Consider the following 72,089-nt stretch of genomic DNA (forward strand, 5'->3'; position numbering starts at 1 on the left):
GGACTCTTCCCAGTGGGCGACAGTTCCACTCTGTGAGCCCTCTCTGGGCAGGGGTGCCCTCTGCTCTGCAACCTTCACCTCAGCTTGGTTGCCCTCTGAGATTCTGTTCAACATCTTCCTGTAATCTCCCCCTCCACGTTTCCATGGGAACTGTTAAATTGCCAGGGGCTTCCACTCTCTTGCCTATTTCCCCCTGGGTGAACCTCATTAGACTTAGGGGACCCCGTGGCTGAGGACAGCGATGCCAGCATCATGGTTAGTTAAATAGGCCTTTGTGGGTTGGCCTGGGAACCACACCACTATTTATAACAATTTTTTTTCTATGGGGAAATTCTTTGAGTTCCAAACACCCCATTGACTGGTGACCTTTTAGAACACAACGGTCCTATCTAGGCTCCACAGTGGGGTGAGATCACTAGCAGTTTTCAGAGCCAAACTGGGAAGAGGAAATCAAGGCTGGGGCAGGCTGGGGTCAGAAGCCAGGAGCAGGGAGGCATCTGTGAAGGGGCAGCAAGGTCGGGGCACGTAGGGGTTAGACAGTGAGTTCATTGCAGAGAGATGTCAACGTCAAGTGGAGGTTTGAACTGGGCAAATCTAAGATAAAACCTGCAGGAATAGGGGTTGGGTGGGGAGAGGGTGGGTGACATGACAAGCAGACAGGAAAACCACAGTGAGTAAAATGCGGTCAGATTGTCATGAGGCTAGAGACGTATTGTGGCAGTGCCTTTATCTCACCTCTCCCCCCACCCTTGAGGCTTGACTGCTTAGAGCTGGGGAACTTGGCCACCTCCTATTTATATCTTTTCTTACGCTGAGTGAAGCACAATCTCTAGGGATCTGGGGGCAGGGAGGACTTTACCAAGAGCAATAGTCTTGTGTTGTTGGTACATCCCTGTCAGTACCGTTTCCTTCATCCAGATCCCTCAGGCTCATTGCCCAGATTCCCTGTTGCTGTTTCTTTCCGTCTCCTGGGTTCTCTTTCTCTCTTTCCCTTCACAAAGAATTTCCACAAGTCCACAGTACCAGTCTTCCGATCTCTGTGCCTCTATGACCGTACTCTCTGCCTGCCCCACTGCAATGGATGAGCCAAACTTAAAGGTTGTACTTTAACATCAGACCAACTCCTCTTCTGCAATGGATCTCATTACCTACTGCCTATTTGCAAGTGTGCTCTCTCTTTCTCTCCTGCATTACCACCGGTTGGAACATTAATTAAAATACAATTCTCCTCTCATTTTCTCTCTCCCTTCTGTCAGTTGCAGCTTTATTGAGATATAATTTATGTATGTTACAATTCACATATTTAAAGCATTCAATGATTTTTAATATATTCATCAAGTTGTCAGCCAACACCACAATCAATTTTAGAACATTCTTGTCACTTCAAAAAGAAATCTTATACCCATTAGCAGTTAATCCTCATTTTCTCCAAGTCACCCCTAGGCCCTAGGCAATCACTAATTCAGTTTTCATTCCTATAGTTTTGCTTATTGTAGTGTTCATTCTTTTGTTCCTGATTTTAGTAATTTGAATATTCTCTCTTTTTGCTTGGTTAGTCTAGATAATCTGACAATTTTGTTCTTTTCAAAGAACCAACTTTTGGTATCATTGTTTCTATTGTTTTTCTATTCTCATTTCACTAATCTCTGCTCTAATTTTTATTATTTCTTTCCTTTTGCTTCCTTGGGGTTTAGTTTGCTCTTTTTCCCTTCAGTGTTTTAAAATAGAATGTTAAGTTATTGCTTCAATATTTTTCTTCTTTAATAATGTAGGTATTTACAAGGATAAATTTTCCTCTAAGCACTGCTTTATCTGCATCCCATAGGTTTTGATATGTAGTGTCTTCATTTTTATTCATCTCAAAGTACTTTTTGTGTGATTTCCTATGAAATTCCCTTTGTGCTTTTTCCTTTTGACCTACTATTTTGGAGTGTACTGTTTAATTTCCACATATTTGTGAATTTCCCAAATTTCTTTGTTAGTGATTTCTAATTTCACTTCATGGTGGTCTGAGACCATACTTTGAATGGTTTTAATCCCTTGAAATATGTTGATGTTGGGCTTCCCTGGTGGCGCAGTGGTTAAGAATCTGCCTTCCAATGCAGGGGACATGGTTTTTAACAGTGGTCTGGGAAGATCCCACATGCCAGGGAGCAACTAAGCCTCATGCCACAACTACTGAGCCTGTGCTCTAGAGCCCACAAGTCACAACTACTGAGCCCGTGTGCCACAACTACTGAAGCCCGCATACCTAGAGCCTGTGCTCCGCAAAAAGAGAAGCCACTGCAATGAGAAGCCCTCACATTGCAATGAAGAGTAGCCTCCGCTCCCTGAAACTAGAGAAAGCCCAAGTGCAGAAACGAAGACCCAATGAAGCCAAAAATAAATAAATAAAATAAATTTATATTAAAAAAAGAAATATGTTGATGCTCTTTGATAGCCCAATATACATGGTCTAAGTGGAGAAAGTTTCATGTGCACTTGAGAAGAACATATATATTCCTGTTGGATGTAATGGTCTATAGACGTCTATTAGGTTTAGTTGGTTTATAGTGTCATTCAAGTCTTCTATTTCCTTGTTAATCATCTGTCTAGCTGTTCTATCCAGTGTGAAAGTGGGGTATTGAAGTCACCAGCTATTATTGTTGAATTGTCTCTTTCTCCCTTCAGTTCTCCTGGTTCTTACCTCATATACATGGGTGCCCTTTTTGGTGTATATATGTTTATAATTGTTATATCTTCTTGAAGACTTTATCCCTTTTTAAAATATAAAAGGTTCCACTTTATATCTAGCAATTCTTTAAGTCTATCTTTTCTAATATTAGTATTGCCAGCCCTCTAATGGTTGCTATTTGCATGGTATATATTTTTTCATCCTTTTACTGTCAATCTATTTGTATCTTTGAATCTAATGTATGTCTCCAGCAGACAGCATATTGTGCGATCTTTTTATAATCCAGTTTGACAATCTCTGTCTTTTGATTAGACTGTTTAATCCATTCACATTTAATATTATTATTGATATAGTTGAATTTACATCTGCTATCTTAATTTTCCTTTTCTATATGTCTCATATCTTTTCCTTTTTTTGGTTCTGTTCTTCCTTTACTGCTTTCTTTTGTATTAAGTGAATATTTCTGGAGTAATATTTTAATTCCTTTAATGACTTCCACAAAATGTATTTTTTAGTTATTTTCTTAGTGGTTGCTCTCGGGCATACCACATATATCTTAACACTCCCATTCTCTTTAGCCTACTCCAGCTGGGCTTGCATGCCCATTCCACCACTGAAAGTGCTCATCACAGATACAGATTTTTAAGCCCAATAATAAATTTTCATTTTACTCAACCAGCATTTGATCCAGTAAATCTTTCCCTTTATTTTGAATCTTTCTTCATGTGGTTTCTGGGACATCTCTCCCACATGCTTTTCTCCTACATCACTGGTTACTCCTTTTCAGTCTCCTTTGATAATTCCTTCTCATTCTCCAGACATCAAAACATAGCAATAGCCCAGTGCTTGCAGCTGATCCTCCTCTCTTCTCTACCCTCACTCATTAGCTAATTCAGCTCACCCAGGTCTATGACTCTTATTTCCTTCTATATGCCAAGGATTTATAAGTTTATATCCTCAAAACCAACCTCTCCCTGAACTTGAAACTCCATATCCAATTGCCTTCTTAACATCTCCATATGATGTTTGATAGTCATCTAATTTTTAACATGCTCAAAACCAAAGTACCAAACTTGTTATACCCCTAGTTTGTTCATCCCAGTAAGTTCAACTTCATTTTTTTCTGAATGCTGAAGCCCAAAAAGTTGGAATCACATTTCTCATTTCATTGTCTCATACACTACATTAACTAATCCCGTCAGCTCTCTACTTTCAAATTTATCTGAAAGTTAAATACCTCTCTACTTCTTGAATTGCTACTGCTCTAATATAAGCCAACATATTTCTTAATCTGGACTCCTGCAATTATCTCCTTCCACTATTTCCCTCTCTAGCATTGATAGATTCACAGAGCAGCCAAGGTGATTTTTTTTTAAAGTCAAATCATGTACCTTTTCTATGTTAAACACTCCAGTGCCTCCGTATCTCATTTAGAATAAAAATGACAATCCTTACTATTGCTTACTAGACCCTATATTATCTATGCATTATTTTTTATTGTTGCATAACAAATTATCTCCAAACTTAATGGCTTCAAACAAAAAAAAATGTATTATCTCTCAGTGTTTCTGTGGGTCAGGAAATTGAGAGCATTTTAGTTGAGTGGTTCTGACTTGGAGACTTTCTTGAGGTCGTAGTTAAGATGTTGGAGGATGGTAAATGGGGCTGCAGTCATCTGAGGGCTTGACTGAGGATGGATAATCTACTCCTGAGAAGGTTCACTTCATGCCTGTCATGTGAGGATGGTGCTTGGTGGGAGGCCTCTATTCCTCCCCAGGCATGTTTCTCTCTAGGCTGCTTTATTGTCTTCACAAAACTCCAGGATGAATGATTTAAGAGACAGGGCAGGTGCCAGCTGTCCTTTTTATGACCTAGCCTCAGAAGTCACATAACATCCCTTCTGTGACAACCTGTTCATTAGAACCAAGTCACTAAGTCTGGCTGTTATTTAAAGGGAGAGTGTCATAGAATTTTCAGACAAATTTAAAACCTCTAAAATTTGCTCCTCGTACACTTCTCTGATCTCATTTTCTTCACTCTTCCCCTTGTGTGCTCAACCACAGCCATGTTTGCCTTTACTATTCATAAAACATGACAGGAATGTTTCCACCTCAGGGCTTGTGCATTTGCTGTTCACTCTGCCTGAAAGAGTTTTCCTCCAGACAGCCACATGATTTATTTACTCACCTCTCACATCTCTGTTCAAATGTTACCTCATCACGAAGGGCTTTCCTGACCACTATAAGGAAAATAGCGTTTTTTCCCTTCCACATCTCTCTCTCTCTGCTGCTTTACTTTGCCTTGTTTTCTTCATAGTGCATACTATTACCTGACTTTATTTATTTATTTAATTTATTAGTTTATTTGTATTGATTATCACTCTTTCTCTGGCACATCTGTTCCCCCTGCCGTTTTCCCTGAGAGCAAGGATTTGGTGTCTTTTGCTTATTTCTATAACCTTAGTGCCTTGGATATTTGCTGGGCATATTGTAGATACTTGATACTTTTTAAAAACTTGAATGAACACATTGAATTAATCTGTTCCTAATTATCTTGGTGGGCATATCTACCACAGTATACCATGAATATTTTGGAGAATCACAAGTTCAGGAAAATAGTTGAAAAGGAATGACTGTTAGGGTGGCTTTGCTAACAACTGTTTTCTTGAATTTGGGCAGCATCTCTTCTCATACATTTACGAGGCATTTTATCCAAAATTATAGTAATAGACCTTTTCAAAATATAATTTGGGTACTTAACCAAAATTATTATTATTAATTCTGAAACTCCCAAAAGGCTTTTGGAATTGTTATAAATTGTAGTATTCCAACAAGGCATCTATTATATAAGAATTAAAACCGTGGTGCCTGAAAATTTCCTTTCTTTCCACAAGCAACCCTTAATGAGCACTCAACTATGAATAATGCTTTGATAGACAAGATGAAGTGAATTAGGTCCCAAATTTTGAAAGTTTATAGATGTATGCCCAGTTAGAAACAATTTCATCCCAGGAAGCTCTAAGTCAATAACTTTTTGGTACTATTTTGCTTTTTATCTATATTATATATTTAGTGAAAAATATGAATTAAATATTCTTTTTAAAAAAATTTATTTATTTAATTTATTTATTTTTGGCTGCGTTGGGTCTTTGTTGCTGTGCGCAGGCTTTCTCTAGTTGCAGTGAGTGGGGGCTACTCTTTGTTGTTTCGGTGGCTTCTCCTGTTGTAGAGCATGTGCACTAGGCGTGCAGGATCCAGTAGTTGTGGCACGTGGGCTCAGTAGTTATGGCTCGTGGGCTCTAGAGCACAGGCTCAGTAGTTGTGGCTCATGGGCCTAGTTACTCCGCGGCATGTGGGATCTTCCCAGGCCAGGGCTCAAACCCGTGTCCCCTGCATTGGCAGGCAGATTCTTAACCACTGTGCCACCAGGGAAGCCTGAATTAAATATTCTTGATATTTGCCTCCCTTGAAGAATTATCATTCTGTTTCTTTTAAGAAATATGAAACTTTGTGCTTGGCTTCAGTGACTACTTATTAGATGTTTATATTCTCTAACAATTTTTAAGAAGGCTCATTAGTAGGCTTCACTCTACCATATTAAACACTGGCATTTAAAAAAATTTTATTGAAGTATAGTTGAGTTACAATGTTGTGTTAATTTCTGCAAAGTGATTCAGTTATACACACACACACACACATATATATTCTTTTTCATATTCATTTCCACTATGGTTTATCATGGGATATTGAATATTGTTCCCTGTACTATACAGTAGGACCTTGTTGTTTATCCATTTTATGTATAATAGTTTGCATCTGTTAATCCCAAACTCCCAATCCATTCCTCCCCCACACCTTTTCCCCCTTGGCAACCACAAGTCTATTCTCTATATCTGAAGCACTGGCATTTTTATCTTTCAGAGTGGTTGAGTGGTATCTTGTATCTTAGAACATTTTTCTATATCTTGGCTCTTTTTCCATGTCACATAAAAGTTATCTTTTTTGTTAGTGAAAATTTGTGTTAATTTAGACCTTCTTTTGAAATAAACATATTAGTTTATATCATCTTCATTTTCTGACTCTTTGCTAGTGAATGGTCTCAAGGACATTTATTGCTGCATTTGGTTACAAGTAACAGGAACCATAAAACAAAAAGGGTACATTATTATAAGGTTTCAGGGATATCTCATAGACCCTAACTGCACGAAGAGACTAAAAACAAAAAAGTAGAAATAGGTTGGAAAATTAGCAAATCTTATTCTTCATCTCTAGTCTTTGTTTCAGGAGATTTGCCTTATTTTTCCATTCTGAAGAGTAGTTTTAGCTGTTACTCTAAGTATGTGGCAGAAGATGGTTGACCCAGAGTTCTTAAGTTATAACAACTTCTCCTTCCATCAGAATAGCCCAGATCAACCTGGAAGTGCTTAGTCCCAGTTTCACACTCTCAGGAGGGAGAACCTGATTGGTTGGGAATCTGCTCATCATCCAATCAGCTATGGCCAAGTTTGTGTAGTGCAGGCATGCCTGCTGGGGGTCCCAACCAGTAAAGGAGTGAGGGGCAGGCAGATTCTAGAGAAGAGGGGATAGGCAGCAGTCCAACACGTGCTCACTACTCCCAATTTTCTTTCAATCTATGTGCTTTAAAAATTTGGGATACAGTCCTAAATATTCTAATATTGTGGAATTAATTTAAAAACTAAGCACTTGCCTTAAGCAAACAGATTATGATGAGGGTTAATATTGATCAGAGGCTCTCTTTCTACCCACAACCAATCAATCATCAACTGTCACTGATTTAAAAACAAATTTTGGTTTACTGTGTAGTACCCTGTTGTGACTAATATTGCTCTAATGCTAGATAATATTTGTTGAGTTTGAGCTGCATGCCAGGTGGAAAACTAGGGTTCAATATAGTTAAGTATCTTATCTAATGATACACCCCTAACTGGTTCTGGGTTGAAACTACAGCTCTTGTTACTATCTCTGATCTCTCATTTACAACTAACAAGGTATAAAGGAACAAGCTACATGACACCATGAGGCAAATCCAGAAGATGGAACATTTAATAGGACAACTGGCTTAGTCTCTTCAACAAATTAATGTTATTTAAAAAAAGAATTAAAAGAGTCTATATTAAAAGAATCTTGAGTCATATAAACAGATGCAGTATGTGGTCCTGGGATGGATAGTCATTTAAATAAATCATTTGTAAAGAACATTGTTGGGTCATTGGGGAAACTTGAATATGTTCTCAGAATTAGATAAGAAGAAAATTTACTGCAGTGCTTGTTGACTCAAAAAGCAGGTTTTTGAACTAGATGACAGTATGATCTCATTTTGATAAAAATAAATATGTGTATATAGAATAAGATCTGGAAGTATTTGCTCTACATGTTATGGTGATGACTTCTAAATAGTAGGTATTTTAATCTTTTCATATGTGCTTCTTCATATTTAAATTTTTTATCATATACATAATGCTTATGTATTAATAAAATGTTACATTATAAAAAAAGAGAGTGCAAGCACTGGATTTCGAATGCTTTGGTTCCAGTCCACAGTTCTGGTCCTGACTTAATATTATGACCTTGGACAAATTATTTACCTTTGTAAGCCTTGCTTTTCTCCTCTCTGAAGCGTAACTGACCACAGGACATCTTTATACAGTTACTGTGAGGATTAGAGAGATAATGAATGGGAAGTGCTTAACACAAAGTCTGTTATCTAGTCATAACCTAATAAATGTTAATTAATATTACTATGCTCAAGTGTTGCCAGCAAACATTTGAATACAGCCTTCATCCAAGAAGCTGAGCCTACTCAATGCTTAAAATCATGGCTTTGGATCACCTTGAGGCATATTATAGAGTGAGATGTCCATGAATGAGTTTCCTTAGATTCACATGCTAAGGGCTATTCTTTATGGCTTAACTGTAAACCAAATAAGGGCCCTGAACCAAAGCACACTCTGTTCCTAATGATCTGTGGGATCCAGACACATGCCAATGCATGTCAGGCATCTGATGAACTTGGGAGTTTATCCAAAGCATGCTTCTCTCCAGTACCCTTAATCATCATTCAAAGGCTTAAAATTTCACAGAAAGGAATTTCACCACGACAAGGGCCCTATTGCATACTACTTACATTACAGAGCTATGCCATCTGTCTTAAAACCACAATTTTATAAATTGTTTTTGATGACATATTGTAGGATTGCTCTGTATATGAAGTTCAAGATGAAACCCTTTAGTGAGGCCTGTTTGGTTGAATCAAAATCAACACATTAATGACTTAAAAAAAAAAAAGAGCCAACATCCACATTCTGCTTGATGAATCAAGGATGCAGATTGAAGATTTTGTGAGATGAAGGTTTGTTTTCACCAGACTGACATCCAGAAACTGTGTTAGTATTCCAGATCACCTCGAGTCAGGTAATCTTAATTGTCCATATGCCACTGAAGGCCCCCAGGAGTTGTATCAAGTTCAGTGGAATCATTGGCTTCACATCTTACCCTTCATTCACCCTCATCCCCTTAAGATGTCCTGGTAACCATCAAGAAAATATAATACAGGGATATGTAGAAATAAATGTAAAGAAGACCCACTAAAGTTTAAAAAATGGTGATGAAGAAACTTTGTCAATCAATCAATCAACCAATCTAATCAATACCGTAAGAGACAGCAAAAGACTAGAAGAAATGGAATATTTCAACTCTAAAGAGAAAATGGGGGCAGTATTCTTCTTTGTTTGTCTTATTAAGACCAGTTGCTATAACAGATAATGCCTGAAATCCCAGTAGTTCAACCCAATAAAAGTCTAGTTCCTGTCATAGTCCATTGAAAGGTTTCCTGGTCAGCAGGTTTCTGTGGGATTATTCAGAGACCCAGGCTCTTCCATGTTGTATGGGCCTCACTATCACTTATTAACCACTTTGGTCTGGAAGAGGCTTCTGTCACTTATGCTCACATTCTTTGGGGAAGAACTACACACTAACCACATAAAGAAGACTGGGAAATATGGTTCCTGGCTTGAAAGCCATTTAACATCAACAACTGTACACTGTAAAAGAGGAGCTCTGTACATGTGGCAGGGGGATCAGCTAAATATCTCTGCTACCCTTTCCTTCTTTGTCACTTTTTAGGAAGCAGACACCCCATGTGTGGGGTGGCAGTGATAGTAACACCTTTTATGGTATGTCAATAACGTAGTTTCACAAGGCACAGTTGATGATTATTGACATCACCAAGCACTACCCAGTTCAACAAATGTTTGTTAAAAATCTAGTGTGCGCCAGATTCTACTGGGTGCTAAGGGAGAGAAAGATGAATGAATTTGGTCTGAGGAAAAAGTGAGGAGAAAGATATATGCATAATTGACATTAATTGAAGGTGGGATAGTGCCAAAACTGAAGTGTAAATCAAAAAGGGTTAGGGAATGTCAACCAGGAAGATTTTAAATCTTGAGCAGTGAGCAGAGAAACCTGATCTCTAGGCAAGGCTCTTTGTTTTCCAGAAGAGACCTACTCAAGCTAACTCAGATAAAAAGGGGTTGTTGAAAGAATATGAAGATCACGTGAATGAAAATGCACTGCAGGCTTCGTGGGAAATGGGGCCTGAGGCAGATGAACTGTGGCAGAAGCAATTTCCAGTCCCTCTTAGCTGTGTTTTTCTTTGTTCCCTCTCTGTTTCTGCTGGCTCCCTCTACACTCAGCTCTACAGTGTTGCTAGCCCTAGTTGGACAGGACCTTTTGGGCCTGGTATTCAGTACCATTTGACTACAGTCTCTATATTTGGGAAAGAATCTGACTGGTGGCTAATCAACTGGTAGAGAGGCTGGCCTTGGCTCAGCCATTGCTGAGAGACGGGAGTATGCAGAACAGTGAGAACCCGTGCCCCAAGGGGGCTGGAAGCACATTAAATGCCTACCTTAGGAGACAGCTTTTCATTCACCATCAAAAGAGGTACTGACTTTCAGTTGGGGTTCAAGATTGGAGGACAGTTTTGATTTGAGCAGAACATGAGCAAAGGCAAGAAAAGAGGAAAATCCAAGTATATTTGGGGGATATTTAAGTACCTCGATTGATTGGAGTACAAGTACAAGATTGGGGCCACTGGATTATGAAGTTGTGAGGCCACAGCCAAGGAGTTTAAAGTCTATAGAACATGGAGAGATCTTGAAAATGTTTTTCAGGGAGATAATGTACAAAAGATAAAAACGATGCTCACACAGGTTATGCTGTGAGTAGTCAGTATGGTTTCTTAATGAATAACTTGTTATCCAGCATCTTAATGGTCACAGAAAGCCTCTTGGTATGGAACTGGTCACTGTAACAGGAAGAAGCATGGGATAGTTAAAAAAAAAAAAAAAAAAAGGATCTCAAACTTTGGAATCAGGCAGATCTGTGTTCACATCCTGACTTTGCCATTTTCTAGCTGTGTCTTGGGCAGGTTACTTAGTTTCTCTAAGCCTGTGTTTCCTCACCTGTACAATGTGATTGATTATTCGGCTAGTTTATACTGGTATGACATAATGACTGGTTAAGTGCCCATTAAATTAATTTGTCAGTGCCAGTGTTGGATTATGGTGGAGTGTTAGGAATGTCATCCCTACTCTTAGCTTTGTAGTAAGGATTAAATGGCACAGTGTTTGTAAAATGCTTAGCAAATTGCCTGGCACATAGCAAATAGTCATTACACATTATTATTATTATTATTATTATTATTTCTTTCTTCTGTCCATTTCTCTTTGAAAATTTCAAATCTCTAATATCATGAGAGCTTGAATCAACAAGGAATCTTTGAATTGGCTAATTATATGATGACTCTCTGAGGCACCTAAAGAGCCCCCAACCCAGTTCACAGAGGTAGGAAGCTCCTCACTGTTCTATGAGAGGACTTAGTCTTTTCAATAATGGCTCTTGCTCAAGATTTTGGATATAAATACTGCAGATGTCCAGTCATCCCTCATGGATGCTTTAATGCCTCAATCAGGTACTGATTTCTAGAACTCAGATGTGGTACCTCATTTCAGTGATTCCTTACTTTTGCAGTTGACAGAGGACAAACTCATGGCTAGACTTTAGATGGTTCATGTCATTACAATACTTAACTGTTGGGGAAAAAAAGTGATCACCTTCAGAAGTAACGAGCATGAATTCCAGTCAAGAAAGAGAAAATGGAATCTGTGATAGGCCCAGGCTACAAAGAAAGCAAGAATGTGGTCCTCTTTGAGCTCCTCAATTTTACAGATTAAAAGGAATCTAATAACTTTGGATTTCCAAGCATGAGGATACTTTCTGAAATATTTTTTAAAAACTCCATAGACTTTTGAATCTGTAGTGTTGTAACCCTCACAGTTTTGGGTGAGAAGTGGTCCGCTGGGATTTCTGTGGTTGGTTATTGTAAGGGATATTTATTAGTATTACAAAGAAAGTATGGTGTCCATTTTTTTAAATTCGAGAGGTATGACTATCCCCATTGCTGTGGCTTAAAGAAGAATGCTACCTTTTCACAGAGAATACAGATTCCACAGCAGAATTTGACAAGAACAAGATACAAATTTCAAAAGATACTGCAAAAGTGTAGGGCCTCTTTCTTGTCTCTTGTAACTCTCCCTACTGAGAATGGAGATGGAGTGAGAGAACAAAGTTCCAGGTCAGTGGGCTACAGGCGTGGAGACTCCGTGGTGCCCCATGAGGAACCAACTTCTTCCCTCTCCCTCTTTTTGTTTTACCTACATTTTTATGAGTCTCTATTTAAGTGAGAGCACTTTTTATGCTGTTTGCCCCAGGCACAGAGCTCTCAGGGTGACGAAGAGCTGCAACTCAAGAACTGACTAGACTGTCGGACTAGCACATATCAGAAAATGTAGGAATAGAGAAATGCAAGACTCTAAAGAGGATCCAAAGTGGACCAGAATTATTCTCTTAATCACTCTGGCTAAAGATTTGTCATCAGTTCCGCAGTGAGGCAGAACTGGAGATTGATTCCAGAATCACTATTTATTCTTTATAGTTTATTGTATACAAGTGTGTGATGTAAAAGGAATCTAATTCTCACACTGCATGTGGTTTAGTCATTTTCAGTAAGTCCTTCTGTCTTCTTCATACAATCCCAAGCTAGAATTCAAAATCCTTCAGGGATTGGTGCTTGTGATTCCTGAGTTGTTGTATCTGCCTGACCATGTAATCAATGTGTTGGTGTCCAGAGCAAGAAAGCACTGAGGCATTGATTGCTTATATTCAACAACAGTGTAATTGGTAAAGCAGAACTACACAGAACTTGATTACAAAGCCCTTGCTCTTCAGAATTTACATAATTACCACTAAAGGTGCCTCTAAAATTTGTGTTGATGTTAAGTCTCTGTTATCTTCTCTTTCAGAAAGGAACCAAACTCTTTAATTATGTCCCTCTGAAGAAGTTTAGAATCTTTTGTCCAGTCTTTATTACTGCAGTGTTGTTTGTAAGTCTGGAAGAACATTGTCAAATGTCTTTGTCCTCAGCCCTGACTCTCTACAGATTCCAGACCATATTGTGCCAACTTTACTGGAAATGTTAGTGTTAGAAGACTCCCCTGATCCATGTGCTAAAGCTGATCAACCTCTCTGATTGATTAACTATATGGAATCCCACATATCAAATCTTAAAATAGATATGGAGGTAGTGGAAATCCATCCCAGGGAATTCAAGTTAGTCAACATGCCTTGTCATTCACAAAGGATCCCTTTTATGGTAACTTGACAGTTATTCTGGAAAATAATCATTGCTTCTTATTTAAAGCCATGTTACTTAACAACACTTTCAGGGATTATTTGTGTAGAGGAAGAAGCTTTAGCTCTTGACAATGAATTCTGATTTTTATATCACGGTAAGGGGAAGTGTATTAATACCTCCTAAATTGATTGGCAACATATGCCAAAGACATTGGTTTTTCCGTAAAAAAGAGAGCATAAATTCTTGATATATGATTGATTATTGATTGCTGTATAACAACAATAATTTGACTGATTATTCAAATTTGGAAGAATTTGTTGGTTATAGTATCCTGTATTTTGGAACAAGTAGCATTTTGAATTATGTAATTCCAAGTATCTGTATAACAAATCAAGTATCATTTGTAGCATACAGATTGCAAAACTTTGTACTATCTGGTAAAAGTTCTGCACTTACTTCATGAGGCCCTATAGAGTAGTAGTATAGGATTCTTACAAGGATTTTAGTGGTCATTGATGGGGACTGCTGGGAAGATAGCTCTGCCCTTTCTGGAGCAGGATTGCTTGACAGATAGTGGAGGACCAGGCTTTATTTCTATAAGTAGTAGAGCAGCATCAGCCTTGGGAAGCACCATGAAATTAAGGGACAGCTCCTTTCCCTGTTTTGAGGCATTACATAAGCACCTTGGATTTTGTAATGCTGGAACGAGAGGCTTCTAAAATATGACACTTCATCCTGATGAGGGGAACTTGGTGCTAGTATTAATTTAATTTAAGGATCTATAAATTACTGGGATGCTTTTTGCTCCCAAGTACTATTGAGCAAATTCATACTCTCTACACAAGGTAAAATTTCTAGACAATTTACACATGTAATCTCTCTTTTTAGTTTCAGTATCACTGGGCATTGTCTTCCCTTTAGTTGTAAAATTTGTGTTAAAGAATTCTTTATAAAACATTCATTCTTTCATATATATCTGTTTTTAGAATTCACAAACACACTTCCATTAATTCTTATTGTAGTCTTGTAACTTTGTCAGCTCTTTCTTTGGACTTCCCTTTTAAAGCCGGCTTTAAACAGCCCCAATTTTTGTGTTAGTCTTTGTCTACTGTTCAGTAACTGTGGTCATTAATTCAATAATAGCACTGGAGAGGTGCTAAAGTTTTTCAAAACTGCAGATTGACCTAATTAATGTCTTTTCTGAGTTGTGCTAATTCCCCCATTAACCACTCTGGGGCCTCTTAAAACTCCCCAGTCTCTGCCGCCATCTATTCAGAAGTGTTATGAGCTTAGAATAGGTTGTGATTGCTTTGATTATGTGTAAAATAGCAGTGTTTTAAAAATGTTTGCAAAGTGTTTTCCTCCTTGTCATTTATTTCTTGGATTAATCATAACTCTCATTTATGACTTTGCCAGCTTTTAATTGTTCTGCATTCTGCTTTCCTGTACTTACCAAAGTCTGCTCTACCACTGTCACTCAGGAGCTACTATTTCTTGATGATTGACAGTGAAGATGATTAAGCATAGACCTGGATCAGAAGTATTCTCTTAACCAAACTGATTAAAGATAATTATTTCACAGTGAGGAGAGACTAGAGATTGGTGCCAGAATCATTGTATGGCCTTCATTGTTTTTTACTTAGGACTGTGTATAGCAAACTGTATATAAAAATAAATTGTTCTGTCATCTCTCTGCTATATCTTCATAGAGCTATAGCTAAACATGGATCCTGAGGTAGGGGTGCTGACCTGACCATGAGATTAATATTTGAGTGCAGATATTAATGTAATGTAAACATTAAGTGAGCAGCTGTTCTGGCAGAATGATGACTTAAAGCTTATGTCTGGCTGGATGGCTTCTATGCTACACGAGCACATAGATACTACAAGCCACAATCTCTTATTTTATTTTATAGTATTGCTCTTAATCACAAAATATGATTGAACTTTCATAGGTGAGATGTTTTTTTCCTCTATGGGAGAGTTAATTCTGCATGGACAGCTAAGAACCAAAATGAAAAAGCAAAAGGAAACATATAAACTTAGTCCAAGAAAAATTCAGGTATGCATTTTGTGATTTGTTTGGTAAACATTCTAAATTTGGTGATGGTTTTAGTTCCTCACCCTTATTTCCTATCCCCTGCCATCTCTGTTTTTCAGAGCAGTGTATTAACCATATGTTTCAGATGTTTTGACATCTGGTGCCTTGCTGACCTGGAGAGGCTGTCCCTACCAGGGTTAGCTGATTCCTAAATATAGTAACTGATTGGCCTGTGGAAGTACTTTTTATATGCAAGTCAACCAATCTAAAGCCCATATGCCCAGCGGTCTAATTTAAACAGCTCTTACACTCTGGGACAATATTCCCACACCCTAATCATCCCAGGGCCAGGCATTTACACCTTCGGAGCTGCTGAAATTATTCAAAGTAGTCAATCCTAAACTTGCTTAACCTGTCTCACCTGTTATTTCCTGCAGAAACTGCGATGAAGGCTTTTGCCCACATTTTCCCCTTGCTTCTCCTGACTAACCCTGGTGCTTCCCCATGTGTCCTCCACCTCCCCACCCCTGCCATGGTGTGGTGTGTCCCCTCCTTTTGGGACTTGTGAGTATAACAACTGTCTTTTCAATGGCAGTCATACCTTGATCTGTTGGTCTCACCATATCTGAATAGTAATAAAACCTATGTTTTACAAGAACCTATTACCTTCAAAAACAATATAGATTATTTAATCATGGTAATTTTAACTCTCCCATTCCTTCCCTCTCTGCCCTCTGTCTGCTAGAATAAATTGGAAGACAGATACTTGTCTCTTTTGTTTACTGATGAAATTCTAAGGTGTTGAATGGTACCTGGCATATAGTATGTGTTCAGTAAATATTTGTTGAAGTGAATTAATTACTTATTTGATTTATTTTGTTATCCTTTTTTCAGAGCCACTCTGCAGAGACTGGTTGGGCTGTGCCTGTAAGAAGGATCAGAGTGAAGGAGAAATTTCTGCCTTGTCTTGTGTTCTTGACACACATGGAAGAAGCAAACAAAATAACCCAAAGGGCATCTTCTGTTCACTTTCAGTTCACAGGACAGTAGCTGCCCTTGCCTGTGAATGTTATCCAATATAAGCCTAAATTCAGGGATCACTAAATTCAGGGATCCATCGCATCTCTGTCTCTTCATTTGTTCATTTGTAAACTGAGGAGATGGACTAGATTGGCAAACATATACTGTGCAAAATAATTTTCATGAATTTTCCCATTTAGTTATGCAAAGCCAATAAGCATTATTATCTTCTTTTTAAAGATAAAAGAAAAAAATTAAAAAAAATAAAGATAAAGAAACTGAGGCTCAGAGAAATCACATAAATTGCCCAAGGTCACACAATTTGTCAATGAGAAATCAATATTTCAACCATTTGGAGTCAGTCTATATCTCTAAACATATGGTCTCTCCCTCTTTTAACTTTTATTTTAAAGTATGATATGCTTAGAAAAGTACACAGTGAATTATCACAAAATGATTGCATGGGTGAAACTCATGCCAAAGCTCTTATTGAGAAACAGAAAACTCATAGAAGCACTCCTCTCTTGGATCCCATCCTAACCACTATCCCTTCCATCTTTCCCAAAGGTAACCACATCTTAAATTCTAAAGTCACAGATTAGCTTAGCCTCTTTTTGAAATTGATATAAATGGATTTCTAGTTATATTCTTTTGTGTCTGGCTTTTTTGCCCAACATAATGTTTGTGAAATTCACTAGCTTTTTGCATGTAAGTGGGGTTTGTCATTTGATATGCCATTGTATGAATATACTCTCATATGTTTATCCATTCTACTACTGATGAACATTTGGGCTGTTTCTAGTTTGGGACGATTATGACTAATGCTACTATGAACATTCTTTTGTACATAATATTTGTGTACCTGTGCATGCAATTCTTTTGAGTACTTACCCAGAAGTGAAATTTCTGGGTCCAACGGTATCTTCAACTTTCCTCTAAGCAGTATATGAAAGTTCCAGTTGCTTCATATCTTTACAACATTTGGTACTGTCAGTCTTTTCCCATTTTTGTCTTCTAGTAGATAATGATACTTAATTAGATTGGAATTTGCATTTTTTGATGACTAATGAGATTAAGTATTTTTTCTTACATTTACTGGCTATTGGATATCTTCATTTGAAATGTGTCTTCACGTATCTTCCCCTTTTTTCTCCTGAGTTGGCAATATTTTTCTTATTGACTTGTAGAAATCTTGGTAAATTCTGGATAGATTTGGTTCTATGTATTGTAAATATCTTTTCCCACTGCAATAATGCTCTGTCACTTGGTTGGTGACATCAATACTGGAACTAATATCAGTGCTCCGATGTTGGGCAGACACAGATTGACTTAGTATTTACCACTTTATCTTTTTTGTGTGTCCTCACTAGGCATGTTAAATTTCCCAGAGTAATTCTGGGCTGATTCCCTCAGCGTGTTTTTTTGGGGGGGAGGTAAAGATCTCTTTATACATACATGGATTTTACAGAGACTGAAAACCAATTCCTGGAATTCAAATTTTGGTAAGAGGACTAAGGGAAAAGTGTGTAGATTCAATGATCTTTAAATAAAAAGTCCTTAACTACAAATACCAACCCATCCTTTTCACGCATTTCACCCCTGAGCCTCATCTTCATCCTGACGGTCTCCCTGTCTCCCTTGATCCTCACTTATGAGAGTTGGTGATATTCTTTGTCTAAGGGTAAATTGAGGGTAAGGATTATAGTATCAAGGATGAGTGTCACAGATAAGCATGAGGGTTTTCAAGAATATTACACTATAATTTTAAAACCTGAAAGAGTATTTTAGGTATGATGTCCAATGTTTTGTTTTTTGGGTTTCAAAATGGTGGAAGCAAGAACTCCACAGCATAGACCAGCACAGGCACTATACAGAAATGGAAGGTGGTCAGTGTAACTAACACTATCCTATTACATCCAGACTCTGTGACACCACTCCGTAAGCCTTTATTGAATTCAACCTGCCTGTACTTACATCCTTTGAAGTTCCGATCTATTCATATAGGTAGGTATGGCTTATTTCATGGTGGTACACATTGGTACTTGATGTACTAGAATACGTGTTAACTTAAAGCAAAATCTCTCCATGCCCGCCCATACTGTATAGAGGCAGCTGACATGAAGAAAGGGGAAAACATCCATCTTGGTCAGTCAAGAATAAAGCTCGGGGGCTTCCCTGGTGGTGCGGTGGTTGAGAGTCTGCCTGCTAATGCAGGGGACACGGGTTCGAGCCCTGGTCTGGGAAGATCCCACATGCCGTGGAGCGGCTAGGCCCGTGAGCCACAACTACTGAGCCTGCGCGTCTGGAGCCTGTGCTCCGCAGCAGGAGAGGTCGCGATAGTGAGAGGCCCACACACCGCAATGAAGAGTGGCCCCCGCTTGCCACAACTAGAGAAAGCCCTCGCACAGAAACGAAGACCCAACACAGCAAAATTAATTAATTAATTAAAAAAAAAAAAAAAGAATAAAGCTCGGGACAGGAATAAAGACGCAGATGTAGAGAATGGACTTGAGGACACAGGGAGGGGGAAGGGTAAGCTGGGATGAAGTGAGAGAGTAGCATTGACATATATACACTACCAAATGTAAAATAGGTAGCTAGTGGGAAACAGCTACATAGCACAGGGAGATCAGCTCGCTGCTTTGTGACCACCTGGAGGGGTGGGATAGGGAGGGAGGGTGGGAGGGAGATGCAAGAAGGAGGGGATATGGGGATATATGTATACATATAGCTGATTCACTTTGTTATACAGCAGAAACTAACAAAACATTGTAAAGCAATTATACTCCAATAAAGATGTAAGAAAAAAAAGAAAGAATAGAGCTTAGGAATGCACCTAACTCTAATGTCTATAGAACATTATCTCCACATAGAAGCTGGTCAAAAAACCAAAATCAGGGCTGAGTGGCGCAGTGGTTGAGAGTCCGCCTGCTGATGCAGGGGACACGGGTTCATGCCCGGGTCCGGGAAGATCCCACATGCCGCAGAGCGGTTGGGCCCGTGAGCCATGGCCGCTGGGCCTGCGTGTCCGGAGCCTGTGCTCCGCAACGGAAGAGGCCACAACAGTGAGAGGCCCGTGTACTGCAAAAAAAACCCAAAAAACAAAAAACAAAAACAAAAACAAAATCATAGAAGGTCTTAAAGCTTAAATTGCCTTAGATTGTCTGGTTCAGGGGTTTCAAGATCTGGGATTCTTGACTAGGATTCTGTTGCTTTATTGCTAATATTGTTTGCCACATGTCCTCTGCATCTGTATACATGCATTTTATTTTCTGGGGAAAGGAGGTAGAGCTTTCATAAGATACTCATGGGTGTCTAAGATTACTCAACAGTTGCATCAAATGATTTTTTTTTGCTAAAAATGATCAGTGTTTATTAATTTAAAAAATGTTCTGTGCTGGGACTTCCCTGGTGGTGCAGTGGTTAAGAATTCGCCTGCCAATTCAGGGGACACGGGGATCCATCCCTGGTAGGGGAAGATCCCACATACAGTGGAGCAACTAAGGCCCTGTGCCATAACTACTGAGCCTGCGCTCTAGAGCTCAAAAGCCACAACTACTGAGCACATGTGCCACAACTACTGAAACCAGCACGCTTAGAGCCCATGCTCTGCAACAAGAGAAGCCACCACAGTGAGAAGCCCATGCACCGAAACGCAGAGTAACTCTGCTCAGGTAACTCTAAGCATTCAGTGGGCGTTTGTTCAGGATTTACTAGTTAAGTGATCCGTAGCAGGTTTCTTAATCTTTTTTATGCCTCAATTTCCTCATCTCACAGGGATGTTGTATGGATTAAACGATTTAAAATGGTAAAGAATAGTGCCTGGCATATGTCAAGCACTCGTATTTAATATTACAGTACTATTATTGATAGATACAGCCTTGGAAGTGAATGTGCTCAGTGAAGAAACACTGAATAGGAAGGTCAAGGACACAGGCTTGGGGGATCTCACAATTAGCTGGTCAGGGAACCAGGAAGAACCAATACAGGAGACAAGAGGGACCAGTGTAAGAAGTAGAAGGAGAAATGAGAATGTGTAAACACCAGAATCACTACTCTCAGATGTTGCATCAATTGATCTTGTCCAACACCTTCCTTTGGGCAGATGAGGAAACCATCTTACTTAAGATCTCGCGTCTAAAGTCTGGAGGAACCACAAGCAAACATCACTGTTCCTAACTCCTGGACAAGCACTTCAGTCAGAAGTAAAGATGACAAGTTGAAAAGTAGGAAATTGAATAGGGAGCTATCTCACAGTCCCTATTAATAGGATTAGACATTAAAAAAAAATCAAAACTCACTTTCAATTACAATAAGAGGATTCAGTAGAAATCCAGGATTCAATATACCAAAAAAATTGCTTTATTGCCAAGACATCCATTTATTTTGTAACTTGGGGGAAGCCTATAATTAAGAGTTAACAGTAGTTCTGATTAATAAGTTCTATCTGCTCTCACACTGTGCTAGGATTCCTTCGAGTGCCGGGACATGTTTTATTAACATGGAAGGGTTGTTGTAACTCACCTCTTGTCACTTGAATCAGTTGCCTGCTGGCCTGGCACTCAGTTTCGTGGGGCAGAACCTTACTGAGTCTGCATGATAATGGGCCTTTTAAACCCTAAACAATAAACATTCATTTTACCACTCCACCCAGCACAGAAATGCTCTCTAACCTCAAATCAGCCACAAATAAGACTTGGAAATCAGTTCATTGTGCATCAGCTTCCTGCCTGGTTCATGCTTTGCAGCAAATAATTTTAGTAAAATATCCACAGAGCATGTGTGTTTTGAATATGCACAAGTTGAGATATTGCGTGTAATGGGGTCTTCAACCTTTTTGCGGCTTTTCTATTTTTATCCATAGAACAAAATTTATTGCACAAAGCTGATTTGTATGCATTGGTAACTAGGATTAGGAAGCCCTGAGATGGGCTTCAGGGGAGGAAAAAAGTCCTCTGGTGATTTCCCCAAAGTTTAGGGAGAATTTTCAGCATTCCCAAATCCTCTGGTTGTTTGAAAAATTATGTTTCATGGAAAACAAATTTATTATATTTGTGCTTGTCGGATTCATTACAAGGTTCTCATGCATAAAGTATCAGTTGTTGAAGAAGCCAGGATAAGTGCCCTTGGCCCTGAAGAGAAATATCTTGTCAGGTTGAGAAAGAAGATCAAATAGTTATGTCTCAAATTCCCTTCTGCTGGGGTTTGAAGTTTGAGCCAGACCTTCTTCTTCGTATCTCCTAGGCCCGATTTCCATTATTTCATCATGCTCCGGTGCTCCTGGGAGCGTCCAATTTCTTAAAATTCATGAGAACCCAAGGCCAGGAGGGGCAAGTCTCAAATGTTTTCAGTTAGAGGACCACTCAGGGAGGTGAAGGGCACTGTCCCAACTCTTGCTATTGTAATCACTCCCCTTTTTCCTCCACCACCCCAGCAGGGCTGCAATTAGTGGCAAAACTGATGCTACCTTTGGGAATTTCAAGGAGCTGATGTGTGGTTTTCATTAGCATAAGAAAATTAGTAACTTATGCCAGAAACTGAAGCCTGGGCTCTGTTAAACTATAACATAAACCTTAATATGCAGGAGACCAACCTGAAACAACATGGAGGTCCTCTTGGTCCCACTAGGCTAGATGGTTTAAAACAGGGCCTGTGGTGCAGCCATTGAAGATCAGCTAACCCTTTCATGATATTCATCCCTTCTCTCTCTCTCTTTCTCTCTCTTGCTACACATTTGCTTTCAGGTAAGGCTTTTTCCTGGTTCTAATCATACATTCTAATTAAAAATGGGGACCTCTCCAAGTTTATTGTACATTTTTTATTTTGTTTCAAGAGAATCTTGAAAAAAAAGAGAGACAGAGAGGGCACGTGCCAAAGCTATTGTAAGGTACGAATTCTATTTTAAATCACTGCAGTGTGTTTGAGATAGAGGCATGATACGATGGTCTTCCTTATTGCAGTTATGATTAAATATAATGCATAGGATCAGTCTGCAAGCTTATCACTATTTTGTGTTGTAAAATTGCTCAACAGTAAAATGCAAATATAAACTAGGAGTTTTAATGAGCCAATGTAATAAAAGATTCAGGCAACAGAAACCTGGTGGCTGTTCTTTGGCCCCTTCCCAACAGGTGGTTTGAACCTGATTCCTTTAGAGCAAGTCTGAGTTGGGTCGAGTCAGTTTCCAAATATAAAAATGTTGCACATTAGCTCTAAATAATGTTATTCATTTAGAAGGATTTTTTTTTCATTTTCATTCATGTGAGAAGTAACATTGAACTAAACTGCAAGATACAAAAAAGAAGTAAAGCCAATTTCCTTTTTTTCCTTTATGAGTTAGTATAAATGTTTTGGGCATTTTCATTGACTATAACCGATAATGCTGGGTTAGGGAAAGGGCTTTTTTGGACCATTAGAAGTAGAATTCTCTATCACCCAGACAATAAAGCTCTAATTGAGGTATATACTGTTATCTTTATAACTAAAGTTTTTGTGTGTGTGGTGAGAACACACCTTCTTAGCAAATTTCAGTCTGTCGCTATGCTGTACACTAGCTCTCCAGAATTTATTCATCTTGCATAACTGATACTTTGTACCCTTTGACCAACATCTGCCCATAGCAACCCCTGCAGCCACCCTGCCCCCGGCAACCACCATTATGCTCTCTGCTTCTATGAAATTACAGTTTTAATACAATATAAGTAATATTTTAATGGTCAGACTGAAATGTATTTCAGTCCTCTCTTTGTAGAACAGCAAAAGCCCTTTAGCTTCCTTCTTAGTGAATTTACATACTTTGGCCTGTATATAAATATTCTAAAATTGCCAAAGATGGACCATGATAAATGGAACATTCAGACTGATTCTAGCATATGATGAGTTTTCCTTTCTCCTATTTTTTTTTTTTTCCACAAGAACTGGTTGTGATTTTAGACTTTGGCAAAATGGAAGGAGGTGGTGATGTAAATCTGCTCACTGTAAGTAGTATCCCCAAGGTACTATGTTACTGATAAAGGTTCTGTGATGGGTAAGGATGGACATTCAGTCACTGACATGGAAATGTGCTTTGAAAGGCTCAAGGCCATTCTGGATATTCTGTGTTTGTAAGGGCTTTGGAGGACAGCACTGAACATCCGCAATAGTGGGAAAGACATCCTATGGATTTTTCTGGTGGGTTCGTCAAAGAATGTTCACATATTAGACATTTGGATTCCAGCTGGAAACTCTCAGGGAAGCTGGGACATAAGCTGGCTTGCTTCATGGTGACATTTTAACTTTTGAAAAAGAAAGTTTCTTTCTAATCTTGTCCATGATTATTTTTTAACCTGGGTGCACATCCTGGAACTTTGGGATTTTAACTATATCCTGTCTTTTGTCTAAACTTTCTCTCGACAGAAATATTTAATTCAATGATGATGTATTTCTCTTTGTGATTGCAGAGTCTCTGCCCAGGCTGACCAAGAGTTCTTACCCAAAATAGATTCCAAAATGTGAAGGCAGTAAATCAAGTCACCATTTTAAGAGGTGCAACTCATCTTACTTCCACACTTGGGGAACAAATTTGTTGTTAAGGAGGATTTTCAACTTGTTTTGAAGCCAAGAATATAATTATCACTTGATAAGTTATGGGGTGCCAACTCTTTAATGGCAACTCTTTAAATTGCTTTAAGGGGCAGAGACATTGTGTCACCTGCAATTCATTAGAAGGTCACAGGCCTTTGTAAAAAAAAACAGCATGTTTGAGCTTCTGCAGTGATTTGATAATATTGTGTTCTATCTGTGAAGATGCCAGAGTTTGAGGTTTTTCTGGAGCCGCCATTTCTTGAGGACATGATGCTGAGGATCTACTATGAATTGGGATGTTTGAATGGAACCAAAGAGTGGTTTTGTTTCAGAGAGATGCCCTTTAAAGCTCCAGAGGACCCAAACCAACTGGCTTTCAATATATGTTGATCTGACCTCACCGCTCACACAATTTTGATGAATGATCTCTTGTTTATAACTCTTGATTAAAAAATTCCTTTTGTGTTATGAACTTTCAACCTTATGAATATGCTAGAAACTTCAAAAATGTTAAAGGAATATGTACTGTTGCAAAAGTACATATTTGGGGGAAGATAAAGGAATAAAGAGAATAAAATCTTTGTAATACTAAAACCATCAAGCATCTGCCAAAAGAAAAAAAAAAACACCTAAATTTAGAATGGAATATATTTTCATGGGGCTTAGGTACAGATGTAAAGGTGTCACCAGAGAAAATTTGATACACTGGTAAGTGTGGCAGCTGTTACCCTTTTAGCTTCTTTCACCTTCTCTTTTGAGTCAGATTTCCCTGATGGCCCTTTTATTATCCAAGAGTCTCGCAGTTGTTCCCTCAACTGCACCACTGAAAGTTGTCAGGTACATGCACACAGCATATGTAAAGAGTCACACATTTCCTAAAATGTTGACAGGTGTCTGCAGTACACATCATTGGAGATACTGCTGAAGTTAAAGCACAATATTGAGATTGATAAAGATCGAAAACGATGGGGGAAAAGAGACTGAGCTTAGTTCATGTAACAGCTGCCACCATTCCCAAATGTTTTTCTGCATAATCATGCAAGAAATTCATCATGCATTTCCTATTAAATATTTATGCAACTTGCTCCATAGGAGGGCTGTGGTATTTAGTAATTCCCTGGTGTTCATACATTTTGGTACATCTACTGCCAGCAATAATTGTGTCATGCTTAGCAAATTCAATTCTTGGCAGAAAATATTAGAAGATACTACTTACTTACAGGATATTGCAAACTTTAATTATGCCTAAATGATTTTGAAGACTATTTTGAAATAAGCAAATGATTTCCTTTGTTTTTAGATGAATGGAAGAGTCAGTGGAGTGGGAAGTGGACGGACAGACAGAAGCATTTCACTTTAAGTGCTCTATCTTTGTGAGAGTTGATCCATTTCTACAACATACTAGTTATTACCACAAAAGGTAGTTAGTTAGGTCTAATGATTATCGGCAAATGGAGTCATCTGCTCTATACAACTGACAGTTCCTTATTCTAAGATTTTATTAACTGAAAGGATGAAATAGGAAAACCTAATTATCAAAAATTGTCCCCCAAATTAGTCAGCACAGAACACTAAAATCTCTAAGCTGAGATTTTACCAACATAGATTGCAAAAGATCAAAATGAGGCTTGTTGCCTGCACTTCAGAATACTTCAACATGGGCAGACACAGGGTAAATTGGCATTTTTTCAAAACAATGCTTATTTTGTGAATCATGCTAAACTGGATACTGCAGGAAATAAAATGGAAGCAGAGGATATATGTCTTGTCCTTGAAGTGTTAACAGTTTAGCTGGGGGAGAAAGACATTCATCCAATGAACAGCTAGAGAAAAAACCAAATATTTGATCATGTAGAACTAACTGATTGTATTCCTAATGTACATCATGTTTACCTTTCCAAAACACTTAAATAAATACTTTTTCTCATGACAACTCCATCAAATAAGAAGAGCAGATAAAGTCCTCATTTATTAGATGGGGAAAGTTGAATGGCTGGTCTATGTTTATTCAGCAGGTTACTGAAGAGTTGTGGTTACAACCAGTTATTCTGACTTGTGGATACATAAGTAAAGCATCACCTAAGGAACCCCCAGAGGATGTATCTTCCAGTAGCTCCTCTTTTGTTCCATAGCAAACCAGAACCAATGTTTAAAACAATATAGAGTTTTGCTTCTGTTTCTGTTGAAGTAGTTTGCAGCAGAGTTGCAAACTAGCTGGAAACAACAAGAAAAACTAGATAAAACAAACAAACAAAAAATAAAACAATCAGTTTCAAGGTATAGGAGAACTGTTGAAACAACCAGGAATGGAGAGGGAGGGAATTTTCCAAAAATGGGGAAAACCTCATAAATTTCAACCAATAGTATACATTTTTCCCCCTGGGGGCATTTGCTGATTCTGGGAGTGGGAAACAGGGTTGAGAATCAGGAATTTGTCATCCATAGGGAAGGCTGCCGCAGGGGGACAGAAAAACCAGCAGAGATTTTTTTCAAAAGCGGGGGAATGGCTAAGAAAAGAATGGAGTGGAAAACTGAGATTGACCTAAGGCCAGATTTCTCCTCAATACATTTGTTAAAAGTAAAACAAGCTTCTGAGCTTCTTGTAGCTCAGAAGGCTAAGAAGCTAAGCAGAAAGCCTGCAAAAAGCAGAGAAATGTTCTCAACAGTCTTGCCATGCTGAAACATAAGGATTAGAATTTGGTACCCATCCAGAAGAGGACTCTGTCTTCGGAACTGAAGTCAACCAGAGATAGACTGAGCTGTACCAAAACTGTAAACAGCCTCAGTTCACTCCCTAATTGGATTAAGTTGATCAGTTCTCATTCTCTCTGCCTAGCAGAGGAAAATCAAACTCTCTCAGTGAAGTTAACATTATATGGAATCTCTATTCTCTCACTCTCCATAATATATATATATACATATATATATATATATATATATATTCCTCATGTATATTTATTTATTTTTCTAGTATTCTATAAAACAAATTACTGACTATACACTGAGACAAAATCATATGACTGAAAACAAGAGACAAAATAGAAAACAGAAACAGACCTACAGGTGGTGCAAGTATTGGTGTTAGCACACAAGGATCTTAACAATGATTAGGATGTTAAAAAAAAAGAGAAATGATAGAGAAAACAGAAAAGATGAAAAATTTTACCAAAGACTTGGAATCTATGTAAGAAAGAATTAAGTGGGAAATTCCTGAATTGAAAAACAATTAACTCAGTACATGATTTTCACAGCAGAACAGATTTAGCAGAAGAGATGACCATGTTGACTGGAAGATATATCAACAGAAAGATATCTAAATTTCAGCAGAGAGAGAAATAAGAAGGGAAAATATAGGAAAGAGAATTATAGACACATGCAAAACAGTTAAAAAAATTCTATCATATATGTCAATTGAATGTATAGAGAAAGGTGAGAGCACTAGCATTATTTGAAAATACATTTGTCAGAAATTCTCCTGAACTGATAAACACACATATTTAAGAGGTGCCTAAAATCCAAACAGGGTAAATAAGAGGAAAACAAATCAAGGCAAGTCACAGTAAAACTCCTGAAAACCAAAGATGATAAGAAAAAGTTTAAAGCACCAAAAATAGGTTAATTATCTTCAAAGAAACAAGAAGAAGAATTATACCTGAGTTTTCATAGAAATGATGGAGGCCAGAAGACAACAGAATGACATCGTTAAAGTCATGGAAAATATATATCTTCAGACTTAGGATTCTACATTGAACAAAAATATTCTTCAAAAATAAGCTGAAATAAATACATTTTTAGAGAAACACAACAAAGAGAACTTTTTAGTAGTAGATATCTACTAAAAAATTAAGAGAGTTTTTATGAATGAAATTTTAGCTTAATAAAATCCCTCCGGAAGGAAAAACAGAAATGCAAGGAAGAATGAAGAACAGAGAAAGGTATATACATGAGTAAAGGTAAATACATCTTGACTATAAAAACCATTAATACTAATATCTACTAGATTTATAATATATGTAAAAGTAAAATGCATGATAACAATGCAGAAGGTAAGAGAGGCTGGGCTGTATAGACTTCAAGTATTCTAAGTGCTAGTGTTGTAAAGGGTAGTTGTAAAATAAATAATTTGATCTAATTGTACTAAGTCAGTGATGCATGCTATAATCTCTAGGGTTACCACTGAAAGAATATTAAAAGAAAGGATAAATACAAGGTAACACATAGAAAAATGAAATAACAACAAATAGATTTGATTATTTTAAAAGAAGACAGGAAAGGAGAGAAAAAGGAGAATAAAACAGGTAGGACAAATAGAAAACAAACAGAAAAATGGTAACTGTAAACCCCAATTTATTATAATTACACGAAATAAAAAAAGGTTAAATGCTATCAAAAAATTTAAGAATTTCAGATGATAAAAAACAAATTCAACAATATTTTTAAAAATATTAATTTTAAAACGCATGCCTTAAATATAAGGACACAGAAAGGTTAAAATTAAAAAGATGGGAAAAGATATATCAACACTAACCAAAAGAAAGTTATAAGTTTCAGACAAACTAGACTTTAATGTAAGAAATGTTGAAACAGTTTGAAAGAAATAGTTTCATAATGAAAAAGGGATAAATGCATCAGAAGATATCACAATTCTCAATCTGTAGCCACCTAGTAACATAATTTCAAAATGTATAAAGCAAAAATTGAAGTAAAAGAAGAAACAGACAAATCCACAATAAAATCCATAACTCACCTTTCCCAATAGGTGATTGTATAGACAAAATAATCAGTAAGGTTATAGAAGTTCTGAACAATAAAATTAACCAACTTAGGTTAATTCATATTTATAGAGCAATGCACCAAACAACATCAGAATACTCACTTTTTTCAAGTGCAAATAAAACATTTTCCAAAATTGTCCATTTGCCACATCATTAAGCAAGCCTCAATAGATTTAAAAGATTCAGTCATCTAGAATATGTTCTCTGACCATGGTGGAATTAACTTAGAAATCAATTAATTAGAAAATTACCAACTTTTTGAGAATTAAACAATGTATTTCTAAGTTGTCACATATAAAAATTAGAAAATACTGTGTACTGAATGATAAGGAATATACCATTTATCAAAACTTGTATGATGCACTTACAGTCACAGATTAGGAAAGAAGATGGAAAAAGAATAGTTTAAGCTTTCCTTTCAAGAAACTAGAAAAAGGACAGCAATCAAATAAAATAGAAGAAAGATAAAACAAGTGATCAGTCGAATAGAAAACAAACTTACAATAGAAAACAATTTCAGCAAAGCTAGAAATTGATTCTTTGAAAAAATAGATTAAATTGTTAAACCCTAGCAAGACTGTTCATGAAAATAAGACACAAATTATCAATATTAGGAATGAAAAACAGGCATCATTAAAGATCATGCACATACGAAAAAATAAAGCTAGGATGGTACAGACAACATTATGCCATAAGTTCAAAATTTTAGAGGAAATCAATAAATTCCTCAAAAAATGTAACAACTAAATCTGTTATTAAGGACCATTTAATTTTATTAAAGAAATCAAATCCATTCTTAAAAGCCTTTCCACAAAGAAAACTCTAGGCCTAGGTCACTTTGATGATAAATTATCCTAAACATTTAAGGAAGAAATAATACCACTCTTTTATAAACTCTTCCAGAATACAGACAAAAAGAATGCATTTTCCAACATGTTTTATGAGGCCAGTATAAACGTGCTACTAAAACCTGAAAAGTTCACTATAATAGAAATTATAAGCTAATCTCTTCCATGAATTTAGAAGCAAAAATCCTAAACAAAACAGCAAATCAAATCTAGTCATATACAACATGGAAAGTTCCATAAAGCCAAGTAGGTTTATTCTAAGAATGTAGGTGTTCTTTAAGAAAAATGCAGGCAGCCTGAAAAAAATGGACAAAAGAATTGTACATGCATTTCATAAAGGTAGATATCTGAATTTCCATAAATATATAGAAAGGTGCTCAACTTCATTGAACTTCAGGGAAAAGCAAATTAAAACTGTAATGATATATACTATATACTCCAATGAGGTTTTAAAGTAATTGGTGGTGGGAGTGTAAATTGGTTTAATTATCTTGGAAAGTCATTTGGCAGCATCTACTAAAGCTGGTCCAGCAACTCCACTCCTATATATATATATATATATAGCAGAAACACACATATATGTTCACCAAAAAATATGTACAAGATTGTTCAAAGCACACAATTCATAATAGCTCCAAACTAGAAATAAACCAAATGTTCAAAAAAGTAGACTAGATAAATACATTGTGGTGTATTTGTAAAATGGTGTGACATATAGCATTGAAAATGAAAAAAACTATTGCCACACAAGCAACATGAATGAATCTCACAAACATAATGTTGAGCTAAAGAAGACAGAGAAGAGTACACAGTACACAAATTGATTTGTATAAATTTCGGAAACAAGCAAAATTAATGTATGGTGTTAGAAATAAGCGAGTGGTTTTCTTTGAGTTAGTGACTAAAAGCAGACACAGGGATGATTCTAGGGTGGTGAGGATGTTCTATTTCTTGACCTGGTGCCGATTACATGGGTGCGTTTGCTCTGCACACTTATGATTTTTTCACGTTTTGGTATTTGTACTTTGACACAAACTTTACTTTAAAAGACTACAAGGAAGTTCTTAGATAAATTTATTTTTTTGATAAATTTTTTTAACAACTTTATTGGAGTATAATTCCTTTACAGTGTTGTGTTAGTTTCTGCTATATAACAAAGTGAATCAGCTATATGTATACATATATCCCCATATCTCCTCCCTCTTGCATCTCCCTCCCACCCTCCCTATCCCACCCCTGTAGGTGGTCACAAAGCACGGAGCTGATCTCCCTGAGCTATGTAGCTGCTTCCCTCTAGCTATCTATTTTAAATTTGATAGTGTATATATGTCAATGCTACTCTCTCACTTCATCCCAGCTTACCCTTCCCCCTCCCTGTGTCCTCAAGTCCATTCTCTACATCTGCGTCTTTATTCCTGTCCTGCCCCTAGGTTCATCAGAACCTTTTAATTTTTTTAGATACGTATATAAGAGTGAGCGCACAGAATTTGATTTTCTTTTTCTGACTTACTTCACTCTGTAAGACAGACTCTAGGTCAATCCACCTCACTACATATAACACAGTTTCATTTCTTTTTATGGCTGAGTAATATTCCATCGTATATATGTGCCACATCTTCTTTATCCATACATCTATTGATGGACACTTAGGTTGCTTCCATGTCCTGACTATTGTAAATAGTGCTGCAATGAACATTGTGGTACATGTCTTTTTTATTTTGTGGTACACAGGCCTCTCACTGTTGTGGTCTCTCCAGTTGCGGAGCACAGGCTCTGGACGTGCAGGCTCAGCGGCCATGGCTCACGGGCCTAGCTGCTCTGCGGCATGTGGGATCTTCTCAGACTGGGGCACAAACCCGTGTCCCCTGCATCGGCAGGCAGACTCTCAACCACTGCGCCACCAGAGAAGCCCGGTACATGTCTTTATTGAATTATGGTTTTCTCAGGGTATATGCCCAGTAGTGGGATTGCTGGGTCATATGGTAGTTCTATTTTTAGATTTTTAAGGAACCTCCATACTGTTCTCCATAGTGGCTGTATCAATTTACATTCCCACCAACAGTGCAAGAGGGTTCCCTTTTCTCCACACACTCTCCAGCATTTATTGTTTGTAGATTTTTTGATGATGGCCATTCTGACTGGTATGAGGGGATATCTCATTGTGGTTTTGATTTGCATTTCTCTAATGATTAGTATTGCTGAGCATCATTGGCAATATGTATATCTTCTTTGGAGAAATGTCTATTTAGGTCTTCTTCCCATTTGGGGATTGGGTTGTTTGTTTTTTTGGTATTGAGCTGCATGACCTACTCGTATATTTTGGAGATTAATCCTTTGTCCGTTGCTTTGTTTGCAAATGTTTTCTCCCATTCTGAGGGTTGTCCTTTCGTCTTGTTTATGGTTTCCTTTGCTGTGCAAAAGTTTTGAAGTTTCATTAGGTCCCATTTGTTTATTTTTGTTTTTATTTCCATTTCTCTAGGAGGTGGGTCAAAAAGGATCTTGTTGTGATTTATGTCACAGAGTATTCTTCCTATGTTTTCCTCTAAGTATTTTATAGTGTCTGGCCTTACATTTAGGTCTTTAATCCATTTTGAGTTTATTTTTGTGTATGGTGTTAGGAAGCATGCTATTTTCATTCTTTAACATGTAGCTGTCCAGTTTTCCCAGCACCACTTATTGAAGAGGCTGTCTTTTCTCCATTGTATATTCTTGCCTCCTTTATCAAAGATAAGGTGATCATATGTGCGGGGATTTATCTCTTGGCTTTCTATCCTGTTCCATTGATCTATATTTCTGTTTTTGGGCCCGTACCATACTGTCTTGATTACTGTAGCTTTGTAGTATAGTCTGAAGTCCAGGAGCCTGATTCCTCCAGTTCTGTTTCTCTTTCTCAAAATTGCTTTGGGGGGCTTTCCTGGTGGCACAGTGGTTAGGAATCTGCCTGCTAATGCAGGGGACATGGGTTCGGGCCTCGGTCCAGGAGGACCCCACATGCCACGGAGCGGCTAAGCCTGTGTGCCACAACTACTGAGGCTGCGCTCTAGAGCCCACAAGCCAGAACTACTGAAGCCCGTGGGCCTAGAGCCTGTGCTCCACAGCAGGAGAAGCCACCGCAGTGAGAGGCCCACACACCACAAGAAGAGCAGCCCCCGCTCAACGCAACTAGGGAAAGCCCACGCGCAGCAAGGAAAACCCAACACAGCCAAAAATAAATAAATAAAATAAAATTTTAAAAAAAAATTGCTTTGGTTATTCGGGGTCTTTTGTGTGTCCATAAAAATTGTGATTTTTTTGATCTAGCTCTGTGAAAAATGGCATAGGTAGTTTGATAGGGATTGCATTGAATCTGTAGATTGCTTTGGGTAGTATAGCCATTTTCACAATGTTGATTCTTCCAATCCAAGAACATGGTATATCTCTCCATCTGTTTTTATCATCTTTAATTTCTTTCATCAGTGTCTTATAGTTTTCTGTATACAGGTCTTTTGTCTCCTTAGGTAGGTCTATTCCTAGGTATTTTATTCTTTCTGTTGCAATAGTAAATGAGAGTGTTTCCTTAATTTCTCTTTCAGATATTTCATCATTAGTGTATAGGAATACAAGAGATTTCTGTGCATTAATTTTGTATCCTGCTACTTTACCAAATTCATTGATTAGTTCTAGTAGTTTTCTGGTAGCATCTTTAGGATTCTCTATGTATAGTATCATGTCATCTGCAGTGACACCTTTACTTCTTCTTTTCCCATTTGGATTCCTTAATTTCTTTTTCTTCTCTGATTGCTGGGCTAAAACTTCCAAAACTGTGTTGAATAATAGTGGTGAGAGTGGGCACCTTTGTCTTGTTCCTGATTTTAGAGGAAATGGTTTCAATTTTTCACCATTGAGAATGATATTGGCTGTGGCTTTGTCATATACGGCCTTTATTATGTTGAGGTAAGTTCCCTCCGTGCCTACTTTCTGGAGAGTTTTTACCATAAATGGGTGTTGAATTTTGTCAAAAGCTTTTTCTGTATCTATTGAGATGATCATATGGTTTTTCTCCTTCAGTTTATTAATATGGTGTATCACACTGATTGATTTGTGTATATTGAAGAATCCTTGCATTCCTGGGATAAACCCCACTTGATCAGGGTGTATGATCCTTTTAATGTGCTGTTGGATTCTGTTTGCTAGTATTTTGTTGAGGATTTTTGTGTCTATGTTCATCAGTGATGGTCTGCAGTTTTCTTTTTTTGTGACATCTTTGTCTGGTTTTGGTATCAGGGTGATGGTGGCCTTGTAGAATAAGTTTGGGAGTGTTCCTCCCTCTGCTATATTTTGGAAGAATTTGAGAAGGATACATGTTAGCTCTTCCCTAAATGTTTGTTACAGTTCACCTGTGAAGCCATCTGGTCCTGGGCTTTTGTTTGTTGGAAGATTTTTAATCAGAGTTTCAATTTCAGTGCTTGTGTGTGGTCTCTTTATATTTTGTATTTCTTCCTGGTCCAATCTTGGAAGGTTGTGCTTTTCTAAGAATTTGCTCATTTCTTCCAGGTTGTCCATTTTATTGCCATATAATTGCTTGTAGTAATCTCCTCTGATCCTTTGTATTTCTGCAGTGTCAGTTGTTACTTCTCCTTTTTCATTTCTAATTCTGTTGATTTGAGTCTTCTCCCTTTTTTCTTGATGAGTCTGGCTAGTGGTTTATCAATTTTGTTTATCATCTGAAAGAACAAGCATTTAGTTTTTTGATCTTTGTTATTGTGTCCTTCATTTCTTTTTCATGTATTTCTGATCTGATCTTTATGATTTCTTTCTTTCTGCTAATGTTGTGGGGGGTTTTTTGTTCTTCTTTCTCTGATTGCTTTAGGTGTAAGGTTAGGTTGTTTATTTGAAATTTTTCTTGTTTCTTGAGGTAGGATTGTATTACTACAAACTTACCTCTTAGAACTGCTTTTGCTGCATCCCATAAGTTTTGGGTCATCATGTTTTCATTGTCATTTGTTTCTAGGTGTGTTTTGATTTCCTCTTTGATTTCTTCAGTTATCTCTTGGTTATTTAGTCGCATATTGTTTAGCCTCCATGTGTTTCTATTTTTTACAGATCTTTTCCTGTAATTGATGTCTAGTCTCATAGCATTTTGCTTGGAAAAGATACTTGACACAATTTCAATTTTCTTAAATTTAGCAAGGCTTGATTTGTGACCCAAGATATGATCTATCCTGGAAGATGTTCCATGAACACTTGAGAAAAATGTGTATTCTGTTGTTTTTGAATGGAATGTCCTATAAATATCAATTAAGTCCATCTTGTTTAATGTATCATTTAAAGCTTGTGTTTCCTTATTTATTTTCATTTTGGATGATCTGCTCATTGGTGAAAGTGGGGTGTTAAAGTTCCCTACTATGAGTGTGTTATTGTCAATTTCCCCTTTTTGGCTGTTAGTATTTGCCTTATGTATTGAGGTGCTCCTATGTTGGGTGCATAAATATTTACAATTGTTATATCTTCTCTTGGATCGATCCCTTGATCATTATGTAGTGTCCTTCTTTGTCTCTTCTAATAGTCTTTATTTTAAAGTCTATTTTGTCTGATATGAGAATTGCTACTCCAGCTTTGTTTGGATTTCTGTCTGTGTGGAATATCTTTTTCCATCCCCTCACTTCCAGTCTGTATGTGTCCCTAGGTCTGAAGTGGGTCTCCTGTAGGCAGCATATATACAGGTCTTGTTTTTGTATCCATTCAGCCAGTCTATGTCTTTTGGTAGGAGCGTTTAATACGTTTACATTTAAGGTAATTATCGAGATGTATGTTCTTATTACCATTTTCTTAATTGTTTTGGGTTTGTTATTGTAGGTCTTTTCCTTCTCTTGTGTTTCCTGCCTAGAGAAGTTCCTTTAGCATTTGTTGTAATGCTGGTTTGGTGGTGCTGAATTCTCTTAATTTTTGCTTGTTTGTAAAGTTTTAAGTTTCTCTGTCAAATCTGAATGAGATCCTTGCTGGTAGAGTAATCTTGGCTGTAGGTTTCCCCCTTTCATCAGTTTAAATATGTCCTGCCACTCCCTTCTGGCTTGCAGAGTTTCTGCTGAAAGATCAGCTGTTAACCTTATGGGGATTCCCTTGCATGTTATTTGTTGTTTTTCCCTTGCTGGTTTTAATATTTTTTCTTTGTATTTAATTTTTGATAGTTTGATTAATATGTGTCTTGCTGTGTTTCTCCTTAGATTTATGTTGTATGGGACACTCTATGCTTCCTGGACTTGATTATTTCCTTTCCCATGTTACAGAAGTTTTCAACTATAATCTCTTCAAATATTTTCTCAGACACTTTCTTTTTCTCTTCTTCCTCTGGGACCCCTATATTTCAAATGTTGGTGTGTTTAGTGTTGTCCCAGAAGTCTCTGTGATTGTCCACAATTCTTTTCTTTATTTTCTTTAATTCTTTTTTCTTTATTCTGCTCTGCAATAGTTATTTCCACTATTTTATCTTCCAGGTCACTTATCTGTTCTTCTGCCTCAGTTATTCTGCTATTGATTCCTCCTAGAGAATTTTAAATTTCATCTGTTATGTTGTTCATCATAGTTTGTTTGCTGTTTAGTTCTTCTAGGTCCTTGTTAAATGCTTCTTGTATGTTCTCCATTCTATTTCCAAGATGTTGGATCATCTTTACTCTCATTACTCTGAATTCTTTTTTAGGTAGACTGCCTTTTTCCTCTTCATTTGTTTGGTCTGGTAGGTTTTTACCTTGCTGCTTCATCTGCTGTGTATTCCTATGTCTTCTCATTTTGCTTAACGTACTGTGTTTGGGGGTCTCCTTTTCACAGGGTGCAGGTTTGTAGTTCCCATTGTTTTTGGTGTCTGACCCCAGTGGGTAAGGTTGGTTCGGTGGGTTTTGTAGGCTTCCTGGTGGAGGGGACTGTTGCCTGTGTTCTGGTGTGTGGGGCTGGATCTTGTCTTTCTGGTGAGCAGAACTGTGTCTGGTGGAGTGTTTTGGGGTGTCTGTGAACTTATTCTGATTTTAGACAGCCTCACTGTTAATTGGTGGGGTGTGTTCCTGTCTTGCTAGTTGTTTGGCATGGGGCGTCCTGCCCTGGATATTGCTGGCCATTGGGTGGAGCTGGGTCTTAGGGTTGAGACAGAGATCTCTGGGAGAGCTCTTGCTGATTGATATTACATGGGGCCGGGAGGTCTCTGGTGTTCCAATGTCCTGAATTCAGGCCTGACACCAGGCCAGAGCACCAATACCCTGTCAGCCACACGGCTCAGAAGAAAAGGGAGAAAAAAAGAAAGAAAAATAAAATAAAATAAAATAATTAAAATAAAATAACAAAAAATATTAAAATAAAAAAAGAGGAGAGCAACCAAACCAATAAACAAATCCACCAATGAAAACAAATGCTAAAAACTATATTAAGATAAACATAAAAATCAGAACAAGTCTGTCACAGACAGCAAACCCCAAGTCTACAGTTGCTCCCATAGTCCACCGCCTCAATTTTGGGTTGATTTGTTGTCTATTCAGGTATTCCACAGATGCAGAGTACCTCAAGTTGATTGTGGGGATTTAGTCCACTGCTCCTGAGGCTGCTGGGAGAGATTTCCCTTTCTCTTCTTTGTTCGCACAGCTCCTGGGGTTCAACTTTGGTTTTGGCCCCATCTCTGCGTGTAGGTTGCCCTCAGGTTTCTGTTCCTGCCCAGACAGGACGGAGTTAAAGCAGCGGCTGATTGGGGGGCTCTGGCTCACTCAGGCCAGGGGGAGGGAGAGGTAAGGTAGTTATAATTGGAATGCAGGCCAAGCCTGTGGCGGCAGAGGCCAGCATGACGTTGCAACAGCCTGAGGCACACCATGTGTTCTCCCTGGGAAGTTGTCCCTGGATCACGGGACCGTGGCAGTGGCGGGCTGCACAGACTCCCGGAGAGGAGATGTGGATAGTGACCTGGACTTGATTATTTGCACACAGGATTATTGCACACAGGATTCTTGGTGGCTGCAGCAGCAGCCTTAGCTTTTCATGCCCGTCTCTGGGGTCCGAGCTGATAGGTATGGCTCATGTCCTTTTCTGGAGCTCTTTTACGTGGTGCTCTCCGTGGGCAGACAGGGAAGGAATCTCCTCTCCTTTCTCATCTGGAAACAATGGTCTCTTGCCTCTTAGGCAGTTTCAGACATTTTCCCGGACTCCCTCCCAGCTTGCTGTGGCACACTAGCCCCCCTTAAGGCTGTGTTCACACAGCCAACCCCGTCCTCTCCCTGGGATCTGACCTCTGAAGCTGGAGCCTCAGCTCCCAGCCCCCACCCACCCTGGCAGGTGAGCAGATAAGCCTCTCGGGCTAGTGAGTGTTGGTCCGCGCTGACCCTCTGTGCGGGAATCTCTCTGCTTTGCCTGCTGCACCCCTGTTGCTGCGCTCTCCTCTGTGGCTCCGAAGCTTCCCTCCCGCCCTCCCCCCATCTCCACCAGTGAAGGGGCTTCCTAGTGTGTGGAAACCTTTCCTCCTTCACGGCTCCCTCCCACTGGTGCAGGTCCCGTCCTTATTCTTTTGTCTCTGTTTTTCTTTTTTCTTTTTCCCTACCCAGGTATGTGGGGAGTTTCTTACCTTCTGAGAGGTCTGAGGTCTTCTGCCAGTATTCAGTAGGTGTTCTGTAGGAGTTGTTCCACATGTAGTTGCATTTTTGATGTATTTGTGGGGAGGAAGGTGATCTCCATGTCTTACTCCTCCACCATCTTGAAGGTCTCCCTAGATAAATTGTTGAATGTCCTTCAACCAAAGGGCAATTCTCTCAATTGACTTAAGAGAATTTTTTCCAGTAAAGAGAACAAGGGAAGACGGGTAGGAAAGCTTTTCTTTCTTTACCCACAGATCCTGTGCATGCACAGGTATAAGAGGATAATGTCAGCATGAGGCAGGTGACAAAGAGAATTCCAGATAAATGGAAGATTAGTGTCATATGGAAGAAAAGATTTGAGACAGAGGCTTTCTGGGTGAGATGAGGGCTCTACTTGAAGCAAGTTATCTTGTTCACTGTTAGCTAGAACTATGTGACAGTAGATAGAGAGGTCCCTGAGTTGTGGTGGATGGGGACATTTCCTCAAAGCAGCCTCGGAGTTGGTTGAAATGATCCACCATAGGGTGGATGGAAGATAGGTAGATAACTCACTTCTTAACGTAGATTATCTGTTTGCCTTCCATCCATCTAAATCTAGGGAAATTGCATCTTCCCTAGGAGATGAAGAGCTAATTTACTTGTTTTATTACTTTGATTTTCCAAGTATGCTTTTTTCAGCCATAACAGGAGGTATTAGACTGTAAGAGAAAGCCCAAATTCCACCTTGAAAAATAATAAGCTTTTGCAAGTTTTAAACATCCGTTGAGTTTGCATCATTAGCTTATTTTTTCCCCTAATTTTTTTTTTTTGGTGTGTGAGATTGTGGTGTGTGTGTGTGTGTGTGTTGACACATACTCTGCTAACACAGTGGGATATTAATTTTCTCCTCTTTTCTTTGATCATAAAGAAAGTTCTTAGTGTATATAAGGTACAAAATCTGAGTTTCCTTGATCTCTTGGGCAATTTAAATCTTGTTTCTACTTGTGTTAAGTCCTCTGAAAGTCATTGTTAGCTTCTTAACAGAAACACAAAATGACATGAATAAACTTGTTTTACTATAGGCCACAAATATAAGCTTATTTGCATCTAAAACTAATGTTTTTATGTTGCTAATACACACTTAAATGACCTGAATGGCTATATTAGAAGAATCAATTTAAAAATATAGCCAAAGTTGAAAGGCAAACCCACTCAAGGCAGTTTATAATTCTAGCTCTCAGAAAATTGTAAATGCTCAGATTTAAAATGCATTAGATTTCAAAAAAAAAAAATCCCTTCCATATTAGCTGAGAAAATAGTACATTGTAATAACATATATACCAATTTACCACTCAGAAGTCTTATGTAAGTAAAACAATAACTTGGAGCTCAACAATATACAACCTAAAAGCCTTTCAGAAAAGTCCTCTGCGATAACAGGACATTATTTTCAAGAGCTGTACCAATGCCGGTTTGTTAATCCTTTCCTGAAAGGAAATAGGGAACAAAGGAACCAGGTAACAAATGAAATCCCCATGGATACCCATGACAAGGGAACCAGCAGGTGGCTGAGCCGAGGCTTCTGGGCTCTGAGTACCTAGGGATGGACGGTTAAAGCTGGAAGAGACCTCTAAGCATCACCTGGGGTGCTGTAAAATAAAACCACACTAACACAGCAGAATCCTGGAATCATCTGAGTTTTAGATTTTGAGCCAGAATCTCTGGGTGTGGGGCCTGGGAATCTGCATTTTTATTTATTTATTTTACCAAGCTTCCCCCAGTGATACTGATTCTCACTGAAGTTTGAGACCTGCTTCCTTAGATGTTATCTAGTGAACCTGCTCATTTTCACATGAGGAGGTTGAGGCTCAGAGAGGGGAAATGACCTGCAAATGACCAGCCATTTAGTGGCAGAGCTTGGGTAGATCCAGCTTTCTTACTTGTCCCAGGCCAAGCTCCTTTCCACCACACCTTCTTGCTTGTGAAGTATCAATAATTTGTTTCTTCCTTCAGTGAATGCTATAAACATCCCAAGAACCGATACTATATAATCAGAAATATGACTCTGGATAATTCTTAATTTCTCTAAACATATTTTATTTAATTTAAAAAAATACTGTTAAAGGAAAGTCCAAAGAATATGGGATGATTGAAATTAACCCTTTCCTTTCTGCTCTTCAGAAAGTGGTAAGCCTAGGAAAGCAGGAAATTCTCCCTTCTACCACTCATGGAAGTGCGGTAGAGATGTAAATAATTTTCACCCAGCAACAAAAGATAATTCCAAAGCTTATAGATTATTACCCAGTATGACATGAGCCAGTTTTGTATGTAACCAAGTTTTTCCTAAGATTCCTTTATTGATTAAATTGCCTATAAGCACTTACTCTTCCAATTCTTATTTGAACCAGGTTTAACATCTATGAATGGATGAACTGGTTCCTTCATTAATGAATGAGTTAAATACAATCTTTGACACGTATTCATTATGCAGTTGGAGTGTGGTCTAAACTTTTTAAAAATTGTACTTTAACATGAGAAATAAATCACCGTAGAAGGCATGGAGGAGTGAGCAGCAACTCTGTGAAGTCTTCCCTGGCTTCACTGGAGTGTCTGGTGTTTCCTCTTCTCTGTTCCCATAACACTTTACTCATGCAGAACACGCCTCTCATGTGCATTTATCACATGGTTGCAAATGCTTCCTCAAGGCAGGGGCTGTTAGTGGGCTTTGCTTTTCACTTTTTGTGTTTGCTTAATGGTGGACGCTTTTTGTTTCAAGAAAGATTAAGTTGACTGGTTCTCTTAGTGAATGACCATCCATTACAGGAGTGAATACTGAATGAGGGTGAGGACCCAATCATACACATATTTTGCACTTCTCACTGTACACTATTCCAAATAGACTCACTGAAACAGGGCAAATATGGGGAAAATTGTGAAGAAGTTGCTTTGGTTTTGGAGACATCCTTCTTAGTGGAAATAGTAATAATAGCATATACTACTACTATTTAACACATATTACATACTAGGCAAAGATAAGCACCTCTAGTTATATATATAATATTTCAATCTCACAATATCCTAGAAGCTAAATAAATCTTCTTATCCCCATTTTCCAGAGGAGGAAAGAGAAACACAGAGATGGAACTTACTTGACAAAGTTATACATCTAGTAAGAAACAGACAGAGGATTTGAACTTGAGTCTCTCTAATTCCAAAGCCCAGGAGTCTACCCAGAGATCATCAATTACTGGCTTTAGATGCCAGGCAAGTCACCTAACCTCCCTGAGCTTCCTTATCCTATCTGCATGAAGTTATGATGGAGATCAGAAACAATGCATGAAAATCACTACCATAGCGCCTGCCATTGTCAGTGTCTAATTAAAGTTAACATCACCACGATTGTCATTGTTACCCTCCTGGTACCTTCTTCCCTCACTTGAACTTGCCTGTCCCATTCACCTAACCTCTCCCTCACTTTCAGCATTTACCCCTCATCCCCCTTTCCCCAGCTGTCAGGACTCCAAGCACCTGCACTCTACCAGGGTTTATTCTTTGGAGATTCTGCTTCATGCCCTAGAGCAATTCTTCTCAGATTTAAACCTGCGCAGGAATTGCTGGAGGGTCTTGTTAAAATGCTAGTCCTGATTCTGAGGTCTGGGTGGAGCCCAAGATTCTGCAACTGTAACGAACTCTCAAACCAGTGTTCCTGATCTCCGTACCAACACCACACTAGGAGAAGTAAGACCCCAACTTTCTACCACTTTCCCTTGCTGCCCCCCTTTCCCTCCCCAACCCAGTCTTATTCACTCAAAGGCTTGTTTTTGGCTATTGTGATAACAGAAAACTATAGCTATTCATAATTTTCCCACTTAACAAATTTGCATTTTAACCATTTCCTGCACTTTTTAGTTTCCCTCTTTCTACCACCTCCACGCATATGAGGAAGAGTTCTCTGATAATTTTAAACACCTGTGAAGAGGGAGTAGTATTTGTGAGCGAGTTGGGGTAAGATAGAGGATAGGGAGGAAGCTTTTCAGACTGTCAAGTCACATGTCCTCAAGCCCATTTACTTGTATGGGTCTATTTATCAATTAAATTAAATAATTCGGAGTAGCTTCAAAATTCCTAAAACAGGTTAACAAATTCTCTTATGAGCCTATCTTTCATCTTAAAAGTGGGTTATGGATGCCAGCACAGTCTTCCTGTTGAAAATGTTGATTAACTTTTTGTGTAAAGGCACTGTTAATAGGCAGTACTGTAGCTTTGGGAAATCTAACAAATATTGACAGAGCCCAGTGAAATGGCATGTTGATTATTATATCCTTTCTCCCAAGACCAACTGGGGCCCTCCCAAGCCAACCCTCTGGCAAACTCTGCCCAATCATTGACATAATCAATTCTTCTTTATCCAAGTTTAGAAATAATTATCAGAAAAGAATTCATTAAAAAATTTTATATATTTACTGTCTTCAAATGTTACCCATCTTTACAGATGGGGACATTGAGTCATAGGGTTTAAGTATCTGGATAAGATCCTGAAGGAATTGATATCTAAGGCAAAAAACCAAAACCAAAACCAAAAACAACGACAACCATTCAGAAATTCCCAATTTTATTGACCATTACTTAGAAATATACTTTCTTTCTTTTTTTGATTAAGGTATAGTTGATATACAACATTATATATATTTCAGGTGTACAACATGGTGATTCACAAATTTTAAAGATTATACTCCATTTATAGTTATTATAAATGTTGGCTATATTCCCTGTGCTGTATAATATATCTTTGTAGCTTATTTATTTTATACATAGTAGTTTGTACCTCTTAATCCCCTACCTCTATTTTTCCCCCTCTCCCCTTCCTTCCCCCACAATGGTAAACATTAGTTTATTCTCTATATTTGTGAGTCTGTTTCTCTTTGTTATATTCACTGGTTTGTTTTATTTTTTAGATTCCACATATAAGTGATATCATACAGTATTTGTCTTTCTCTGTCTGACTTATTTCACTAAGCCTAATGCTTTCCAAATGCCAGTCAGTATTTTGTGCATTTACAGTCAACACCATCAACATCATCATCACCATCATCTGGAAGGTGGCTATGCCTCCCTCATTTATTACCTAAGTGTGCAAACATAGCAATGCATGCTGGTAAAGGATGTTATTGTAAGTACAAAGGAACATACTTTAAATGTTTATGTTTAAATGGAGCTGCCATTAAAAGCAGTTAACTTTCTGCCAGTGGCACTGCTGGTTGTCCACCCAATTGCCCCCTGCAGCTGCTCCTGCTGCCTGCTCAGCCACCACATCTATCTTGCTGTCAGACTTTGACAGGCAAGAGTGAAAGACAAGAAAATGATCAATACTGCTTTCCTCGCCTACAGCTAGGAATTGAGCAGGTACCCAAATCCCACCTTAAGGGACCTGAAGGTCATTCAACAGGGAGCTTTCGAGAAAGGTCTTCCTCTAAGATAAAAAGAGATGCATGGAAAATCTGTCTTTCTTCTGCATTTTGGAGCGACTGTGTGAAGATAGAATACACCGGGACTGAGGCAGCCATTTTGTAATCACCAGAGAAAAAGCCTGAGGACAAAACCCAAGGTCTGAGTAAAACAAACAGAAAGATGAAAAGAAGCTGGGGTCTCGGTGGCTTCGTGGAGCTCTTGCTTCGGTTGAGGAACTGTCCCTGCTTCCAGACTGATCGCTCTGTGAAATGACAGATGCCCTTTTTTGTTTCCGTCACTATCAGCTGGCTCTTCCGTTCCTTGCAGCCCAGAGCATCCCAGCTGGGATTCTGGTCCTGGGGAGCTGTTGGGGTTATGGCTGGGCCCTTCAAAGCAGAGTAAACTTGCTGTCTGGGCTCTTCCTGAGGAGGCAGAGCACATAGTTGTGGTCAGCGGCACTCGGAAACAGGCTCTGTCTAGTGGAAGCCCTAGGAATTTTCTCTGCCGGCCCTGATCAGGCAGACTGACCCTGCTTTCTCTCTGTGCCAAATTCCTGGTGTCGTTTGCAACAAAATTTTGGGGGCCAGTGAGGAAGTTTGTTTCTCTGAATGTAGCCTATATACATTATAGTCTCTTCAGTCGTATGAGTGGAATAAGGTTTAAAAGCAGACTATTAACAGACCGTGGCCGTTCATATCCTTTGCAAAGGATGTCAGACTACACTGTGATGCATTTCTATGTGTTTATGAACAAGATAGTAACTATGAAGTGATCCATACAGTTTCTGGAAACTTAGAGGAGCTGCTTGTGAAAGATAAATTATAAGGTATGTTGATCCTGCCTGTCCACTTCCCTTTTGATTTTTATTACACCCAAAGTTGCTTTTTGATTTAGACTGATCCCCTTTTACACAGATAACTTCTGACTTTCTATAATCATGTGTTATTGCAGTTACTACTTGGGTATCTGACGTTTAACATTCCCCCCCAAAATGAAGATTTTAGAATTAGTAATTCCTGACCATTTTGGACTTAAAGCCTCATTGGTTCAAGATGTTAAATGCCTCCATAGATCTTAGCTCTTGCATTCCTTTCTACCCCACCTAATTTTGATCTTCAAGCCCAGCTCTGCTTGAATATCCAAGGCCACTTCCAGCCAGATGCTGGAGATGCTTATCCAGCACCGGCCACATGGTCTTATGGCTACACCCTCAGCCACCCTTGCTGCCGTGCAATGTTTGTGGACACCTTGCATTCTCTAGCCACCCTGTCCTCAGCATCTTTGCTATGCTCTCCTTCTGAAGGTCCCTCTCCACATGGCTGGGGAAAAATCTTACCTTAAGGACCTGCTTGAGGGTCATCTCCTCTATGTACCTAGTGTAACACCTCTGGGTAGTAGAGTTGACCATCCCTTCCTTTGGATTCTTCTGAACCTTGTCTGAATTTGGATTTGGCAGTTAATATACTGAATTTCACTTACATGTAAACTCTTTCCCAATATCCAGAGTGATGACCTACAGGAGGTAGTTGGTAAATATTACTGAATGGTTAAATTCTGATACTTAAAAATCTGCCTTATTCTTGGGCCCTATCTTCCTTGCCACGTAACACAATTCTTACAAATGACTTGAAGAGGAGATGATGAGTCCAGTTTTGGATATATCCAGGGGTGATATTAAAATATTTAATGAGGTATGATATGGCATCATCCAATCAGCACAGATGCTAGCATTAGGCTACGTGGGTGCCTATCAGCCTGGGATATATTATGCTGGGTGAAGAAAGCAGGTAAAAAAACTTACCAGAAGTTCAGAGGTGTCCTCAGCCTGGGCCAGGGTCAATAAATTCCAGATAAATGTCCCATTTGAACTTCAACCTTCTTTTCCCTTTCCCTCTATATGCCAGTGGATAGTAGTCTTAACCGTTTTTTAGCCTCTCATCAATGCTTAAGTAGTTTGTCTTAAAATTACCCACCCCCCTCCCCAGGGAATTCGCTGGCAGTCCAGTGGTTAGGGCTCCGCACTTCCACTGCAGGAGGCAAGGGTTCCATTTCTGGTCTGAGAACTAAGATCCTGCATGCCGCTCAGCTCAGGCTTCCCTCCGCCCGCAAAAAAAATTACCCCCGGGCTCCTAGTTAAAGCACTCCATTACTTACACCCTCATACCATTTTTCATGACTTTGTAGCAGCGTGGCCAGCCCTTTCCCCTTCAGCATATAAAGACCTTTTTTATCCTCACCAACAAGAGGCGGTTGACTGCTATGAATTTATGCAAATTCAGTTTTTAAACTGCCAGCCAAAGAATAGGGCATAGAGATTGATTCTTAAGATGCTTTTCCGCTTTTGAATTTGGTGTTCCAGGGAGGATGTTTTTGATTTTTCTTTTTGGCCGATTTGATGTAGACATAAAGATGGGAAGTTAATCGTTAGCTCTGGGCATTCAAAGAAGGTGAGGATTTTTACCCACCCTGCTTAGAAAGGACACACTTACTGCCTAAGGATTTAACTCTGGATTAGTAGTGTCTGATTCAATTGAAAATACAATAAATGTCAAATAACCAAATTGGTTGCATCGGTGGTGGGGGGGTCACTCATTAGAGAGAGAAGAGATTTAGCGTTGGTAATGAGAAATATTTCTAGCAGGGGAAGCAAGAATGTTGGATTCTTGTCTCACTTTTGTTAGTGTCATACTGGGAACCCTGGAGTATGAGACTTTGATTCCCCCCAGTTCCTTCACTTCCAGCATTGACCAAGGAGAAATACAAATTTGTTTCCCCTCTTACCTCACGGGTGTGTAGGAGGTTTGGGTATCTGGAAAACACTAGCTTGTGCGTCTACTGGCACCTCAGGCTGATTACAAGCTTTTGTCATTTTGCTTCAACTGGTTTAATGAGTATAAGGGGCACCGATAGCAGGGCTGTTTGTCAGGCAAGGCATTCACTTGCTTATTCAGTGGAGACAGACTGCCACCTGGGTCTTGACTCTGTTGTGAGATTTGCCAAGTGATGACATGCACACCCACTCAAATGTCTGAAATGTCTGCCTCTGGAGTGTTTCATCTGATCCATTCCCCACCCTATCCCCTAACACTTGTTTCCTCACTGACCTTGCTCCAATCCCAGGAGTGAGCTTCCTGGCCTTGATCCTGTGCTGGCAGAATCAGCTACCTCCTCTGAATGTTCAAAAGGCCCCTCTTGGCAAGCATCTCTCTTCCAGATGAGTAGCAGGGAGTCAGAGTCACATCACTTCTTACTGATCTTAAGAGTTCACTTTACTTGGCTTTAGGCCCAGGGTTATCTTGAAGGAATGATATGTTGGCTGACTACCACATTTGCAGAGATAAGTTTAATGGATTTCTCAGTGTTTTGAGGTATATTCTTTACAGTTAAGATTGACTTCATGAAAAAAAACCTACCTATTCTCTGCCTTTAACTATTCCTTCCTACCTTCTCACAAAGTAGGTTTTCCCTACCTTGGACTATAAAGCTTTACTTCACCTCATCGCCTTATCACACTACTGCATCAACACAGCCACCTTCCAAATTCCTGAACAGATAGTACATAGTTATTAATTGTGTTAATTTCGTCATCACCTATTCTCATATTAAGCCTTTGCAATCTGGTTTCCACTCCTACCAAACAACTGAAATAATTTATTCTCTGCTTCTCTACCAGCCCTTTGTCATTTTTCTCAGTTATTACCCCATCAAATCTCTCTAGAGCATTTGGGATTATTGATTATCATCTTGCCTTAAAAATTTTTTCGAGGCTCTGTCTCTGTAAAGGAATTCTTTCCTCCCCCTCTGCAACTCTTCCTTCTCTCCTTTGGTGAGCCCCCTTTCTCCTTCTAGCCATTAACTCAAGGCTTTGTTCTTGTCCCTGTGCTCATCGATTTTCAAAATTAATACTTTTATCAAAATTGTAGTGAATCTCTCCAAGGGTCCTTAACCACTCACAAAAAAATTTGTTCCATTCTTTAATCTACCTACTAGTCATTTCCATTTGGATATCCAGTCTTCCCTCCCAAGTTCTCCATTCCAGGAAACAGATGGATTGAACTGGGTTTAAATCTTGGATCTAAACTTATTTGTTGAGGGACTCTGGGCAAGTTACTTTATATTGCCTCAACTAGAGAATGGGGCAACGATGGTGAAGTCTACCTCAGTGAATTTAATGAGTAATATATGGAAAGAGCTTAGCACAACACTCTGGCAACATAATAAATGCTAGAAAAATTTATTATGATTGTTACTCATTATCTACAAAACTGTCTTCTCCTTAATCTTTCCATCTAATAATTCACCAAATTGATTCCCTTCCATCTTAATTATCTCTCTATTTTCCATCTTGTCTTCATTTCCTCAATCTATTGAATGACTGTTTTCATAGCTAGAATTTCAGAGACTCTTTGCTGTGTGCTGTATCATTTATTAGGCTGTTTCCCAGTTCAAAAAAATTTACCACTATCAACGAATTATATTCAAAATCTTCAACTAGATATCCAATTCTTAGCATCATCGTTCCTGCTTTGGTGGTCACTTTCATCTCCTGCTACTTAAGATATAGACTTCTGCTCCAGTTAAGACAATCAACTTCCTTGTCCCTGAAAATGCCATGCCCATTTCCACTACCTGAGAATATCTTTTAGATGACAATACCTGCCTTGGGTGGGGGATAGGTGACATGGGTCCCATGTATTTGCCATCTTTGAAAACTTCTTAACAAATACATCTTAAATCAACTGATTTTGAAGGAGGAAGAGAATCATTTGAAAGTTTTGGAAACAGGATACAAACTCCTAGAGGGCATAAAAAGTGTAAAAAACTAGAAATACTTGGCTCATATTATTGGTCCTCTGAATTAGACTGGTAGTGGAAGGTATTGTTTAATGGACTGAGCATTACAGTTTGCCAAGCATTGTACAATAAATACGATCAGTCCTGTTTTCCTCTAGTTGTTATCCAAACTTTTTTTTTTAGTATCAAGACAAAGGACTGCGTAGCATGTTGTGACCTCTAGATCCCCTTTATAGAGAGAAAATTAGTTTTCAGATTATATGCTGTGGGATCCATTGCCAAATCCACTGAACTAGCATTTGAGTGGTCATTATTAAACAACATGTATTTATTGAGTTCCTAAAATATTCAAGGCACTGTTTGAGCTTGGGAACCTCAAGAAAAATAAAACATGTCCCTTCACTATACATGTTCTGACTTGACAGTATTTTCAGTGCAGTGTATATTTTTCAAATATTAATTTTTATGAAAGAAATACACTTACAAAGTTAGGAATATAAAATACTATTTCAAGACTTCTGATGGAAAATGGCAGTCTGCTGCTCCACTTCTTCCTGAGTTTCATTACCCACAGGCAACCACATTCAGGTCTTGTGGGTGTTTGTTGAGCTACTTAATTCAATATTTATAAATAGTGTTACGTGACTTTTTAATATTGCAAGATGAGAATTTAGCTCTCTTATTATCCCCAACTTCTGTTATTTCTCACCTTCCTCTTTTTAAAATAATTATAATTTTTTGCAAAGTAAATATTCAGGTTTATATTACTATATTTATATAAGCATTATTCCCCGTTCACTAATTGTATTATAATTACAATCTTTTTACGACTTTTTGTTTTTCTTACAATTAATAATTGCCTCACTTTGTCATTTAAAAATCATCTTTGTTTCTGTCTCTAGTTTAAAAAACTATAAAATCCTTTCTGCTGTGGTCAAACACATTAAATAATCTGTCAGTTTCAATCCTGACCATACTCCACTCCCAGGAACTCTCTCTTGGAATCCTGAATTTCATGTTCCTATCTGGACTGGTTGTTCTCTTAGTTTCCTGAACAGCTAGCATCATGGAAGTCTCTTGATCTTTCTCTTAGGTTGGATCTCATGTTTTCCTCTTTCTTGTTTTACTCTTTTTTTTTTTTTTTTTTTAAAGGATATCCTTTATTAGCTTCCTGGGGAGGAATGATGAGAATCAATTTTTGAGATGTCTTTTTCTAGTTTCAAGCTTGAGTGATAGCTTGGCTGGGTATAGAACTCTAATTTAGAAATCACTGTTCCTCAGAATTTTGAAAGCATTGCTTCATTGTCCTCCATTTTTCAGTGTTGCTACTGTTAAGTTCAACAATTTGTTGACATCATTCCTCCATTGTTAACACTTCTTGTCTTTTCTTCAACTTTGTGGCTTCTTAACTTTTAAAACATATTTAACTTTAGTTTTAGTGGTGGCTGGAGATAATTGCATGGGTTCAGTTTTCCATCTTTATCTGGGAATCTTTAACTTCATATTAGTTCTGAAATACTGAATTATATCATTGTGTAGAGTTTATTCTTGAATAAATCACAAGGAAGTGTCCTTATATGACATGTACTGATTATTTAGTGGCCATCAATCTCACATGTTTCCTATTCCTGCCTTATGTTTGAAATTAATCACCCCTTTCTCAGTACATCCTATTATTTTTCTCATCACTTTTAGCATATAGTTAATTATGCCATTTATGCTGTTTTAAGAATGTGTCTGTGTCTGATTTTTTAAAACATTTATTGAGACAATTTAAATACCATAAAATTCACCTATTTCAGTGTACAATTCTGTTTTTTAGTATATTCATAGGGTTGTGCAACCATCACTGTAATCTATTCTATCACTCCCAAATAAAACCCTCTATCCATTAGCAGAATTTCCCCATTTTCCATTCCCTCCTGTCCTTACAACCACTAATCTAATTTCTATCTGTATATATTTATCTATTCTGGACATTTCATATAAATGGAATTATACAATGTGTGTTTTTGTGTGTGATTGGTTTCTTTCACTTAGTATGTTTTCAATGTTTATTCATATTGTAGTAGGTATCAGTACTTCATTTCATTTTATTGCCAAATTCTACTAAATTAAGTTCTCTGAAGACAGGTTTCATCTTTGTATGCCCAACACCTAGCATAGGATCTAGAAGCCATTAACATCTAACATATTTATTAAATAGATATATGGATAATTTTAAGTTCATTTTCAAATCTGCCCTCACAGTCTTTCTTTCAAAATTTTCATCTAATCATGCTCCCCTCCCAAAGTTTTTATTTCAAAAAAGTTTGAGGAAGGTTTGGATAAAAATTAAGGTATTCTAAATATACATAATTCTTAACTTATCTTCACTGTAGGAATAGTATACTAGCCACAACCACCTTTTTTATACTTATAACTTCTTAAGGGTTTTTTGGTCTATAACTCAGGCATTTAATCAAGTCCATAGTCATGACCAGGGCAAGACTGGAGCAAATAAGAGTTTTCAAGCTTGGTTCTAGAGTCTCTTTTCTTTGCTGAAGGGGATTGCCTTGGTCACCAAACTAATATAATAATTTAGTTCTTGTGGAACTCTGTTCTGATTTAGCAGCATAGTGTTTTGTTTGTTTGTTTGTTTGTTTGTTTTTCCCCCCTGTGAGCACTAAGTATTTCCTCTTTCAATCTTTTCCATTTCTTTAAACCAAATGGAATTAGGTCAGGGCTGGAGCACTGGCATTCCTTCCAGTGTTCTGTCAAGAATAAGGTCAAATTTTGTGGGCTCCTTTCTTTTTATCTCTCTGTCTAGTCGACATTTGAGAACGAGAGGATTTTCTAGGACTTCTAAGATGTCCTGTCCTGGTTCCCCCAAAACCCTGTACCCTCAGAAGAAAACACATATACTAATGGTTTAGAAAACCTTAATATCTAAGGATAATTTAAGGAGACTTCAGTCTGAAGAAAGAGGAATAGAATAAATGACTTCCTCAAACTTGCCTTTCTGTGATTCTAAAGTATTTCAAGTCCTAACATAATGATACTAAAATATGTGGAAGATAGTGGTAGGGTAAGTATGAATTGAGTGGATATTAAAAATTAAACTCATATCTATTTGTGGGCTATAGTTTCCATCTATGTTTATGATTTCAAAAACAAGTATTTAATTTTTAAAATGAGTTTAATGGCCTTGAATTGTTTTTGAACAGCTGGAAATCCTTTAGAGTAACATCAAAGGTGATTACTCCTTCATGGCAAGAGATCAGGGGGTTTGTGTCTCTTGGATTGAGGTTAGCTCAAACATTTTTTTTTTTTTTTTTTTTTTTTTTGCTGAACACACACACACACACAGAGTATTCTTTTTTAAATAAATCTTTTATTCTGAATTCAAGGCTCTGAAAAAGCTTTAAATGCCCCCTGTAGGGGAGCTCAAACCCAACAATGCAAACATCTGACTTTATCCTATGTTTCTTCCTCAAAAAGATGAGAAGGACTCAGGGGAAGGTTTGCCTATTTTTATCCATGAAACAAGGTCACTAAATATGTTATGTCAGTTAAATCAAATTCCTTTCTTTTAAAAACGTTTCTGTGTAAGATGTTGGGTCTTCTCTTTGCTACAATTTAAGAGTGACATGGATTCTGTAGCTATTATTTTCCTCGTTGGTTATAAGCATCTGAATATTTGGTTGACATTTCTGAAATAAATATAGCTACTGGAGCACTAGCATTCTGATTTAAAAATCTGACTACATTAGAAGAAAATTAACCTTTTCAAAAAGTCACTGTTCTAAGGAATGATTTTAATCAAATGAGCTTTAAATGTTGTACCTGCATTTAGAATTTTTAGAGGGATTGCAACTCCCCAGTGATCTATGTTTTGTATGAGAAAAAAAAATCAAATAAACTATGGGAAAAGTAGCTATGAAAATTATAAGAAGATCTCAGTGAAGCTAAGTTTCTTTGATTGAAATGGTTTTTAAAGTAACATCAGGTTCAGAAATCAAAGTAGAAAGTGACTTTATTATAAGTAGCTTTGATATCTTCACAGGAAAATATCAGGTTTCTGATATTGTATGTTTTGATATTGTATGAAATTGTATGTTTTCTGTTGGAATCTTCCATGATACACTTATTTATCTATTTATTTCATATTTGACAGATACTTTCACTGTGCTAAACAGAAAAACTGAGAGTGGGGCTAATGAGCTGTTGTAGAGAAGCACCAGATCTATTATACGTAGCAGGTTGTTAAAATATTAAGTACTTTATATACATATTAAACATTTGAATGAAAATTATAGTGCACATGATTTTCAGTCTACAAACTTAAGTACGCCAGACATATTTTTCCTCTTCTTTTAACTTTCTTTCAATTGGCTTACTTGGATATTGAAGACCTGATCCCACCAGTTAGTGGAAGATTTCACCTCGAGAATTCTTGGGGTTCCTGCTCACTCTGGACTTCAGTTGAGGTGTTGGGGCCTGTTATGTATTAAACTGTTTCTCCCCAAGAGATATGTTGAAGTCCTAGCCTGCGGTACCTCAGAATGTGACCTTACTTGGAAATAGGGTCATTGTAGGTATAATTAGTTAAGATGAGGTTATATTGGAGTCAGATGGGCCATTAATCCAATATGACTGGTGTCCTTTTGAGAAGAGGACAAAGACACACAGGGAGAAGACAGCCATGTGATGATGGAGGCAGAGATTGGAATGATGCAGTTTACAAACCAAGGAACACAAAGGATTGCCAGTGCCACGGGAAGTAAGGAGAAGCAGGGAATGATTCTCTCCTATAGGTTTCAGAGGAAGCATGACCCCACCAACACCTTGATTTTGGACTTCTAGCCTCCAGGGCTGTAAGACAATAAAGGTCTGTTCCAAGTCATCTGGTATGTAGTACTTTGTTAGGAATTGATACAGGGCTTTATACCAGGCAAGGTGTTAATGTGGATGGCAGGGCATCTGGTTTCTGGTCCTCTGGACACATAGGTAAATGCTGAGCACGCCACTCTCCCTGTTGACTCCCAAGGTCTGGTAGTCCCTGCGGTTTGTATACCATGCTTGGGATTCAGGTACTGTTCAGGAGGCAAGGACCTCTGATCTCTTTACCTCGTACACCAAGTGGCTACCATTGCAGCTCTGACTCACCCTAGGGGCACTGCCCAGAGGAGTAAGGCTTCCTCACTTCCTCTTCTAGCCCTGGGAGATTTTTAATATTTTGGAAGGTAGCTCCCTTCTCCTGCCTGCTCTTCTAGACTACTCTGTTTCTTCTTTCAAAATTGTGTCCCCTTTACCTTTTCCTCAAGTCTTATAAATTGCCCTAAGGGATTAAGCTTTGGAAAAACATCAGAGATGGAGTCTTTCCCTGTGTCCACCCCCCAAAACCCTATCCCTCCTTTGGCAATGAAACCACAAACCATGGAAGAGAGCCTGATGCAGGTAGATTGGGGAAGGAAAAAGTGGAAAATATAAATTGGAAAGATTTATAAAATACTCTATCAAACTATTATCCAGCCACAAAATTATTAACAAGGCTACATTAAATTATCTAGTGTATTTTTGTACAATTTGGCCAGTCTCCTTATGTTCTGACAGTAAATTAAATTTAGCACACTGAGCCTGAAAAAAGAGATCAAGAGAGTAGTGTTTACTGCAATGTTTCAGTGATGAGAACCATTAATGGGTCTTTCCAAGATTCAATTTTAGGAAATTTTTGCATGAATAATTGACTGACTCAACCATATCCATTACTGGTCACCAGATGACAGGTATATTGATTTTTAAGACAGGAAATGTAACCAGACACAACAAATTACAAGCCAGCTATCTTGGCCTTCTTAAGTCAGTGATTCCAAACCTGGCTCAGACACAGTGAGACTCATTTTAAAACTACATGCCCAGACTTCACTACTGGACATTGCCATCTGGAATAAGGTCAGGGAATTGGTGGGTTTTGTTTTTTGTTTTTTTTTTTTGAATCGGTGGTTTTTAAAAATCCCTGGGTGGGTTTCCCTGGTGGCGCAGTGGTTGGGGGTCCGCCTGCCAGTGCAGGGGACATGGGTTTGAGCCCTGGTCAGGGAGGATCCCACATGCCTCAGAGCAGCTGGGCCCATGCACCACAACTACTGAGCCTGAGCTCCACAACTACTGAGGCCCGCAAGCCCTAGAACCCGTGCTCCACAACAAAGAGTAGCCCCTGCTCACTGCAGCTAGAGAAAGCCTGTGCACAGCAACAACGACCCAACGCAGCCAAAAATAAAAAATAAAATAATAAAAAAAAAGATTAGAGCTGTTTAAAAAAATAAAAATATAAAAATAAAAATCCCTGGGTGATTTTGGCCAATTTGGGGGAAGCACCAACCTAAAAGATGAAGTTAATAATCTGAGCAATGATTATTAAATATATGTGTAGTCTAAATAAACTTGTGTATTTAATGGTTTTGGATACTGTCTTCTATTACCTACATAACCTTTGCCCTAGCAGAATTAGCTCCATAGGTTATAATACCCATCTTTATTTTGAAGTTTATAATTGGTATTAAAAGGAATTCATTAGCTTCCTGTACATAAATCTTTATCACTGTCCTATCAGGCTGGTAGGAAGACTTCTTGCCATTTGATAAAAGGAAAAACTGAGCCAATTTCTAAGTGACACCAAAAGTTAGTCAATTACCAAGACATTCTCAAATATCCTTTAGCAGAATAAGTTTAAATGTGTCCTCCCATATTACCCCAGGCCTTTGAATGCCTATTTTGACCTCAGTTAACACTATCTAGTCCTCTTAATTTAACACTATTATTATTTCTGAAGCTAATCATCAAAGTATTCTAAATTAATTATGCTGTTTGACTGCTAATAAAAATGACTCATTTTCAGTGAAAAGTCGTCTTTAAAATACCACTACTTTTGTAATAACCTATTAGGGAAAAGAATCTGAAAAAGAATATATATATCCATAGTGTGTATATAACTGAATCAGTTTGCTGTACACCTGAAACTAACACAACATGTAAATCAACTATATTTCAATAAAAAATAAAATACCGCTATAATACAAGAGTCTCACTTGCTTCAGCAAGTATTGTGGATGTGCATGTGAATGTGTGTGTGTGTGTGTGTAGCAAGTTGTGCCTATCACACTCCCTTTCCTACTCTTGGCTAAGATGTATGCCAATTAGGAACAATAACCCACCGATACAATGATGAAACTAGACAAGATAAGGTGAATTGCTTAACTACGTGTCTGGTAAATTTAGAAAAAAACGTTGATCTGGTAGATTTAGGAAGACATAAAGTCTATCCAGGTGCAAAAATTCACTGGATAATTCAGATAAAAATACACCTATGGAGAAGCACCTAACAAAAAGACACTGTCTAGTTAATTGTAGAGCAAGAAAGAATCTTTGTTTGTTGGGGGACTTGATGCAGAGCCCAGCCCAGAAAGCCAAAGCGCTGGTGGAAAAGGCTTCCAGGAAAGCAAGGAAAGCAAGGAAAGGAATGCTAACCAACCTAACCTACTGGGGCTTATCACTTCTCCAGAGTTGAGGTATTTAGAATTGTTTGTGTAAGAAGTAATAAAACCCTGGCAGGCTGGTACCTGTTAAGCTGCTGACATATGTTGTCCATGCAGCTTGCGGATTGGCTCTGCATTCCTTCATGTGGGAGCCAGAGTAGCTACACAGCCCTCATGTCAGCAAAACAAAGTAAAGCTTGACAAAAAACTCAACTCTGACCTCAGTGCCACCTCTTTTTCTCTCAATTCCTGCTCAAGAGTGATGCAACTCGTGTTTGGAGGTGCATACTGCCTTTGGGAAGACATCAGCTTGATGCTTTGAATTGCTTTGCTCTTTTTTTCTCATGTGGCTGTTTTTCTACATAAGATTTCTGGCTAAGGAGCTTCTTTGCCTTGGTTTCCTCTCCTAGACTGATCTAAATCTATGTCCTTTGTTCTTCACTGGGTTTTGGGACTCAGCATCTGGTTACTTTGATGTGATTCAGGAGTAAACAGAGAGCATTTGAGGAATGCAAAATGCGCCCCCACCCCCCGAAGGAACTCTGAGCAGGTTGCTTAAGATGAATATTTGCCACAGATTCTGCTCTTCTCCATCCAAATACTTTAGGGAGTATGGGATTCCAGCTTGGTTTGGCGTACGTTTAAATGTTTCCACCCAGTTTATTAGGTTTTTAATAGAAGGTTTGCTCTAAAATAATCTGCTGAACAAAATGAAAACAGGGACAACCTGCTCAGTAAAGAAATTAATATATTTTCAGAAATCAGTGCCACTCATTATGGCTTTTACTTTACAGTTTGTGAATAAGGGGGCTGGTAGAAAGTGGAAAGCAGGTTGACAGCATTGTGTAGGCGGAACACCTACAACCCTAGGGTATATCATTTATGCACTTGTCTCTGAGTAATGACAAAGGGATTCACCTTGCTCCTTGGGAAGTTTCATCTCACAGGAGGAGTTTTCCAGAAGCAGATTCATACATGAGGGAAAAAACCCTCTGAAAATCAGAGAAGCTGGTCACCATTAAAATACTGTGTTGGAAAGTTATTTTCTCATATCCGAGCTCAAAGTTTCAGATGATCCTCAACTTGGACACATTTCACTTCTTTTTAAATGGTACCGCCATGTGTTGCTCGTGCCAGCACCTTGGGACTTGTCTTGGACAACTCTGTTTCTTTTGCCTTTGTAGCCAACGCATTACCAAATGTGGTTGCGTCAGCCCCTGAAGAATACTGTAAGTCTGTCAAATCTTATCTCCACTGTTGCCATCTTCTGCCCAGACAGAACCCCTAACCAGCCCTCCTGCTGTCATACACCCCTTCCAATCAATTCTGTACAGAGCAGCCAACATGATCTTTTACACATGTGAATTTTTATTTTCATCAGAGTTGTCCATGTGCATAGTTTAAGAAGTCATAATTCTACAATTCTTACAATAACTACCCAGAAATAACAGAGCTGTGTCCTCCCTACCCTCCATTCTCAGTCCCAGCAGTAACTATTTTCAACCCCTTTAGCTGGCCTCTCTCATTTCTCTATATTTCCGCTATATTTCTAAACTGCAAGTTTATACTACTTTTACTTGATTTTTCTGTTTTAGACATTATTTTCTGACTTTCTGTTTACTATTGAAGATGAGAATTTAAGCCGTCTTAAATTCTTCTCTGCCCCACCCCATCTTCCGAATAGAATGATATCATAATTTCAAGTTAGATCAAAATTCAGTGTTTATATTGCTCTGAATGCGATTTTTAGTCACAGCTGAGTCATGTGGCCTACTATTATTATATTTCCTTTCCAGTTTGACTCGTTTATCTTGTTAATAATTGTTTGGGTTTTGTTGGCTTAGTTGTCTGTATACATATCACTAATCCATCCCTCATTCTCTGCAAAAAGTGGAGACCCCAGTACTAATACATGCTTATGTTCCAATATGGTCTGGTGAGTTTCAAGGCCTGCTACATAGCTGCCAGGGGTTTTATTCTGACATCATCCTGAAGATTTCTATTGCTTCTCTTTTTGTATTAGATCCTCTGTTTCCTAAGACACTGAAATGACTAAATGATTTTGTTCTATCTTCATACTTGATTGAGAGAATTAATACTAGGTTGGAAATTATTTTCACTCAGAATTTCAAGTAATTGCTCTGTTGTTTCCTAGCTTCCAGAATTAACCTTGAGTAATCCAATGGTATTCTGGTTCTGGAAACTTTGTACATGACACTCCCCTCTTTTATTCCACAAGTTCCTTTTAGGACCAGTGTGCCTTGGTGTGGGTTTCTTCTTGCTCCCTGCATTGGTTTTACTCCCTGTGTGCTCCTCTTTTTTGCTATTTCTTTATTTTGGTTTTTGACTCTCCCAATAGAGACTTTCCTCAACCATTGAATGATCTCTGGCTTTCCATTCATATTTCAACAAGCTGCTGGAAGCTTTGTGGGGAGGATTTGTATACTGGGGAACTTTACTCCAGAGCAGGGTTTGGCAACCTGAGGCCCATGGGTCAAATATGACCCATTGCTTGTTTTTGTATGGTGCTAAGTCTGGTTTTTACGAAGTATTAAATGTTGGAGAAAATCATGGGGATAATGATATTTTGTGACATATGAAACTTCTTCATATTTTACTTCAATTAACTTACTGTAGAGAACAGTGAATCCTCATAGCTAGAATTCCTGTATGGAAGAAAATGATCTCACATTTCATGCCAAGGGATTGGGGTGGTATTCTTCATTTAGAATATTCCTGACCTTTTCATAGTCTGGATGCCAACTGCTAGAGAGTCCTAGTACCAATACAAACATAGACAATTCAGGAACCATCCCCTCAAGGCTGCTTCCACCTGAATGGTTGGAGAAGACAGTGCTGATAGGGCTGCTCTGTAAAGAATTATACTATGCCCAGAGTGGAAATGTGCTGTACCAAGATTTGCAAGTCCCAGATGGGTCCTGAGGGATATTCTGCACCATAGGGGAAGGACAGGAGGCAGAAACACAGCAGAGACTCATGGGAACACATGCATGCTCAGCACCTGAGGTTACTTTTAACGTCAAGGTAAGTGGAACCTCTCAAAAATGTTGATCAGTTCACATCACTGTACTACTCAAACATTCCCATGGTTTCCCACCACATTTAGCACCAACTCCCAAGTTTTTAACCTAGAAGACCCTGCATGCTCTGGCCTCTCCTCTCTCTTGACATCCTCTTCTGCCCTTTTACCCTTTGCTCAGTGTGCTCCACCCACACTGGTTTCCTCACTGCTCCTTGATCACACTGAGCTAGTTTCCTTCTCACAGTCTTTGCATTTGCTCTTCCCCCTACCTGGAACACTGTTTCTCCAGATCTTCAGATGCCCTAAGCTCTTCCTTCATTCAGGTGTCTGTACAAATATCACCTCCTCAGGGAGGTCTTTCCTAACCATCCTTTCTGAAATTGTCCCCACACATCGTCTGTCAATCCAAATCCTCCTTTCGGTGGGTTTTGTCTGTTTCATCTCAGACCCATTTCCCACCTTCATCTGTTCTTTATGGACTGTGGAGATTGATCCTTGCAAATTACATCTCCCAGCCTCCCGTGCCAATTGACTTCCAGTTAAGTTTGGTCAGGACAGACATTAGTCTTTGGGGGAGGGTGTTGGAGGAGAAGGAAGGAAGGGAGAGGAAAACCTGGGAAATTTCTCCCCTTTTCTCTTTGGGGGTTGCATCACCAGAAATGACTGTTTCTCTTCCACGTTTCCAGGATTTCATGGTTCTTTGACCCCTGGGCTTCAATAATACCACTTCTTCCTTTTATTCTGTAACCTGAGGGGAAATTGCAAATCTCTGAATTGCCTCATTGTCACCTGTTTGTTCTTTAAGCATTTCTATGTCGTAACTAATCCCTGAGATTAAATTCTGGACTATTGTTTATTGGGCTACCACTTTCCTGCCCAGATCCTGATTGATATATACTGTTTTATGTTTTCCATGGCATTTATCAATCTCTGCTATCATATTATTTTTGATTTACTTGTTTACTTTCTTTCTCCCTTTTTAGAATGTAACTTCCATGAGGCCCACATGCTTGAGGATATTGGAGCAGGCATTTGAACCTGCTGAGAAACAGAGGGCCATGTATTTCTACTTCCTGATCGTTTATAGGTGAGCTGGACAGAAGAACCAGCTGTGTGTTTCTCCTGGAGAGCGGTAGGGAAGGAAGCAGGCACATTCAGAAACATGGAAAGTCTAGTGCTACAAGGAAAGCTCTAAATGCTCTAAAAAGTTCTCTATAGTATTTCTAGCTTCAGAGAAAGATGTCCAAGTTCTGGCTCCAGGAGCCCATTGAGGGGAATGGGAAAGGGCGCTATGGAAAGGGCAGAATGGAGCAGGTAGGAACTCATGTATTAAACCAATAACAGCTAATGTTGGACACTGTTTTGTGTCCTGTCCTAAGGTTTTGCATTCTTAACTCTAATATGAATAAATGTGAATAACAATGTATAAACGGTATAAAAGTACGTATTTGAAAATACCCGAACTAACCACATGCTCTATATGTTTTTAAAAAGTTGGGCAATTTAATTTGTTTTTGGATTCCTGATGTACTTTTAATGAAACAAATCAGTGACATAAATAAATAAACTGGTGAATATTAATCCCAGACACACCACCAGCATATAAGATGAGTAAGTGTAGCTGCTTTGCTAAAGATGAAAATGACAGATGGGATGAAGGATTATTTTTTGTCTCCTCACAGAGGGCTATGTACATGTAATAAGTGGGTCTCTTGTATCTATTTCATACCATTTTTAGTAGCCACTTGTAGTTCCAAGTGTTATTTAGGAGTTATAGGTCTTAATTTCCAAGTAGGTAAAATTGCTTGGGTATTTTTATTATTTATTCTAATTTTATTGGATTATGATTATGGAATATGGCCTGTAAAATCTCTACTCTAAAATTTTTGCTAAGGACCTCTTTTTGTGGCCATTACATAGCTGATTTTGTAAATAAGCCACAGGCATATAGGAAGAAAAAGACTATTGTCTGTTTGAAGTATCTCTACTTACATTATAATGTGTTTGTTTACTGTATTATTTAATCCCTTTTTTCTTACTTAACATCTTTTTATTACTACTTTTCAGCCCACTTCTGAAAGAGGTATTTAAACATTTCCCACTATGGACATTTTTTTCTTGTTTATGTACACTTTTGCATATATAGAGCTATGAATATTATCCTCTTTGAAAGATATGAATTTTGTCTTATGACTTTTATCATCATGTTCTCTCTCTTTTTTTTTTTAAAGAAGATGTTGGGGGTAGGAATTTATTTATTTATTTATTTTTGCTGTGTTGGGTCTTTGTTTCTGTGCTAGGGCTTTCTCTAGTTGTGGCAAGCGGGGGCCACTCTTCATTGCAGTGCGCCGGCCTCTCACTATTGTGGCCTCTCTTGTTGCAGAGCACAGGCTCCAGACACGCAGGCTCAGTAGTTGTGGCACACGGGCCTAGTTGTTCTGCGCCATGTGGGATCCTCCCAGACCAGGGCTCGAACCTGTGCCCCCTGCATTAGCAGGCAGACTCTCAACCACTGCGCCACCAGGGAAGCCCATGTTCTCTCTTTATCTTGTTTAATACTTGGAACCTGAAATTTAACTTATATGAAATTAATATTTCCTCTGCTATTTATTTTTGTTTGTGATTGCCTAGTATTATTTTGTTCTCTCTTGTATTTAGCCCTTAAAAAAAAATTCCACTGTTGAAAGTACTTTTCTTATAATCAATATATAGCTCAGGCTTAAAAAAAATTTTTTTTAAATATCGAAGTAACAGTACCTGTCTTTAAATATAAAAATTCAATCTAGTCACATTCAATGTTATAATTGATATACTTGGTTTTATCATATCTGTTTTAATTAATATTTACAATTTAATTTGTTATGTCTTTATTTCTTATTTTCGTGTTTGGCCAAGTTACTTTTCATTTTTAAATTTCCCTTGTCAATTTGGAAGTTCTTTTTAATATTTCTAGTCTATCACTGTCGTATTTCCTTTTTGTCACCCTTTTGATCAAGCACATATTTATCTATTGGATTGACCCCAAGTTTTGAACTATGCAAAACCTCAAGACCTGTGGTGAATTCATAAGTGAATGATGCTCTTCAATGATGCGGTATTTTCCTTTCCACTAATAGGCTTTCAGGAGTTTGAGCCATTAGTGCGAAAGAGTAGGAATGTTCTAATGGTAGCATTTGTGAAGAAGACCAGGAAAATACAAATGAGAGACACTGTACTCTTTGAGTATCAACACAGGGCTCACAAGGAAAGCCACAGAGGCCCGAAAATGGGATTAAGAGTCATCTGTTACAGATGCAGTAGAGGGTCAGCACATGGGTCTTTAGTCTGATTTGACAGGACCACACTCTCCAAGTCTTCCAGGGTATCATTTAGGAGAAAGCTTCTAGTTCAGTACAGCCAGGTGGTCAGAGGAATGCTGACAAGTATGGGGTTTGGAAATACAAATTGGTCGATCCCTTTATGGTGGGAAGCCTAATGATCCGTAGTAAGAAGAATGATCAGAGTTTTATACGAAAGAGGAATAGCAGTTAAACCTGTTACTGAGTGCTCATGTTCCTTAAGTTAAACATGACAGCAATGAACTAACAAACATAACCCTAAAATTCACGAGTATCATTAAAAATATAAACAAGTTATTAATTAGTGAATCTAGTTCTCATCTACTTATGAGGCACTGCTGTGTTTCCCTCCAAGACTCTGAGACCAGCTCTCCCAGGCCTCTGTGACTTTGAATTTCTACTTCTCAAGACCATCACTTTTTTCTAAAGGACAGGATATAAAATGGGGCTTCAGTGGAGGCTGCAGCCCCCCGAGACCATCTCTCTGGCTTTTCCTTCTTTCCTATTCTGTTTTTTTTTTTTTCAATTAACCCTGGAAAGCCCATCTTGCCTGCTTTCTCCCAACATATTTGGATTTTAAATTTGGCTCAAGATATTGTTCAAGATGCAGCTTTTTCAAGAGAATTCCATCACTAATCTTAGCCCAATTTATAATTTTGGCTTTATGTCCCCTCTCAACTTTAAATATATATAATATTTTCTCCCAATCTATATAATAAGCTCTTTAAGGTTATAAAATGTGTTTTTTGCTTGGTTTTCTCCTTTTAAACTCTAGAGTAGATATAAATGGGCCTTACATGGTTTAAAAATGTTTGTTTAATTTATGTTTACAAAAATGGAATAAAGACACCAGTAGAACAGCATTGCAAATTATTTTAGGAAGAGCTATTGAAATATCAATGAATAAGAAAAACTATTTTTAGAACTATAAGGAATCAGTGAAGTAGAATTCTAGTATTAAACAACATTATTGAAAATGGTGAAAGCACCAACGACACAATAAAAATGGCTGAAAGATATAAAAACACTCACGAGACAGAAATACAAAACCCTCTTCTTAAACACACGAAGAGATACTCAACCTCACTTATAGTAAGAGAAATTCACATTAAACTGATAGGAAATTCTGACTGTGGCCAAGACAGAGTAAGTAGGACCAGATTTGATCTTATGCCTTAAAAAAGTAGAAAACTAGACAAAATATATGTGACAATAATTTTCGGATATTGAACAACAAGCAGCTGGAGTCTGTGATCCCTGAGAAAAGTTAAACAAACAAACAAAAATTAGACCTATAATTACTCTAGCTTACTGTGCCTGGAGAGTTTTCAGTGTAGAAAGAGGGAACCTAACAGAGCTAGGCTCTCTGCTTGAGAAGAGGAGAAAGATTGGGATTCAGGGAGACTAAAGGCTAGAAACTGTGGGGCAGATACTGTAAAGGAGATACTGGGAGAGAGTTCTGGAGATCTGAGTATTTTACTCATCACTAATCTACATATGTATGAAAGGAAACCATGCGCAGTTATAAACCACTGGATGTCAGTTGGCAGACAAATTCCAGGATTTCACACAAGCCTGGGAATTTTTGCTTACACCAGCCAGAGTGGAAAAAGCAAATACTTGGACATTAAGTAATCGTAAGTAGTAGAGCTAAATTGATCCTAGATTAAAATTTGATCTGAACATATCCTAACAAAGCTTAAAAGCAAACCTTGAAATAATGCAACTGATTTTAAATTACTTAATTGTGCATAAAAGTAAAATACAATATTACTTAAAGGAATACAAGAAATCCTGCAATAAACAACATAAAATCATCATGGCAAAAAAGAACTACAAGGTATGCAAAAATGCAGACAATATGATTCATAACCAGAAAAAAATTATTCAATACAAACACACAGAAATGATGGAACTAGCAGGCAAGGATGTTAAAACAGCTACTATAAATATGCTCCACATGTTTAGGAAAACATAAACAGTATGAGAAGGGAAATAGAAGACAAAAAAAAAAAGGTATTTGTATAAAGTACATTTTATAGTTTTCAAATAAATGAAAATTCCGTATCCAAAATGGAAAATGTATTGTACGAGGTTAATATCAATTAGTAACTGTAGAATAAAAGATCAGTGAACTTGAAGACATTGCATTAGAAACTATCTGAAATGAAGCACACAGAGGAAAAAAGTATTTTAAAAAACCTGGGTAGCAATAACTTATAGGACACTATTGTTGGTTTAATATACATTTATTTAGAGTCTCAAAAAAGGGAGTGGGGGTAGAAAAAATATTAAAACAATATTGATCAAAAACTTTCCAAACTGATGAAAACTCAAACTCATAAATTTATAAAAGCTCAATGAATCCAGCAGATTAAAATCAGGACAGAAAACCAGGCAAAAGCACATCATAATCAAATTGTTGAAAATCTCTGCCAAAGGAAAAAATCTTAAAAGCAGACAGAGAATACAGACACATTATGCACAGAGGAACAAAGATAGGAATGATAGAAGCATTATTATCAGATGCTATGCAAGCCAGAAGACAGTAGAGAGACATCTTTAAAGTACTAAAAAGAAATCTGTCAACCTAGAATTCTTCAACCAGTCAAAATGAAAAGTAAAAAAATACATCTAGACATGCAAAAGCTGAAGGAATTCATCATCAGCATATCTGTACTTCAAGAAATATTAAAAAAAAAAAATCAACAGGGAAAAGGGAAACAATACCAGAGGGAAATGTGGATCTATGCAAAGTAATGATGAGCACTAGAAATGGGTGATATAACAGGCATATTTTTCTTACTTTTACAATGTCTTTAAAAGCTAATTATCTGTTTAAAGCAAAAATATCAACAATGTATTGTGGAGGTTAAAGCATAAATAGTATTAAAAAGCATGACAAAATGACACAAAGGACATAAGGATGAAACAGAAGTACAATGTTGTGAAGTTCTTACACATATATCTATAAATGTTATAATATTATTTATTTATTTATTATTTGAATTTTATTTATTTATTTATTTATTTTTTATACAGCAGGTTCTTATTAGTTATCTGTTTTATACATATTAGTGTATATATGTCAATCCCAATCTCCTAATTCATCCCACCACCACCACCCCCCACCACTTTCCCCCCTTGGTGTCCATATGTTTGTTCTCTACATCTGTCTCAATTTTGCCTTGTAAACCAGTTCATCAGTATCATTTTTCTAGATTCCACATATATGTGTTAATATATAATATTTGTTTTTCTCTTTCTGACTTAGTTCACTCTGTATGACAGTCTCTAGGTCCATCCATGTCTCTGGAAATGACCCAATTCCATTCCTTTTTATGGCTGAGTAATATTCCATTGTATATATGTACCACATCTCCTTTATCCATTCATCTGTCGATGGGTATTTAGGTTGCTTCCATGACCTGGCTATTGTAAATAGTGCTACAATGGACACTGGGCTTCATGTGTCTTTTTGAATTATGGTTTTCTCTGGGTATATGTCCACTAGTGGGATTGCTTGGTCATATGGTAATTCTATTTTTAGTTTTTTAAGAAACCTCCATATAGTTCTCCATAGTTGCTGTATAAAGTTACATTCCCACCAACAGTGAGAGAGGGTTCCCTTTTCTCCACACCTTCTCCAGCATTTGTTGTTTGTACATTTTCTGATGATACCCATTCTAACTGGTGTGAGGTGATAACTCATTGTAGTTTTGATTTGCATTTCTCTAATAACTAGTGATGTTGAGCAGCTTCTTGGCCATCTGTAGTCTTCTTTGGAGAAATGTCTATTTAGGTATTCTGCCCATTTTTTGATTGGATTGTTTGTTTATTTAATATTGAGCTGCATGAGCTATTTATGTATTTTTGAGATTAACCCTTTGTCCGTTGATTCATTTGCAAATATTTTCTCCCATTCTGCGGGTAATCTTTTCATCTTGTTTGTAGTTTCCTTTGCTGTGCAGATGATTTTAAGTTTCATATGGTCCCATTTGTTAATTTTTGTTTTTATTTCCATTACTCTAGGAGGTGGGTCAAAAAAGATCTTGCTGTGATTTATGTCAGAGAGTGTTCTTCCTATGTTTTCCTCTAACATGGTCTGCTCTTACATTTAGGTCTTTAATTCATTTTGAGTTTACTTTTGTATATGGTGTTAGGGAGTGTTCTAATTTCATTCTTTTACATGTAGCTGTCTAGTTTTCCCAGCACCACTTATTGAAGAGACTGTCTTTTCTCCATTGTATATCCTTGCCTCCTTTGTCATAGATTAGTTGACCATAGGTGCATGGCTTTATCTCTTGGCTTTCTATCCTGTTCCATTCATCTATATTTCTGTTTTTGTTCCAGTACCATATTGTCTTGATTACTGTAGCTTTGTAGTATAGTCTGAAGTCAGGGAGTCTGATTCCTCCAGCTCTGTTTTTTTCCCTCAAGACTGCTTTGGCTATTCAGGGTCTTTTGTGTCTGCATACAAATTTTAAGATTTTTTGTCTTAGTTCTGTAAAAAATGTCACTGGTAATTTGACAGGGATTGCAGTGAATCTGTAGATTGCTTTAGGTAATAGTCATTTTCACAATATTGATTCTTCCAATCCAAGAACATTGTATATCTCTCCATCTGTTTGTGTCATCTTTGATTTCTTCATCAGTGTCTTATAGTTTTCTGAGTACAGGTCTTTTACCTCCTTAGGTTGGTTTATTCCTAGTATTTTATTCTTTTGTTGCAGTGGTGAATGGGATTGTTTCCTTAATTTCTCTTTCAGATCTTTCAATGTTAGTGTATAGGAATGCAAGAGATTTCTGTGCATTAATTTTGTATCCTGCTACTTTACCAAATTCATTGATTAGCTCTAGTAGTTTTCTGGTGGCATCTTTAGGATTCTCTATGTATAGTATCATGTCATCTGCAAAAGGTGACAGTTTTATTTCTTGCTTTCTAATTTGTATTCTTTTTATTTCCTTTTCTTCTCTGATTGCCGTGGCTAGGACTTCCAAAACTATGTTGAATAATAGTGGCAAGAGTGGACATCCTTGTCTTTTTCCTGATCTTAGAAGAAATGCTTTCAGTTTTTCATCATTGAGAATGTTTGGTGTGGGTTTGTCATATATGGCCTTTATTATGTTGAGGTAGGTTGCCTCTATGCCCACTTTCTGGAGAGTTTTTATCATAAATGGGTGTTGAATTTTGTCAAGAGTTTTTCTACATCTATTGAGATGATCATGTGGTTTTTATTTTTCAATTTGTTAATATGGTGTATATATTGATTGATTTGCATATATTGAAGAATCCTTGCCTCCCTGGGCTAAATCCCACTTGATCATGGTGTATGATCCTTTTAATGTGTTGTTGGATTCTGTTTGCTAGTATTTTGTTGAGGTTTTTTTGCAACTATATTCATCAGTGATATTGGTCTGTAACTCTTTTTTTGTAGTATCTCTGTCTGGTTTTGGTATCAGCGTGATGGTGGCCTCATAGAATGGGTTTGGGAGTGTTCCTCCCTCTGCAATTTTTTGGAAGAGTTTGAGAAGGATGGGTGTTAGCTCTTCTCTAAATGTTTGATAGAATTCACCTGTGAAGCCATCTGGTCCTGGGCTTTGTTTGTTGGAAGATGTTTAACCACAGTTTCAATTTCGTTACTTGTGATTGGTCTGCTCACATTTTCTAATTCTTCCTGGTTCAGTCTTGGGAGGTTATACCTTTCTAAGAATTTGTCCATTTCTTCAAGGTTGTCCATTTTATTGGCATAGAGTTTCTTGTAGTAGTCTCTTAGGATGCTTTGTATTTCTGTGGTCTCTGTTGTAACTTCTCCTTTTTCATTTCTAATTTTATTGATTTGAGTGCTCTCCCTCTTTTCCTTGATGAGTCTGGCTAATGGTTTATCAATTTTGTTTATCTTCTCAAAGAACCAGCTTTTAATTTTATGATCTTTGCTACTGTTTTCTTTGTTTCTATTTCATTTATTTCTGCTCTGATCTCTAAGATTTCTTTCCTTCTACTAACTTTGGGTTTTGTTTGTTCTTCTTTCTCTAGCTCCTTTAGGTGTAAGGTTAGATTGTTTATTTGAGACTTTTCTTGTTTCTTGAGGTAGAATTGTATTGCTGTAAACTTCCCTCTTAGAACTGCTTTTGCTGCATCCCATACATTTTGGATTTTCGTGTCTTCGCTGTAATTTTTCTCTAGGTATTTTTGATTTCCTCTTTGATTTCTTCAGTGATCTCTTGGTTATTTAGTAATGTATTGTTCAGCCTCCATGTGTTTGTGTTTTTTACATTTTTTCCCTGTAATTGATTTCTAATCTCATTGTGTTGTGGTCAGAAAAGATGCTTGATATGATTTCAATTTTCTTAAATTTACCAAGTCTTGATTTGTGACCGAAGATGTGATCTATTCTGGAGAATGTTCTGTGTGCATTTGAGAAGAAAGTGTAATCTGCTGTTTTTGGATGGAATGTCCTATAAATATCAACTAAATCTAACTGGTGTATTGTGTCATTTAAAGCTTGTGTTTCCATACTAATTTTCTGTCTGGATGATCTGTCCATTGGTTAAGTGAGGTGTTAAAGTCCCCTATTTTATTGTGTCACTCTTGATTCCCTCTTTTATACTGTTTGCAGTTGCCTTATATATTGAGGTGCTCCTATGTTGGGTGCATATATATTTATAATTGTTATGTCTTCTTGAATTGATCCCTGGATCATTATTTAGTGTCCTTCCTTGTCTCTTGTAACATTCTTTATTTTAAAGTCCATTTTATCTGATATGAATATTGCTACTCCAGCTTTCTTTTGATTTCCATTTACATAGAATATCTTTTTCCATTCCCTCACTTTCAGTCTGTATGTGTCCCTAGGTCTGAAGTTGGTCTCTTGTAGACAGCATATATGTGGGTCTTGTTTTAGTATCCATTCAGCAAGCCTGTGTCTTTTGGATGGAGCTTTTAATCCATTCACATTTAAAGTAATTATTGATATGTATGTTCCTATTACCATTTTCTTATTTGTTATGGGTTTGTTTTTGTAGGTCCTTGTCTTTTCTTGTGTTTCCCACTTAGAGATGTTCCTTTAGTATTTGCTCTAGAGCTGGTTTGGTGGTGCTGAATTCTCTTAGCTTTTGCTTGTCTGTAAAGCTTTTGATTTCTCTGTTGAATCTGAATGAGATCCTTGCCAGGTAGAGCAATCTTGGTTGTATGTTCTTCCATTTCATCATTTTTAATATATCGTGCCAATCCCTTCTGGCTTGTAGAGTTTCTGCTGAGAAATCAGATGTTAACCTTATGGGAGCTCCCTTGTATGTTATTTTTTATATGTTATATGTTTTATTTCCCTTGTTGCTGTCAATAATTTTTCTTTGTCTTTAGTTATTGTTAGTCTGATTACTATGTGTCTCAATGTGTTTCCTCTTGGGTTTATCCTGCCTGTGACTCTCTGTGCTTCCTGGACTTGGGTGGTTATTTCCTTTCCCATGTTAGGGAAGTTTTCGACTCTAATCTCTTCAAATATTTTCTTGGGTCCTTTCTCTCTCTCTTCTCCTTTTGGGACCCCTGCAATGTGAATATTGTTGCATTTAATGTTGTCCCAGAGATCTCTTAGGCTGTGTTGATTTCTTTTCATTCTTTTTTCTTAATTCTGTTCCACGGCAGTGAATTCCACCATTCTGTCTTCCAGGTCACTTATCCGTTCTTCTGCCTCAGTGATTCTGCTATTGATTCCTTCTAGTTTATTTTTCATTTCAGTTATTGTATTGTTCATCTCTGCTTGTTTGTTCTTTAATTCTTCTAGGTCTTTGTTAAATATTTCTTGCATCTTCTCGATCTTTGTCTCCATTCTTTTTCCAAGGTCCTGGATCATCTTCACTATCATTATTCTGAATTCTTCTTCTGGAAGGTTGCCTATCTCAAGTTCATTTAGTTGTTTTTCTGGGGTTTTATCTTGTTCCTTCATGTGGTACAAAGTCCTCTGCCTTTTCATTTTGTCTATTTTTCTGTGAATGTGGTTTTCCTCCCACAGGCTGCAGAATTGTAGTTCTTCTTGCTTCTACTGTCTGCTCTATGATGAGGCTATCTAAGAGGCTTGTGCAAGCTTTCTGATGGGAAGGCACTGGTGGTGGGTAGAGCTGGGTGTTGGTCTGGTGGGCAGAGCTCAGGAAAACTTTAATCCACTTGTCTACTGTTGGGTGGGGCTGGGTTCCCTCCCTGTTGGTTGTTTAGCCTGAGGTGACCCAGAACTGGAGCTCTTTGGCGGGGCTAATGGCAGACTCTGGAGGATTCCTTCCAAGGAGTACTTCCCCGAACTTCTGCTTCTGGTGTTTTTGTCCCCGCTATGAGCCACAGCTACCCCCTGCCTCTGTAGGAGACCATCCAGCATCAGCAGGTAGGTCTGGTTCAGTCTCCTATGGGGTCACTGTTCCTTCCCCTGGGTCCCAGTGCACACACTACTTTGTGTCTGCCCTCCAAGAGTGGAGTCTCTGTTTCACCCAGTCCTGTTGAAGTCCTGCAATCAAATCTCACTAGCCTTCAATGTGTGATTCCCTAGGAATTTCTCCTCCCGTTGCCACACCCGCAGGTTGGGAAGCCTGACATGGGGCTCAAAACCTTCACTCCAGTGGGTGGACTTCTGTGGTATAAGTGTTCTCCAGTTTGTGAGTCACCCACCCAGCATTTATGGGATTTGATTTTATTGTGATTGTGCCCCTCCTACCGTCTCATTGTGTCCTTTGTCTTTGGATGTGGGGTATCTTTTTTGGTGAGTTCCAGTGTCTTCCTGTTGATAATTATTCAGCAGTTAGTTGTGATTCTTGTGGGAGAAGGAGGGAGTGAGCAAGTGGGAGTGAGCACACATCCTTCTACTCCAACATCTTGAACCAATCTCCTATAAATGGTATAATATTATTTAAAAGCAGACTGTGATAAGTTAAAGATGTAAATTGCAAACCCTAAGGCGATCACTGAAATAATAAAACAAAGAGATATAGCTAGTAAGTCAATAGCGGAGATAAAATGGGGCCATAAAAACACACTTAGTTAACCTAAAAGAAGATAGGAAATGGGCTGGTGGTGGGGAGAAAACAAAGAATGACTGGACCATAAAGAAACAAGTAGGAAAATAGTAGATTTAAATACAACCATGTTGTTAATCACAGCAAATGTAAGTAGTCTAAATGCCCCAATTAAAATACAGAGACTGTCAGACAGGCTGCAAATGCAGGATCCAGAGATAAGCTGTTTATAAGAAAGCCATAAATTTAAAGACACAGATTAAAAGTAAAAAAAATGAAAAAAAAATACCTCGCAAACACTTATTAAGTAAAAATCTTGGGTAGCTTTATTAATATCAAACAGTAGAATTTACAACAAGGAACAATAACAGGGAAAGAGGAATATTTCTTTAATGATAAACAAGTCAGTTTATCAAGAGAACAAAACAATTCTAAATGTGCATGTACCTAATAACAGTGCTTCAAAATATAAGAAGTGAAAACTGATAGAACTTAAGGGAGAAATAGATAAATTCACAATTACAGGTTCTCTCAGATCAGGAACGAGGCAGAGAATGTTAACTCCATTTTTCCCCAACATGATACTGGAGATATCAGCTAATACAATATGGCAAGGAAAATAAATAAAAGGCATAGAGATAAAAAAATTAAAATTCTGCAGATCTTCCTTGATTTATGACAGGGTTACATCCCAGTAAACCTTTCATAAGTTGAAAATATCCTAAGTCAAAAATGCATTTAATACACCTCACCTATG

Source organism: Mesoplodon mirus (assembly GCF_964341445.2).
Source record: "Mesoplodon mirus genome assembly, chromosome: 8".
Lineage (NCBI taxonomy): Eukaryota > Metazoa > Chordata > Mammalia > Artiodactyla > Ziphiidae > Mesoplodon > Mesoplodon mirus.